This window comes from Littorina saxatilis, linkage group LG9 (genome assembly GCF_037325665.1).
Source record: "Littorina saxatilis isolate snail1 linkage group LG9, US_GU_Lsax_2.0, whole genome shotgun sequence".
NCBI classification, from domain to species: Eukaryota; Metazoa; Mollusca; class Gastropoda; order Littorinimorpha; family Littorinidae; genus Littorina; species Littorina saxatilis.
This window is the reverse complement of record NC_090253.1, coordinates 27499136-27571224: the sequence shown is the minus strand read 5'-3', so window position 1 is coordinate 27571224 and position 72089 is coordinate 27499136. Positions and strand designations below refer to the sequence as shown.

General features: G+C 41.1%; 2 protein-coding genes and 2 long non-coding RNA genes across 6 annotated transcripts in view; 2 read left to right on the top strand and 2 right to left on the bottom strand.

Moving 5' to 3' along the window:
- The window catches only part of LOC138975759 (uncharacterized), a 17722-nt gene extending 7531 nt beyond the window's left edge, over positions 1–10191 (top strand). The window contains exons 5-7 of the mRNA XM_070348504.1: positions 1179–1428; positions 4941–5149; positions 5583–10191. Coding sequence (XP_070204605.1) covers positions 1179–1428; positions 4941–5149; positions 5583–6845 — 1722 coding nt within the window. The 3' untranslated portion in view covers positions 6846–10191. The remainder of the gene's footprint in view (positions 1–1178; positions 1429–4940; positions 5150–5582) is intronic.
- Positions 10192–31781: 21590 nt separating this feature from the next.
- Positions 31782–69035, bottom strand: LOC138975754 (carbonic anhydrase 7-like). Its single transcript, XM_070348501.1, has 8 exons — positions 68841–69035; positions 53213–53245; positions 50554–50727; positions 39451–39599; positions 36804–36893; positions 36307–36373; positions 33727–33884; positions 31782–32188 (listed from the first exon to the last, which is right to left on the bottom strand). Exons 1-8 carry the CDS (start codon positions 68911–68913, stop codon positions 31862–31864), a joined length of 1071 nt encoding a protein of 356 aa, XP_070204602.1. The 5' UTR covers positions 68914–69035; the 3' UTR covers positions 31782–31861.
- On the top strand, positions 41509–46489 carry LOC138975757 (uncharacterized). Of its 3 annotated transcripts, XR_011458739.1 has the most exons (4): positions 41509–41917; positions 42260–42402; positions 43324–43426; positions 43939–46489. It is a non-coding gene; the product is annotated as an uncharacterized lncRNA (long non-coding RNA). The 3 variants fall into 3 exon arrangements; XR_011458738.1 differs by having other exon boundaries at positions 41509–42402; XR_011458737.1 differs by lacking the exons at positions 41509–41917; positions 42260–42402 and having other exon boundaries at positions 42409–43426.
- LOC138975758 (uncharacterized) lies at positions 46584–50385 on the bottom strand. Its single transcript, XR_011458740.1, has 3 exons — positions 49825–50385; positions 49291–49443; positions 46584–48176 (listed from the first exon to the last, which is right to left on the bottom strand). It is a non-coding gene; the product is annotated as an uncharacterized lncRNA (long non-coding RNA).
- Positions 69036–72089: the final 3054 nt, after the last annotated feature.

The following is a 72089-nucleotide window of genomic DNA, read 5'->3' as shown; positions in this document are numbered from 1 at the left end:
ACTGTTTAAAAGCATTGTGGCTATTGATGAGTACAGTGTAACTCCCCTTTTAAGACTCGTCTATATTGATGGGCGGTTCTGGTGAGGTTATGCCCCCTCATTCTTTCGTCTGGTAACTGGTGCCACCTCGTGGCAAGATCACAGGAGTTGTCTCGCGTTATCACACCAGAAGCGCTCATTAAAGACCTTCCCACTTTCAAGACCTTATTTTTCACGATTTTCTGTTCATAATGCTACCGGCACGGTTGGCCTAGTGGTAAAGCGTCCGCCCCGTGATCGGGAGGTCGTGGGTTCGAACCCCGGCCGGGTCATACCTAAGACTTTAAAATTGGCAATCTAGTGGCTGCTCCACCTGGCGTCTGGCATTATGGGGTTAGTGCTAGGACTGGTTGGTCCGGTGTCAGAATAATGTAACTGGGTGAGACATGAAGCCTGTGCTGCGACTTCTGTCTTGTGTGTGGCGCACGTTAAATGTCAAAGCAGCACCGCCCTGATATGGCCCTTCGTGGTCGGCTGGGCGTTAAGCAAAAAAATAAGAAAATAAATAAGTTCATAATGCTTGTAAATTTATTTCCATTTTAATAGCCTCCCTCCCTTTTACACCTGCTTTTCTCAGATTTTTGAAGGTCTTAAAAGGGGGGGTTCTACAGTACCAGTTTGCATAACACCTAGCATAACCACTGTAATAAATGTTCCATCTGGTGTACGCAGTACAAAGCGGTGAAGGAAGAAGACAAGCCGTCACGCTAAAATGAGCAGGCATGGGAATTGTCCGCCGAAAGGCAAATTTCCGCCGAATTATTTTTTTGTTCCGCCGAAAAAGCAAAAGTGTCCACCGAAAAATTAAGTGGGGGAGGCAAAAATGGTTCTAAAAACTGAATTTAATGGCAAACTTGGAGCTCAGATGACACCAAATTGCACCATTCTTTGTTGAGAAAAAAATTCCGGACCCCCCTAGTAAGGCTAGGCGCTTCGCGCCTTCGACATTGCCATTACTTAAATATTTTCAGCCTTTTTGACTTTTTTCAATTCCCATGCCTGATGAGATAGATTGTTCAGAAACCAAAGAAGTTTTGTGCGATTTTCTCAAAACTCTATAAAAAAAAAAAGGACATGGGCAATTATTTTATGAGCGTGACGATAAGCTCTGTAATGTTTTTTCTGTCTGGTGCACGCAGAACAAAGCTGTAAAGGAAGAAGACAAGCCGTCCAGCTCGGTGGGAGCCAATAGTCTCAGCACCACCACCACCTTCCTGTCCTCACTCGCCAACCTCAGCAGTCAAGGTCAACTGTCCGACCCCGTGGTGGCCTTCCAGTCGTTGCTGTCCATGTATCGCCGTGACGACAACACCACCCGACGCAAGGGCTCCTCCAAGCGAATCATTCCCACCAACTACAATCCGACGCCCTGCGACACCAAACCTGAGGGTATATACTTTTATACTGCATACCCTTCGCATAGGGCTGTGCATAGTGAAGTGTAGATATTTGTAATTATGAGTTATTTCAAAAATGCTGACTGTTAGCAAATGATAGAAGACATGTCAAAAAAATGGATATCAGCATGAGCCTCCAGGTGATTTGAAAAATGAACTCATTTTTGAGTCACTTGAGAAAAAGTGACTCTATGTAATCGGTCAGTGTTAGTCTGTCCGGCCGGCCGTCCGTAGACACCACCTTAACGTTGGACTTTTCTCGGAAACTATCAAAGCGATCGGGCTCATATTTTGTTTAGTCGTGACCTCCAATGACCTCTACACTTTAACGATGGTTTCGTTGACCTTTGACCTTTTTCAAGGTCACAGGTCAGCGTCAAAGGAAAAATTAGACATTTTATATCTTTTCTCGGAAACTATCAAAGCGATCGGGCTCATATTTTGTTTAGTCGTGACCTCCAATGACCTCTACACTTTAACGATGGTTTCGTTGACCTTTGACCTTTTTCAAGGTCACAGGTCAGCGTCAAAGGAAAAATTAGACATTTTATATCTTTGACAAAGTTCATCGGATGTGATTGAAACTTTGTAGGATTATTCTTTACATCAAAGTATTTACATCTGTAGCCTTTTACGAACGTTATCAGAAAAACAAGGGAGATAACTAGCCTTTTCTGTTCGGCAACACACAACTTAACGTTGGGCTTTTCTCGGAAACTATAAAAGTGACCGGGCTCAAATTTTATGTGAACGTGACTCATTGTGTTGTGAATAGCAATTTCTTCCTGTCCATCTGATGCCTCATATAATATTCAGAACTGCGAAAGTGACTCGATCGAGCGTTTGCTCTTCTTGTTGAAAATATGTCTTACTGAGTTTAAAAAAATGTCATCGCGATTATTTGAAGTAAAACTGCTTTGACTGTTAATAATCATTTTCTTTTTCTTGTCGTTGGTCTGAGCTTCAATATCTTCTACTAGATGAATACCCGCTTCGCCGGGAAGAAGTCGAGCCGAATACCCGGCTGCGCCGGGGACCCGGCTTTAAGCCGGCGCACCGCACGAAGGAAGGGAGATAAACGCGCAAAACATTGGAGAAGAGTAAAAATAGTATAACCGGAATATGGATTGAGCGTTGTCGACAGTGACCTTCTAAAAATAGAAACGGGAATATGGATTGACGCCACACGAAGGAAAGGAGATAAACGCTGAAAACACTGGAGAAGATAAGGAAGAGTTACTGGGAATGGATCCAGAGAAAAACCAAAATCGGTTTAGCGCTGCGCGCTGAGAGCACGTGTTGAAATATCTCATCGAGCAGGTTGTGTCCGGGGTCTACCTGAATATGCCCACCAAATTTGAAACAGATCCATCGAGAACCTTGGGCGTGCATCGCGGACACACACACACACACACACACACACACACAGACACAAGTTGTATATATATATATAGATATATATATACGACTTGTGTCTGTCTGTGTGTGTGTGTGCTTCCCAGATCCATTCCCAGTAACTCTTCCTTATCTTCTCCAGTGTTTTGCGTTTTTCTCCCTTCCTTCGTGTGGCGTCAATCCATATTCCCGTTACTACGTTACTATTTTTAGAATGTCACTGCACTGTCCAGAACGCTTTCCTTGCACCCGTAAGTTGTCCTCACTGTAAAAGTGCAAAAGTCGAATCAATTTATAGCCACGCGAAAAATACACTGTCATCTATGTCTATATATTTATAGATATAGATATACATATATATATACGGCTTCTGTGTGTGTGTGTGTGTGTGTGTGTGTGTGTGTGTGTGTGTGTGTGTGTGTGTGGGCAACACCTGTGGATTGTAGAGTTCTGTTTGTGATGTGGTCTGGCGGCTTTGGTGTGTACGTGTCTGTATGTTCGGGCCTTCCTTTGAGAAGCCATAACAGTTATTATAGGGCTTAGAAATATGCTCTAAAATTCTCAATCTTGTTGAGTGGACTTCGCCTTCAAAGGTGATTGTGGTGTTTCGGCACTCGGTTACATTTGGCATCGTCGACAGGGATGGGACTTGACATGAAATGTTCAGGCCACTGAATCATTTTCATGCTGTTCCCATTCCACCAACCTGGGAGGGACCTAAGCTTGGCGTGTCCATGGTTCGGAACTTTGGGGACAAAGTTCATTCAAAGGGGGTCGAGTGTGACAGGGAGACTACCGTCGCCCTTCACAGCAGACTCTGCAGAGTTGTCCGCCTTAGAAGTTGTGGGCTTTCCTTGCATGTACCCGTAAGTTGTCCTCACTGTAAAAGTGCAAAGGTCGAATCTATTTATCGAAAAATCCACTGTCATCTATCTCTATACAGTCGAACCCACCTAAAACGAACACGCTAGTTACGAATTTTGACTTATAACGTATTAGTTTTAAGTTCCCAACTGAATACCTCTTTCTTCATGCTTAAAAAAAATGCTTGAAACGAATTCTTTGTAACGAATTTATGCTTATAACGAGCACTTTTTGGATTCCCAAGTATGCATAATGTCTGTAATTTACTCACGCTTATGACGAAATCTTTAAACTCGTCCCGAGATCGACATATCATATCATTTGCATAACGAACCCCTCTTTTAACAAACACGTTTTCATCGCCCCAGAGCCGCTTTGTCTCTAAAAGTCACAAGGCTACAAGGATCTGCGTGTGAGGCGAGATCAAAGGCAGGTCCATTGTGATGGCTGGGTGGCCTTCTTTATAGACACTGACCTTCTTCCCAGGGGTCATTGACCCAGTTTTAGCTATGAGAGGTGTTTCCCCTTTCATATGAGAGAGGAAACACTTCCTGCAACCGGGTCAGTGACCGAGTTTAACCTATGGGGAGTTTAACCTATGGGGCGGTCTCTTTCATGTCTTGAGAGGAAACTTGGCCAGGGTAGTACATGCACCAGAACTGGTGGACACCATGAAATCGGAGATTGATCAGAATGTACATGCTTTTACACGACTTTTTAAATTTTACTTCTAAAATTGTGACAGTAAAAAAATCAATCAATTCTCTTAATGCGAATTTCGGTTAAGACGAACTTATTTCCCGATCCCCAGTGATTCGTCTTAAGCGAGTTTGACTGTATATTTATATATATATACGGCTTCTGTGTGTGTGTGTGTGTGTGTGTGTGTGGAGGCAACATCTGTGGATTGTAGAGTTCTGTTTGTGATGGGGTCTGGCGGCTTTTGTCTGTCTGTATGTTCTGGCCTTTGAGAAGCCATAACAGTTAATATAGAGCTTAGACATAAGCTCTAAAATTCTCAATCCCGTTTGAGAGGACTTCGCCTTCAAAGGTGATTGTGGTGAACCGCCACGCTGTCTGTCTCTGTCTCGCGATTCCTCTAGTCACCATTAAACGCAAATTGCAGTGTGTAGCAGATGAAAGCATACAAGTGCTGACTCATTGTTGTTTTTCAAAAGTGTTTTTTTTAGAATTGCTGCTGAAAATTTGAGTGTGGAATGATCTTGCAACTTTATTTTCTTTCAGATGTACTGAAGAGAGTGATGTGCTCGCTGTGTCAAGCAACGTTTGATCGTTTCACCGATCTGCTGGCCCATCACAAGAACACACACAACTCTGATCTCACTCACCCCTTGCGATGTCGTGCCTGTGGTCGCACTCAGACGTCAGAGGCCGGTCTTGTACATCATCAAATTTACGTCTGCAAGATGGTCGAACGGCCCTTCACATGTGAAGTAAGAAAAGTTTTAAACAGCTTGCTTCCCTTTATATAATAAACCGACCATAGAGCATCATTATCCCCTACTAAATCTTCGAAATCTCCTAAACCGTTTGGAAATTGGGGTAGGGAAATCCTTTCATGCAATGACGTCAGCGCCGTTCGGCGATTGGTCAATACATTTCGGAACCGGACTACAACATAATGTCAGTCACACTTGAAATTAATGCTGTCCAAACTGATATGACATTACGAACAGAAAATGTGAAGAAAAAGAAGTATAAAGGGGGGCTGTGGGTTAAAGGGGGAGAGGGGGGTCCACTGTACTGGTGTGTTTACAGTTATACTTTCTTCAACTTGATTTTGTGAAAATGGCTGCTCAGCCTTGAGATGATGTTATGCTGCATTTGGGGAACCAGTTTTTCAATACTTGATGTGTTTGCTTGCAGGTGTGCACTCTCAAATTCCAAACGGAGGAAATGGTGTGGGTTCACAAATGCAGCGGGGACACCAGAAAGCGCTTTGCCTGCGAGTTCTGCGACCACTACAAGACAGAATCAGCGTCAGACTTGGAGAAACACATGCGCATCCACACCGGTGACAAGTGCTTCCACTGTGAAAGCTGCGGCTTCCAGACGGCCTGGAAGAAGAATCTGAAAGAGCACATGCTGAAACATTCAGGTCTCAAGCCCTACATATGTGACTACTGCGGCTACAGCACGGCGGATAAACACAATCTTCGCGCTCACAGACTGAAGCACGGGAAAGAGGAAGGGTTCGACTGTTCGGTGTGCGGTCTGAGCTTCAGCTGCTACCGGTCGCTACGAGTGCACAAGGAAACGCACAACAACACGGACAAGCCGTTTAAATGCTCTATGTGCGACTACCGTGCCAAGTACAAGTCAGTGTTACATCTGCACGAGGTGCGACACAACCACCTGAAAAAGTCTGCGTGCGATGTGTGCGGTCAGATGTTCACCTATCACAAGGAGATGCTTGACCACAAGGCCACGTTGCACCCCGAGGCGGTGAGCAGCCACAAGACCACCGCTGACGCCAGTGTGGGGGTGGGGGAGGAGCAGAAGACGCTGACCACGCTGACGGTGCTCAACCAACCCCCTCCCCCCACTGCCACCCCCATCTCCACCCAGACTGTTGCCGGAACGCAGACCAACACACTCTCCATGCCCCCCTCCACCCCCACCCCTCTCCAACAACAGCAACAACAACAACAACAGCAACAGGTGACGTTACAGCCACATACTTCCCATCAGCACCAGGCACCCCAACTTCAAGACGCCAGTTTGCTTCCGCAACAAACCCTCCCCCCTCAACAACTACAACAACAGCAGTCGTGGAAGGGACCCATGCTGACCCGTGTGGACTCCCTGACCCAGACGTGTGGGGGTCAAGGTCTCATGGTGCCGTCGTCTCTGAGCGGCTTTCAGGTCCAGCAACCCCAGAACGTCTCCATGCAGTCGTTTGGTGCTGGGGTTCTCTCCCCTTGGCCGGGAAGCATGGGGTCAAACGTGCACGATTTTTTCGGGGCGCGCATGGCTCTGGGTCAGAACCCCAACGAGACACTGCTCAGACAGACGGCCTTGGGCCAGACCGCCGCACCCACTCTGCCCCACCCTTCTTCTTTTGTCGCCTGCCCCCTCCCCGTCTTCCCTGGCCTCGGTGAGCAGTTACCGGGGGGAGGGGCGCGGTGAGTTGTACGGGAAACAGTGAGAGGAAGCTTCTTATGGGAGACTTCCATATTGTGATTGCCGAGCTGTTGGATTCTGTAAGTTGCGATCGTGTGAGATTTATTGTGGAATTTTTTTTTCCCTGTTCTTTTTTTGTGTGAATGCTGGAGGAAGGGGTATTGTGAGTCGTAGAGAAACAATGAGAGGAAGCTTCTTCTAGGAGAGGACAACGTTGTGATTGACAAGCTAATGGATTCTATTATGTGAGATTTATTGTAGATCTTTATTCCTTCCCGTTCTTTTTTTGTGAATGGCAGGGGCTGAGTGCGTTGTATGGGAAATCAGGGCTGAGTGCGTTGTATGGGAAATCAGGGCTGAGTGCGTTGTATGGGAAATCAGGGCTGAGTGCGTTGTATGGGAAATCAGGGCTGAGTGCGTTGTATGGGAAATCAGGGCTGGGTGCCTGTCACTGAAGTCACTTCTTTTTCTGCGACATGGCAGGCCAACTTCTTGACAGTGTAGTTCATGGCAAACTGTGAAAGCAAGTTCTTGTACAAACCTTCCTTCTAAAAACATCTTATCAACTAGCATGTCGGACATTATTCTCTCCACAAAGAATTTTGATGCTCATCCCTGTGGGAATGGCCGTTAGTGAAATGAACTGCTGGAGGAATGCAGCTATGTCATTTACAAGCTGTTGCCGTCTGTCTGTGGCAGTCGTAAGGGAAACAGTTGCTTGTGAGAGGAAACTTCTTGTGGGAGAATGCAGCTATGTCACGGGGGAAACTGAATAGCATGTTTTTGGTGATTGTGGGAGAATGCAGCTATGTGACGGGGGAAACTGAATAGCATGTTTTTGGTGATTGTGGGAGAATGCAGCTATGTGACGGGCAAAACCTGATCAGCATGTTTCTGGTGATTGTGAGAGATTCAATGTGGAATTTTTCTTCTTTCCTTTGTTTTTTGTTTCTGAAGGAGTTGCACATGATGTCAGAAAGTAGGTTTTTGAGATTTGAGAAACGATGGAAGCTAGAACGGCAGTGTTGCATGTCAGGCATTCCGGCAGGTTTCATGGTGGTGATGATGAAAGTTATAATCCACATCCTTAGTAGTAGCATTTGAGAACAATTAGGAGCATGTGATGAGAGACCGCAGTAAGTTTTCCTGGTTGCCACTGTGACTGTCAGTAGTAAAATGCAAGGAACTGAATCACTGACCAGTGCTGGATGGTACACGCAAGTTTGAATCGGTTGTACAGTGCTGTTGTTGACTTGTGACACACTACTTCACAACCTGTTGTGACATTAGATGGGTTGTGAAAATTGCTTTACTTCTCTGGACAATGTCTCTTTGCAGTGACAGCTTGTATAAGAATAAGAATAAGAATAAGAATACTTTATTATCTCATAGAGAAATTCAGGGGTGGTACATAACAATAATACAAACAAGACATTGATTTTACATAAAACATATAGTATAAAGTGTGCGAAGGAGTTACCTGCAGGGTAGTTGAGCTTGTCTTGAAAAACATTACATTTTTGGATTTTATTCTCCGAATGTCAGTAACATTGATTCTGCAATGCAGAAACGAAGAATCTCCTGTGAATTACAGTATTTGTTACGTACCGGTACATGTGTATGTGGTGTTATTGAAGCCAGTAACATCAGTAGTGAAACAATCTGACAAACTTGAAATAAGAAGGAACTTTTTCTTGATTTATTTCAGACTGACAGTGATTGCTAATCTTACTTCTGCATGAAGATCTGACACTGTTCAACATGACAGTGAAATTTCCGGCAGTATTATCCATTTGCTGAAAATGTTGACTGGCTTTTCAAAATTAGATTTTGTTTTTTCTTACATCTGTTAAATATGAAATTGTCGGATCATGTTTTCATGTATGTATCAGGTTTGCAGGGTCCAGAGATCTGTACATCTTGTGAATATGTTGGGGAAAAGTTTTTCTTAATATGTGTGTGTGTTATTGTTTAAGTCATAAATGGTGATATATTTTGCATACAAGTGCATTTGGGTCTTCCTAGGGTAAAAATGACACAAAACTGGAGATCACAAGACTTATTTCAATTTTTCACAAACCATGTGATATGTTACTTATTTTAGAGCTCAAAAGATATATTTGATCTTGGTTTGAATTCCTTCAAAAAGATCCATGTTTTCTCCTTTAAACTGACACTCTAATCCGGTTTATATTTTATTTCTATAGAGCCAATGTTGTTACGTCAGATTGACGTATGGATGATGACTGTAACCAGCACAAAAAGAATTCTGAATCTCCTTTGTTTGTAAGGTATATATATATCATGAATACATAATATTATTGTCTTACTACAGATTTCTTTTTTTGAATTTCTTAAGAACAGTATGGTGCTCCTTTTTAGATTTAGTCAAGTTTTGACTAAATGTTTTGACATAGACTGGGAATTGAGACGAAGGTCCTGGTGTATGTATATACTAGAGGAATACCCGGCTTCGCCGGGTGAATCGCAAGACAGAGACAGACAGCGTGGCGGTTCACCACATTCACCTTTGAAGGCGAAGTCCTGTCAAACGGGATTGAGAATTTTAGAGCTTATTTCTTAGCCCTATATTATCTGTTGTGGCTTCTCAAATGCCAGAACATACAGACAGACAAAAGCCGCTAGACCCCATCACAAACAGAACTCTAAAATCCACAGGTGTTGCCCACACACACACACACACAGAGAAGCCGTATATGTATATCTATATCTATAAATATATAGAGATAGGTGACAGTGTATTTTTCACGTGGCTGTAAATTGATTCGACCTTTTCACTTTGACAGTAAGAACAACTTACGGGTGCAAGGGAAGCGTTCTGGACAGCGCAGTGACATTCTAAAAATAGTAACGTAGAAACGGGAATATGGATTGAAGCCACACGAAGGAAGGGAGATAAACGCAAAACACTGGAGAAGATAAGGAAGAGTTACTGGGAATGGTGAAATGAACAGAAAAACCAAAATCGGTTCAGCGCTGCGCGCTGAGAGCACGTGTTGAAATATCTCATCGATGATATTGTGTCCGGGGTATAGCTGAATACGGTGTCCAAATTTGAAAAAGATCCACCGAGAACTTTGGCGTTGTGATGTGGTTTAGCGGCTTTGGTGTGTAGGTATGGGGGCCCGGGTAGCTCAGGTGGAACCAAAATCGGTTCAGCGCTGCGCACTGAGAGCACGTGTTGAAATATCTCATCGATGAGGTTGTGTCCGGGGTGTAGCTGAATACGGTGTCCAAATTTGAAAAAGATCCACCGAGAACTTTGGCCGTGCATCGCGAACAGACAGACAGACAGACAGACAGACAGACAGACAGACAGACAGACACTAGTCGTATATATATATACAGGGATCGCGTTTACGCACGATTTTTGCGTATTTGACGCATTTTAAAAGTCGCTGACGCGTTTTTTTCGCCGCGCCGCGTAAGCCATACGCAAAAATATTGTAACTTTTTCTTGTCTTCACGAAGCGCTTTTGCTCTGACTTAATAATCACCCGATCCTGAAACTGACTATAGGGCTCGAGAAGTGACGACACACATGAAATCTGCGCGTCAAAACTAAAGTCCGTTTCTTTTTGCATCGAAGTATCGCAAACGAACGTAATGAGGGTATTACCAGATAATAGGGAGATTGACGTTTCGTTTTGAAGTTGTGGTAAACGTCATCATTTCGGGGGTCTCTCGCTGGAAAGGTGAAGGTCAACTGAAACGGAACGTGGAACGTCAAAACGCAGTCACGTTTTCCACCCCCAAAAAACGAACAATATTTCGTCAACTTTTGTGAGTATTTTTGCACACTAACAGTTTTATTTGTTGGCCATGATATGCATTGCTAGATTCATCAACCCTTTCACAGTCTTTCAGCGCTGAGAATGTGTTCATTGAAGGGTGCTGATCCTGGTACATTTATCCAACTTCATGGTGAAGAAAGCAAATGGCGAAGCAGAAGTAGGTCATCGCATCGAATTTTTATTCTGGCTTCGTATGTGATTTTGTATAAACAAAGTCTGTGTGATTTATTTGGACTGAAAATAATCAAAGTATGCCCGATTCTGGACCACCTCCTAGGGTTTTTTTTTCCATTCTGATCGAGGACAGACGTGATAATTTCACTTGAAGATTTATCGCCCTTCCTTCATTCCGAAACGAAACGTGAATACATCTAAATCTTGTCTGCGGCCTATGCCGTCTCGTTTCACGTTCCGTTTCGCGGGGTGACTCATTCACCAAACGAAACGAGCTGCAAAACGAAACGTGCTGTCCTTTGAATCTCCCTAGTGTCTTGTCGGATAATGAAACAGACATTAGCTGCTCTCCCATCTCGCGCTTCCAAAAGGCGGAAAGTGTGTTTAGTCGTATTAGAGCGGGAAACAAACTCGCAAGGCCCGAAGGTTGGAGACAGCAGGGGTGTTATTAAGTTAAGTTAATTAAAACTAGTATGTGTGCCGGTGAACATATGCACTGATTTCTGTGATGAATATTTTTTTTTATATTCTTTGATGTGCACCCTTATGCTGAGTGTGATAACCCTCGAATGACTAGTCCTGTGATAAATATTGTTCAATGACATATCTAGTCCTGTGATAATGATAGTTTTTAGCGGTAAACTTTTAGCTAAAGCTGACGGCAATTTACCTATTTGGAATCATGTTACTATTCCTGTTAGTGTACATATGCGTGCGCGAGTGTAGTATGCTTCGTATGGTATTTTTATCTGTTGTCTTATTATTTGTTTTGTCTTTTAATGTGCACCACACTGAAATTTCTCTGTATGAGATAATAAAGTATTCGTATTCGTATTCGTACAGCAGGGGTGTTATTCGACAGGCGTGCGCGGAGTTCGACAGGAAAACTCGCCGTATTTAGGTAAGGAGTGTCTTTAAGTCTTTCGTGCGTGTTTTATTTGTGTCTGTACGTGTTTTCGTAGTACGCAAAAATATTGGTCCGTGACGCGTTTTTTTCGTTTCGTTGCGTATGACTTACGCGTTTTTTAAAAAGCTAGCGCGATCCCTGTATATATATATATATAGATAGATATATGAGTGTGTGTCTGTGTCTGTGTCTGTGTCTGTGCGGAGATAACGATTCCGAGGAAACTACTGGGCCGATCTTCATGAAACTTTACATGCAATTTCTTCCAGATGATGTCTCGAGATCAATTCTTCCTTTCTTTGATAAATGACTTTGATGACGTCATATCCAGCTTTTAGTGAAAGTTGAGGCGGCACTATCACGCCCTCATTTATTTTTATCAAATTGATTGAAATTTGTTGGTCAAGCAATCTTCGACGAAGCCCGGACTATGGAATTGATTTTTAGCTTGGGAGTTTAAAAATTAATAAATGATTTTAGTCATTAAAGATCAGAAAAATTTAATTAAAATTAGGATTTTAGCAATCAATCCAAAAAGGATTTAAGTTTCTAAAAGCCCTTTTCAATTCCTGATTCCAAAAACATATATAGATATGTTATATTAGGAGTTTGGTCATTAAACAACTCAAAATTTTAATAAAATTAAAATGTTAGCAATTGATCCAAAAAGGATTTTATCTTTTTCGTTATCATTTCTTGATTAAAAAACCAGATAGATATGCTATGTTTGAATTAAAAACAAGCTCAGAAAGTTAACAAGTCGCGCGAAATAACAACATTTAGTCAAGCTGTCGAACTCACAGAATGAAACCGAACGCACTGCTTTTTTCACCAAGACCACATACTCGTAGTTTCGTCAGTCCAGCGCTCCTGGCAAAGGCAGAGAAATCGACAAGCCATGCAGAATTGTGCGGTAGTGGTCGCGCTGAGCAGGATAACACGTTTTTCTGTATGTCTATTCTTTTTGGCTTACTGAGTTTGTTTTTAATCGAAACATATCATATCTATATGTTTTTGGAATCAGGGACCTACAAGGAATAAGATAAAATTATCGATTTTGAAAAAATAATTTTAATCATAATTTTCATATTTTTAATTTTCAGAGCTTGTTTGTAATCCAAATATAACATATGATATGTTTTTGGAATAAAAAAAATCACGAAGAATAAGATGAAAATATTTTTGGATCGTTTAATAAAATTTTTTTTTTAATTACAAGTTTCCGATTTTTAATGACCAAACTCATTCATTAGTTTTTAAGCCACCAAGCTGAAATGCAATACCAAAGTCTGGCCTTCGTCGAAGATTGCTTTTCCAAAATTTCAATCAATTTGATATAAAAATGAGGGTGTGACAGGGCCGCCTCAACTTTTACAAAAAGCCGGATATGACATCATAAAGGTATTTATCGAAAAAATGAAAAAAAACGTCCGGGGATATCATTCCCAGGAACTCTCATGTAAAATTTCATAAAGATCGGTCCAGTAGTTTAGTCTGTATCGCTCTACACACACACACGCACACACACACACACACACACACACACATACACCACGACCCTCGTCTCGATTCCCCCTCTATGTTAAAACATTTAGTGAAAACTTGACTAAATGTAAAAAGAATAGAGAAAAGTGCACTTTCCTGTGAAGCACTTTACGCTTCTGTGCTATATTGGCTTGTCACTTCAAGCGATCAACGAGCCGTGGGTAATCGGCTAATGCCGCAGCGCTCAGTTTAATTCTATGAGTTTGACAGATTGACTGAATGTATTAATTTTGCTTCACGCGACTTGTTCTTCATTATTTTCATCAGCAGCAAAAAACTATTTTGATCTCACTTATCTCAGCACAATTTTGTTTACCAATCTTTCTTAACACTTTCTACCCCACCTATGTTGACCAAGTTCTTTTTTTAGCCGAGACCAGCTGTGCTGCAGCAGGTCACTCAGAATTGTAGTAACTGTGTATCAACATGCTGGAATGCAGGCGTTAGATGGACGTTACAGGAAGCGACTGAAGCTAACAGTCAGAGCATATATATCCGTACCTGGTCAGATAGAGCCATTATGAGTAACTGGGAGACAATGAGTCACAGTTAATGAACTAAAACCATTATTTTTGATGGTGACATAACTTCACAACCTTGCTCCGCAGTTTTATGAATTAGTGATGCACTAGTCGAGACCAAATCTGAATTGCTTGAAATGTGACATTTCCAAAAAGAGAAGTTAACATTTAGTACTTGAGCAAAGGGTGCCGAACAACATGCAAAAAACAGCGTTAGGCAGATTAATTCTCTCCTGTGTCGTTTAAAAATTTTGAGCTTCTAAATGCCAAGGCGTTTAGCACCCAGGGGTTTGTAGTAATTAAGCTCTCAAAAAGTACAGAGATCAGGCGCACACACACAACAGTTTGTTTTATATAACAAGGCCAAAAAAATGGATAGATAAGTCGTTGACATTATTTAATCTTTGCTTTTTTATTTTTAGATTAAAGTCTTTTTCTTTTGTACTGAGGTGCATGTGGCTTTTTATAGAATGGAACTTGTGGGATATGTGTCCCATGGATGTCAGAGAAGAGCACTTTTTATTGTAATTTTTGCAAAACTAAGATTTATCATTTCTTAAATTTTTCTGACGTTTTGTTTGAAGGGTTTCATTTTTCTAAAAAAACCGTTTGTTTTACAACAGTTAGAGGGGCAAGAAAGAAGACAGGACAGAAAAAATACAAATGACAAAAGAAACCAAGCAGAGACACCAAGTTTTTGTTAATTTTGACTCAGACATGAGACATTGTCAAGTTATAGAATAGTTTACCATGTATAAATAACTTACAGGTGTGATATTCAGGTTGATTTTGTTGTTGTTTATGACTGGCAAAAACAGCAACCAAGCCCAGTGTGCTACTATTTTATTGTAAAGCACTGCTATTCATAAATGATCATTTAAAAAAAAAAGATATATACCAAATAAATAACTGAAGTACGGTACATGTATCAACATCAACAAACACTTTTCTACTTTTGGAAATGCATGTTCTTTTTTACATTTAGTCAAGTTTTGACTAAATGTTTTAACATAGATGGGGGAATCGAGACGAGGGTCGTGGTGTATGTGTGTGTTTGTGTGTGTTTGTGTGTGTGTGTGTGTGTGTGTGTAGAGCGATTCAGAGTAAACTACTGGACCGATCTTTATGACATTTTTCATGAGAGTTCCTGGGTATGATATCCCCGGACGGTTTTTTTCATTTTTTCGATAAATGTCTTTGATGACGTCATATCCGGCATTTTGTAAAAGTTGAGGCGGCACTGTCACACCCTTATTTTGTAATCAAATTGATTGAAATTTTGGCCAAGCAATCTTCGACGAAGGCCAGATTTTGGTATTGCATTTCAGCTTGGAGGCTTAAAAATTAATTAATGACTTTGGTTATTGAAAATCTGAAAATTGTAATTAAAAGTAATTTTTTTATAAAACGATTCAAAATTACGTTTATCGTATTCTTCATCATTTTCTGATTCAAAAAACATATAAATATGTTATATTCGGATTAAAAACAAGCTCTGAAAATTAAAAATATAAACATTATGATTTAAATTAAATTTCGGAAATCGATTTAAAAACAATTTCATCTTATTCCTTGTCCGTTCCTGATTCCCAAAACATATAGATATGATATGTTTGGATTAAAAACACGTTCAGAGAGTTAAAAAGAATAGAGATATAGAAAAGCGTGCTATCCTCAGCGCAACCGCTACCGCGCTTTTCTGGATTGTTGATTTTACTGCCTTTGCCACGAGCGGTGGACAGACGATGCTACAAGTGTACGGTCTTGCGGAAAAAATGCAATGCGTTCAGTTTCATTCTGTGAGTTCGACCGAGCTTGACTAAATGTTGTATTTTCGCCTTACACGACTTGTTTTTCTCTCTCCTTTTCTTAAGTCCGGGAGCAAAAAGATCTCAGAACAACATAGGGAAAATGTCTCCCTGTTGCTTTATGAATAAATGTCTTTGAGAAAGTTTTTTTTATCTGTTGTGAATTTGTTTTACACATTTAATGATTTATAAGATCCCCCCGTTCCCGCAGTGGGGCACTGCGGTTATGAAATTAAAGGCCCCTCCTGTTTTTGGAACCGCAGGAGCTTTCTAGTTTGCTGTTAGGTAGATTTTTGGTTCCTCTTTCCTGTTATGCTCTCTTTTTCTTCATGAATTCTTTTCTTTTTTCTGCTTTCTTGCTCATTCACCTGTATTTTTTCCAAAAATCTCTTCTCTTGCCGCTTGTCTCGCGATTCATGTATAGTTTAATCTGTTAGTGTTACTGGTAATCTTCCAGTAGGTATTAATTTAGTTTTACTAAAGCCTGCTGGGACACAAGTAATGTCCCGCAGTGGGGCACTGCGGTTATGAAATTAAAGGCCCCTCCTGTTTTTGGAACCGCAGGAGCTTTCTAGTTTGCTGTTAGGTAGATTTTTGGTTCCTCTTTCCTGTCATGCTCTCTTTTTCTTCATGAATTCTTTTCTTTTTTCTGCCTTCTTGCTCATTCACCTGTATTTTTTCCAAAAATCTCTTCTCTTGCCGCTTGTCTCGCGATTCATGTATAGTTTAATCTGTTAGTGTTCTGATGTAAGTCCAGCAGTAGATAGGTTAAGCCTATTTTAACATACTGGAAACTGGTAATCTTCCAGTAGGTATTAATTTAGTTTTACTAAAGCCTGCTGGGACACAAGTAATGGGTTAGTGCATTTGTAAACAGGAATCGCTTGACAAGTGGCCCCCTTCATCCCCCCCTTCCTCGTCCTGATATGGCTCTGCGTAGTCGGCTGGACGTTAAGCAACAAATAAACAAACAAACAAACACAAGTAATGGGTTAGTGCATTTGTAAACAGGAATCGCTTGACAAGTGGCCCCCTTCATCCCCCCCTTCCTCGTCCTGATATGGCTCTGCGTGGTCGGCTGGACGTTAAGCAACAAATAAACAAACAAACAAGATCCCCCCGTGGGTTAGGGGGGAGAATTTACCCGATGCTCCCCAGCATGTCGTAAGAGGCGACTAACAGATTCTGTTTCTCCTTTTACCCTTGTTAAGTGTTTCTTGTATAGAATATAGTCAATGTTTGTAAAGATTTTAGTCAAGCAGTATGTAAGAAATGTTAAGTCCTTTGTACTGGAAACTTGCATTCTCCCAGTAAGGTCATATATTGTACTACGTTGCAAGCCCCTGGAGCAATTTTTTGATTAGTGCTTTTGTGAACAAGAAACAATTAACAAGTGGCTCTATCCCATCTCCCCCCTTTCCCCGTCGCGATATAACCTTGAACGGTTGAAAACGACGTTAAACACCAAATAAAGAAAGAAAGAAAGAAAGATTTATAAGGATTTTTTTGTATGCATTTATGCTTTTTGATATTTCTGTTGTGAATTTTACAAGAACTAAGAAGCTATTAGTTTGGCATCACAATGAAGATTAAGATTTTTGTGTTCAAAAGGAAAGTGCTACATTTTTTGTGGTGGAGGAAGTATGTTTTCATAAAAACACACCAGCGTACATAATGTCATGTGATGTACAGTTGAACCTGTTTATAACGACCAGCGAAGAGCTAGTATTTTTCAAACCGGTATGCACACTTTTATGATGCAAACAGTGCAGAAAAAAACGGTAAGCTGGTCATTGGAACCAGTAAGAGTCCAACTCAGAGTACTGGATTTGTTGTATTACCATAAAAAAAAAACCGTTTTAAAAATCAACCGGTAGGTCATACCGGCAGCCAATTTTGTTCCGGTATTTTCTCATTTCAACCGGTAAAATACTGGTAATTACCGGTTAACGCCAGGACTGCAAGGGACTGACCAAAAGTGATTGTTAAAGATAGGTGGTCACTATGGGTGAAGTATATACAAGAAAACGCACAATAGGATCCTTTGAGGTACCCCCCGCGGGTTAGGGGGAAGAATTTACCCGATGCTCCCCAGCATGTCGTAAGAGGCGACTAACGGATTCTGTTTCTCCATTTACCCTTGTTAAGTGTTTCTTGTATAGAATATAGTCAATTTTTGTAAAGATTTTAGTCAAGCAGTATGTAAGAAATGTTAAGTCCTTTGTACTGGAAACTTGCATTCTCCCAGTAAGGTCATATATTGTACTACGTTGCAAGCCCCTGGAGCAATTTTTTGATTAGTGCTTTTGTGAACAAGAAACAATTGACAAGTGGCTCTATCCCATCTCCCCCCCTTTCCCCGTCACGATATAACCTTCGTGGTTGAAAACGACGTTAAACACCAAATAAAGAAAGAAAGAATCATTTGAGGTGGTCAAAATGGGCAGGGCGTCTGTGTTTGTTGTTGATACAAAGAAAGTCCAGATGTACGACTTAAAAAACAAAACCATGCAAGTTTAAATTACACGTACTGTATTTTCGGGACTATAAGGCGCTTTGTTATATAGGGCGCAACCCCCACTTTTGAGATAAAATTGAGAATAAACATCACATTAGGTGCTTCCGGTCTATAAGCCACACATCAAAAGAAGAATACAGAGTGGAATTTTTGTTTATGCACAAGCATGGGCTTATTTGCTACACACACACACAAACGCATGTTCACCAGTGAAAGTGTCTGAACATACAGATGTACTTTCACTCTCTTTGATTGTCTGATACATATATATATATGTATAAATTGCATTTTATAGGATCATTATTCTGTCCATGATATTGCAGTGATTGAAATTTCTTCTTTTTTTTTTTTTTTACAAATATATTTCATTAGAGCCATTCATACAAAAATTTACGAAACAGGAAATCTACATTGTGAACATTATTTTTGCCCCAAAAGTCCTGAGTTTCCAGAGTTGAGTATGTGTGTGTATTTCTTCTGCTATTTTTTGTTATACCTAGATTTCTTCGGTCATTTCAGTAGCAAAAATATACTAGCAATATGGTTCAGTTTACATGCACATGTAAAAATTGTGCTACAGTACTTTGAGAACTCAAGTTGAGATTATAAATGCCCACAGGTACATGTACCTGCAACTAGGAATGCATTTGAAAAACTTAGTTGCATGTGTTTTTCTTGGGATTTTGTCAAATATAAGTGAAATCTTGCAGGTGAATAGAGAATTGTAGAACACAGCATCACATTTTGTCATATGACTCTCCAGGTACTCATACACATGCATATAAATGAGTATGCATATACAGTACATGTACATGTATATGAAATCAAAAGGAAGAGACCAAAATCTTGCAGAGTCGTCAGTGAAATAATGTTTTATATGAGACTATGTTCATTGCTTATTTTATGTTGGGCATTTTCCTTCAATTTTATAAAATGTCTAAAGCGAACCAGTCTTTTTGCAATATTGAAGTTTATACAAGGGGCCAGTGTCTTTTTCTATTTTTCTTCAAGGTTATATCTAAATGGTTTTATGTTTATAAATATGAGAAGGTGTAAAACAGTGTTTGAAGGTATGGCATGTTGCTGATTCTGTAAGGATCCATGCCAGATGCATACAGTGGAACCCCCCTTAAAGCTTCCAAAACTCTGAGAAAAACAGGTCTTAAAAAGGAGGGAGTCTTCTTCTTCTTCGTTCATGGGCTGAAACTCACACGTTCACTCATATTTTTGCACGAGTGGATTTTTACGTGCATGACCACGCCATTCAGGCTGCCATACACCGCTTTCGGGGGAACCATGAAGGGTATTTTTGTGTTTCAATGACTACTGTAGGTCTTAAATTTGGGGTGTGGGGGGGGGGTGGGGGGGGGGGGGGTGTGGTCTTAAAAGGGGGGGTTTCACTGTACATGAATTGTTTATGTACATAAGTGTGTTTACAGAGCTGCTGATGAACATGTTACGATATTTGTTCCTTCATAAGAAGTTTTTTTCATGTTTCTTGTTCTACACTTTATGTTTGAACATTTACTGCTTTGAATTCTGGTGGTGCTTTGATTTGCATACATTATATATTTTAGTACCTTTGAAAGCATTAGCTGTGCATGCATACCCCTAGACTGTGATCTTTAAAAAATCCCTTACCCCCTCTCACACACACGTACACACCCCTCTCCAACTAACCCTATCCCAAACCCCCTCCCACACACCCCCTCACCCCCCCTCCTCCACCCCTATTCCATACCCGTCACACACACAACGCTCTCTCCCCCCCCCCCCTCCACCTCTATCCCATACCCGTCACACACACACCCCTCTCACCCCCCCTCCACCCCTATCCCATACCCGTCACACACACACCCCTCTCACCCCGTCACACACACACACCCCTCTCACCAACCCCCCCTCCACCCCTATCCCATACCCGTCACACACACACCCCTCTCACCCCCCCTCCACCCCTATCTCATACCCGTCACACACACACCCCTCTTACCAACCCCCCCTCTACCCCTATCCCATACCCGTCACACACACCCCTCTCACCCCCCCCCCCCTCCACCCCTATCCCATACCCGTCACACACACACCCCTCTCACCCACCCCCCTCCACCCCTATCCCATACCCGTCACACACACACCCCTCTCCACCCCTATCCCATACCCGTCACACACACACCCCTCTCACCCCCCCTCCACCCCTATCCCATACCTGTCACACACACGCCTCTCACCCACCTCCACTCCCACCCCTATCCCATACCCGTCACACACACACACCCCTCTCCCCCCCCCCCTCCACCCCTATCCCATACCCGTCACACACACACGCCTCTCACCCACCTCCACTCCCACCCCTATCCCATACCCGTCACACACACACCCCTCTCACCCCCCCCCTCCACCCTTATCCCATACCCGTCACACACACACCCCTCTCACCCACCCACCCTCCACCCCTATCCCATACCCGTCACACACACACGCCTCTCACCCACCTCCACTCCCACCCCGCAGACTTCTTGTGTATGTTCCTTTTGTTATTCACCTCTTTCTCATTCATATAGTGGAATCCCCAATTTAAGACCCCCTCCCTGATTTTTTCTCAGATTTGTATCCCATCCCCTCTTGATATACACACCCCTGCCCTTACCAAAATTAGCCTGGAAAGGGGGGTAAAGTTGTTAAACTTTTTTTAAACAGCCAAGGGAAATCATAATATTTCTCAAAGAACATTGTAGAACAAATAAAACTGGTGAAAGCCTAGGTAAATCCAGGTACAGATGCTGGCTGTGCTTTTTTTGCTCACGTAAGTGTAGCCTATGCGATGCTAACTTTTGTCTGTCTGTGCGTGCGTGCATGCGTATGTATGTAAGTATGTATGTATGTACTAGAGGAATACTCGGCTTCGCCGGGGTGAATCGCGAGACAGAGAGCGTGGCGGTTCACCACATTCACCTTTGAAGGCGAAGTCCTGTCAAACGGGATTGAGAATTTTAGAGCTTATATCTTAGCCCTATATTATCTGTTGTGGCTTCTCAAATGCCAGAACATACAGACAGACAAAAGCCGCTAGACCCCATCACAAACAGAACTCTATAATCGACAGGTGTTGCTTACACACACACACACAGAGAAGCCGTATATATATATATATGTATATCTATATCTATAAATATATAGAGATAGATGACAGTGTATTTTTCGCGTGAATATATATTGATTCGACCTTTTCACTTTGACAGTAAGAACAACTTACGGGTGCAAGGGAAGCGTTCTGGACAGCGCAGTGACATTCTAAAAATAGTAACATAGAAACGGGGATATGGATTGAAGCCACACGAAGGAAGGGAGATAAACGCAAAACACTGGAGAAGATAAGGAAGAGTTACTGGGAATGGTGAAATGAACAGAAAAACCAAAATCGGTTCAGCGCTGCGCGCTGAGAGCACGTGTTGAAATATCTCATCGATGATATTGTGTCCGGGGTGTAGCTGAATACGGTGTCCAAATTTGAAAAAGATCCACCGAGAACTTTGGCGTTGTGATGTGGTCTAGCGGCTTTGGTGTGTCGGTATGGGGGCCCGGGTAGCTGAGGTGGAACCAAAATCGGTTCAGCGCTGCGCGCTGAGAGCACGTGTTGAAATATCGACCAGGTTGTGTCCTGTCCCGGGTGTACCTGAATATGCCCACCAAATTTGAAGCAGATACATCGAGAACTTTGGCCGTGCATCGTGCACACACACACACACACACACAGACAGACAGACAGACAGACAGACAGACAGACACTAGTCGTATATATATATATAGATAGATAGATAGATGTCTGTGGTAGAAACTTTAACATTTGACTGAACACCGAAATACTAATTTTACCTTGTTATTATTCAAGCAACAACTTCAAAGTATTGAAGCAATGATCAACATTTCGTCGGCACATATGTAGTTAAAGTGTGTATCCAAAGAAAACGGGTGGGGGGTGGGGGGGGGGGGGGGGGGGTGGTAAAAACAGGTGACTGGTTTGTGTCGTGTGTGGTATGTAGACCAGGTCAGGGATCAAGGTTAGGTCAGATCGCGTGAAGGATTGTGCCTTTGTGGTATAGATACAGTTATCACCGAGCTGCAGTTCGCCGATTCGGAGAAGACGATTTCACATTGTTCGGTTTTGTAGCTCCAGAAAAATAGATAAGGAAGATACCAAAGGAGATTTCCTACAGGTTAACTTCTGCGCAGCGTGTTTCCAGTGTCTGCGCGAGGAAGCGCTGTCGAAAGCGCAGCGTCGATCTGTCCATCTGGCAGTCGTGTCCCCGTAAGTAGGCTACAGACAGACAGATCTAGTGTCTCGCACTCTTGCACCGTGTCACCTACGCTTACTGTGTATGTGTGACGGAGTGATTGAGTTTGTGTTACTGTTTGTCGATTTCTTACGTGAGCCTTGAAGGCTTCGCCTCTTGTATATATATATTTTTGTTATGTCTTGGTTTTTTTTTTTTTTTGGGGGGGGGGGGTGGCTTTCTTTATAACACTTCACTCCACACACACACATGATGCACGGATGCAAACACACATCCACACACATCCTAACCCACATCCACACACACACACACACATCCATCCATCCATACACACACATTTCATTATCATTTTGAATCGGTTTTGGACAGCATTTTGTTGTGTGTATGTCCATGTGTGTACACATCAGTGAATGGCAGCTGCTTCTCATTTATTTTTTTAGAAGTGAACAAAAAACGGTTATGTGTTGGTTACTTTTTTTGTTTTTGTTTTTTGTCTGGCTATAAGTAAAGAGATTTTGTTCATACAAAGTCTGAGTGGCTGATTCTTCTTCTTTTTTTATGTGTTTTTGTTGTTGGTTGGTTCAATGGACAAAGACAAGTGATTCTGCTTTGTCAGTATATTACTTGTAGTTGTATGTAGTATATACATGTACTTCATTATCACCTGTGTATTCATATTTCATTATCACCTGTGTATTCATATAGACATGTGCAGGTGCGCACACCACAGAGATCACACACACATAATTATTCCATCACACACACACCATCACAATGACACACACACACACACACACACACACACACACATTCACACACACACACACACACACAACGCATCCCACACACACATAATTCAACAACAAAATTCCACTGAACACAGAAAGTAGAAATGCCATTGAATTTGTCAACGTGTTCAGTTTGAAGGATGGCATGAGCCTACTTTAAAGCATGGGCAGATTTTAATGGTAGTCATTATGGTTTATACAGGAAAGAATGTATCTTTTTCTTTTGATACAGATGCAAATGACTGGGAATAGTTTTCTGGCCTCTGTGGTAGAGTTAATCGATTGTTTTGTGCAGAATCGTAAATCTAAGTAAATGTGGGTTGTTGGTTGTTGTTTTTTTCAAAGTGTATGTTTCCATGCAAATATTGTTGTAAGCTACAATGCAACATAAAACTTTAGGAAAAAAATGTAACCAGGCTTGCTGAGGCATACATGATACTTTTTTTCTGTATTAGCGATAGTGACGTCAAACGTGAAGACAAAAATGTGCACCCAGGTATGCACAGACATACACCACGTGAACATTTATACAATACATCAAAAGAAAGTCAAATGAACAGTTTTTATATTTTTTAAATGTCTTGCTTACTGGAAGGTTCAGAACACAAACAGACACAGAACAGAGGCATTTTTATTTTTATAAAGCTACCAGGGCTACATGAACAGCAGGAAAGATTATCACTAATACTACATGAAATAACAAATATGAAATGTAAGATTATCACTTACGCTACATTAATAACAAATATGATAGTTAAGAATATCACAACTTGAAGGAATCCAATGTGTAACAAGAGTAACAAACAAAACCACATTAGCAAAAAATCTTCGCCTACATTTAACCAAACATATTTCTTATAATAACAACAAAACTGAGGTTACACATACTCATTGATCAAACAATATCACTGGATTTCAAAGAGTAGTTCATACTAGGATTTCAGGAGATAACTGTACCTGGTTAAAATGCCCATATAGACATGTAATCTTGTGAACTGAATTAACATGTATACAGTGAACCCCCCCCCCCCCCCCCCCCCTAATTTAAGGCTCCCCCTTTTTCAAATTTTGTTGTTCAAAACTTCTGTAAATTTACCCCCATTTTAAGACTCCCACCTTTTTACATTTAGTCAAGTTTTGACTAAATGTTTTAACGTAGAGGGGGGAATCGAGACGAGGGTCATGGTGTATGTGCGTGTGTGTGTGTGTCTGTGTGTGTGTGTGTAGAGCGATTCAGACTAAACTACTGGATCGATCGTTATGAAATTTGACATAAGAGTTCCTGGGTACGATATCCCCGGACGGATTTTTTCATTTTTTCGATAAATGTCTTTGATGACGACATATCCGGCTTTTCGTGAAAGTTGAGGCGGCACTGTCACGCTCTCATTTTTCAACCAAATTGGTTGAAATTTTGGTCAAGTAATCTTCGACGAAGCCCGGACTTCGGTATTGCATTTCAGCTTGGTGGCTTAAAAATTAATTGATGACTTTGGTCATTAAAAATCTGAAAATTGTAAAAAAAAAAATGTTTTTATAAAACGATCCAAATTTATGTTTATCTTATTCTCCATCATTTTCTGATTCCAAAAACATATAAATATGTTATATTTAGATTAAAAACAAGCTCTGAAAATTAAAAATATAAAAATTATTATCAAAATTAAATTTTCGAAATCAATTTAAAAACACTTTCATCTTATTTCTTGTCGGTTCCTGATTCCAAAAACATATAGATGATATGTTTGGATTAAAAACACGCTCAGAAAGTTAAAACGAAGAGAGGTACAGAAAAGCGTGCTATCCTTCTCAGCGCAACTACTAAACCGCTCTTCTTGTGAATTTCACTGCCTTTGCCATGAGCATGAGCGGTGGACTGACGATGCTACGAGTATACGGTCTTGCTGAAAAATGGCATTGCGTTCAGTTTCATTCTGTGAGTTCGACAGCTACTTGACTAAATGTTGTATTTTCGCCTTACGCGATTTGTTAAACCTTGCTTTTCACAGATTTTTGGAGGTCTTTAAAGGGGGGTTCCACTGTATGTCCCATGTTAAAGGAACCTTATTCCTCCCCATGTACATCATGTACTTATCTACAATAGAACCGTAAAGGACGTAAAGGGATGGGAGCATCCTCTCACTTGAGCACACACAATTTTCAGCCTGACTGCTTTTCATGTGAAATGAATTTTTTTGTTTTTGTTTTACAGAATTAGATATTTTATAAAACTTAAAAAATACAACCATGTATAAAGAGGTCTTTTTTTTAATGTCGATATGCTCACCATTCGTCACACATAAAAGAAATCGACTCCTATGATGTATACCCCAACATCCAGTGGGTATCCAGATCCACATCTAGACAGAATTAATTTCGTGACTGACACCAGTACCCCCTGCGGGTTAGGGGGAGTCCCATATTGGTTGGGACGAGAAAGAATTTACCCGATGCTCCCCAGCATGTCGTAAGAGGCGACTAACGGATTCTGTTTCTCCTTTTACCCTTGTTAAGTGTTTCTTGTATAGAATATAGTCAATGTTTGTAAAGATTTTAGTCAAGCAGTATGTAAGAAATGTTAAGTCCTTTGTACTGGAAACTTGCATTCTCCCAGTAAGGTAATACATTGTACTACGTTGCAAGCCCCTGGAGCAAATTTTTGATTAGTGCTTTTGTGAACAAGAAACAATTGACAAGTGGCTCTATCCCATCACCCCCCTTCCCTCCGTCGCGATATAACCTCGAAAGGTTGAAAACGACGTTAAACACCAAATAAATAAAGAAAGACTGACACCAGTGTCTATCAGCAAAATTAATTAAAAATTAAAAAAATCCAGCTGTGCAAGGGAAGCAGCCAGGCTGTTGTTTGGTGTTTGGTGTCGAAATGTAAAGGTGTTCTTATTGTATGTGTGACAGCACTTTTATTTTTAGTCACATTTAAAGCCATATGTACTCGATGACTATACACGCTAATTGCTTTACCAACAGCTGGAGACAGACTAAATTAAGTTCCCTGCAAAATATTGTGGTCTAGGACCCCTTAAATGTTGAGATATTTGAATTTTCATTTTGATCTGGATCGTCCTATTTATAGATTTGGCAACACATGTAACGTTGATGCAAGGGAGAGAACACCGCGGCTTTGTTGACATCCTCACTTTTTCAGAGGCTAGAACAAGCTGTAATGCATGTATTATGGTCCGCGCATGGTGACGTATCGTCATTATATGGTCTTATGGTGCGTTTGACATCGATTGTGGGCAAACTACACTTTGTAAACACGGGAGTGCGTTAGTATGCCTTTAAAAGCCTGGACATATCAGTAATGGCTCACATGGTTGTTTGCATGTGATGTGAGGTATGTTTAAACTCTGGAAGGGGAATGATTGTTTCTTTTTCAAACTCAAGGCTGGGAAATGTCAGCCAACCAGTCACGCAAACAAATACACCCATCCCCTTAGCAAAGGAACGAGACTTAAAACAATTGGATTTCTGGGAGAAGATGCTTTTGTAAATCATTGTCTACACACACACACAAATTATTATAAATATTTACAACTCCAGCAAAACCAAGAAAGAAGATTTCTTGGAATAAATGCGTTGGTAAAACACATTTTTTAAAAGACTCAGTCTGGCAATTGCAGCAAAAACAAATCACACAAAAACATATGCCTATGTCTTTAGATAACAAATTTGCTGCAAACAATTGAAGACATTCCCCCGCAAATAACAGCCTACAGAACAGCTGTTGTAACAAACCTGCAATGTGAAGCACGCCGCCCGCCCCCCCCCCCCCCCCCCATCCCCCACCCCAATGAGAGTACCCCGTCCAATTGAGGACACCCCCTGATTTCCCTTTGTCTATTTCTGGATCAAAATATACCATAACGACAGGTCAGTTGCAATTTCGGGAAAATTTTGGTTGGTACCAAGGGGGTGTCGTTTCATCGCAGAGCATATTGTGATAGCTTTTCCCCTGCTACTTCTATTTCGAGCACCTGCTAATCTCTCTCACCTCCCTCCTTGTTTATGCGCAGCAGATTACAGGCACACGCCTTCCCGTGTGAACAAATCAGATCACCGTCTCGGATCTGGCCAGGATTGTACATGGGATAAAGCTATCTCTCCACTTGGTCACATACCAAAAATGAACAACTATGTTGCTATCTTTGCACAGTGGATTTTTTATTTTTGAATAAATTTATTTCGTGTACACTATTTAAGAAATTAATTCATACAAAAATGTCCACTTACCACTGCAAGCAGTCAGGGTATTGATTTTTGGAATCTGTCTCAGTGGAAGGATGGTAGTATCTGGCCTGATCTGACATGCTGAGCCAAACTGTTTTCACGAGAAGGATCGTGCTTTTAGAAGCATTATCAAACACAAGGTACGTATGGTGTAAACGAGACTTTGTCCAGCTTTGGAAATAATTAAAACAAAACACAAAAACACCAGCATAAAGAGAAAAAAATCTAAAGACACGTACAACATAAAGGCATTCAAAAACCATACACAGGCTGGATTACGTTTAGGACACTGAGCATGTTCAATAATAAAACAATAATGTAGTTCCTAACTCCGAGAGAAATATTGTGACCGTCTTGAGTATAATGAAGTATAATACATGGTTAGCCACACGTTACACAACTAATGAAGTAAAAAAGGAGCCCAGACAAAAGTCTGCTCCATACATTAAAAGAAAAGGACAAAAAGAGGAAACAACAAAGAAACACCAAAGCCAATCAAAACTTTTTTTCTTTTTTTTCCACATTGAAAACTGAAGAGGACTAAAATTAATAACGTTTTGATTGACTTTCCTTGTTTCATGAATAAAGAATAGGTACTAACCGGCAAAGGCATAGATTTAAACGACAGTTAGCCCCCCCCCCCCCCCAAAAAAAAAAAACCAAGAAGGGCAAAGCCCATACGACTCACATGCTTGACCTTTACATGACCTTGACCTTCAGCTAAACCTAGCAAGAACTGCTTTACACATTTTTCCTACCAAAATACATGTGACCTTGACCCAAGGTCAAGCAACACAAAGCTGTTAATTCAAGACATAGGAAGTACATTGGTGCTTATTGGCTCTTTCTGCCATGAGATATGGTCACTTTTAGTGGTTCACTACCTTATTTTGGTCACATTTCATAAGGGTCAAAGTGACCTTGACCTTGATCATATGTGACCAAATGTGTCTCATGATGAAAGCATAACATGTGCCCCACATATTTTTTTAAGTTTGAAACAGTTATCTTCCATAGTTCAGGGTCAAGGTCACTTCAAAATATGTATACAATCCAACTTTGAAGAGCTCCTGTGACCTTGACCTTGAAGCAAGGTAAACCAAACTGGTATCAAAAGATGGGGCTTACTTTGCCCTATATATCATATATAGGTGAGGTATTGAATCTCAAAAACTTCAGAGAAAATGGGAAAAATGTGAAAAATAGCTGTTTTTTAGACAACATTTATGGCCCCTGCGACCTTGACCTTGAAGCAAGGTCAAGATGCTATGTATGTTTTTTGGGGCCTTGTCATCATACACCATCTTGCCAAATTTGGTACTGATAGACTGAATAGTGTCCAAGAAATATCCAACGTTAAAGTTTTCCGGACGGCCGGACGGACGGACGGACGGACGACTCGGGTGAGTACATAGACTCACTTTTGCTTCGCATGTGAGTCAAAAAACCACCCACAAAAATAACAACAACAAAAACATGGTTTCTTTACACACATAAAAAAAAAACAACAGAAGTCAAGAACAAGAAAGAAGCAACAAGTCGCGTAAGGCGAAATTACTACATTTAGTCAAGCTGTCGAACTCACGGGATGAAACTGAACGCACTGTATTTTTTCACCAAGACAGTACAACTTCGTCAATCCCCGCGTGAAGGAAATCGCTCACCTCCCATGTGCAAAACGTAGTGATATTGACACGCCAGATTAGCGCGGTAGCGTATTGTGCTAAGCGGGAAAGCGCGCTTTTCTGTATTCTTTTTAACTTTCTGAGCTTGTTTTGAATACAACCTATCATATCTATATGTTTTTGGAATCAGGAAATGATAAAGAATAAGATGAAATCATTTTTGGATCGATTTCTTACATTTTGATCGTAAGATTAATTCATCTATTTTCGTTAATTGTGATCACATTTTAAGAGTAAACATGACATATGTATATATTTTTAGATTTAGAATGTGATAAAGAATACGATGCAATCAATTTTAAATCTGTTTGCGAAAAATCGACTTTAATGACAACTTTAATGAGCAAACTCATTAATTAATTTTTAAGCCTCCAAGCTGAAATGCAATACCAAAGTCCGGGCTTCGTCGAAGATTACTTGACCAAAATTCCAACCAATTAGGTTGAAAAATGAGAGCGTGACAGTGCCGCCTCAACTTTCACGAAAAGCCGGATATGACGTCATCAAAGACATTTATAAAAAAAATGAAAAAAAATTCTGGAGATACTATACTCAGGATCTCTCATGTCAAGTTTCATGAAGATCGGTCCAGTAGTTTTCTCTGAATCGCTCTACACACACACACACACACACATACACCACACCCTCGTCTCGATTCCCCCCTCTACGTTAAAACATTTAGTCAAAACCTGACTAAATGTAACAAGTCGCGTAAGGCGAAAATACAACATTTAGTCAAGTAGCTGTCGAACTCACAGAATGAAACTGAACGCAATGCCATTTTTCAGCAAGACCGTATACTCGTAGCATCGTCAGTCCACCGCTCATGGCAAAGGCAGTCAAATTGACAAGAAGAGCGGGGTAGTAGTTGTGCGAAGAAGGATAGCACGCTTTTCTGTACCTCTCTTTGTTTTGACTTTCTGAGCGTGTTTTTAATCCAAACATATCATATCTATATGTTTTTCGAATCAGGAACCGACAAGGAATAAGATGAAAGTGATTTTAAATTGATTTCGACAATTTAATTTTGATAATAATTTTTATATATTTAATTTTCAGAGCTTGTTTTTAATCCAAATATAACATATTTATATGTTTTTGGAATCAGAAAATGATGGAAAATAAGATGAACGTAAATTTGGATCGTTTTATACATTTTTATTTTTTTTTAACAATTTTCAGATTTTTAATGACCAAAGTCATTAATTAATTTTTAAGCCACCAAGCTGAAATGCAATACCGAAGTCCGGGCTTTGTCGGAGATTACTTGACCAAAATTTGAACCAATTTGGTTGAAAAATGAGGGCGTGACAGTGCCGCCTCAACTTTCACGAAAAGCCGGATATGACGTCATCAAAGACATTTATCAAAAAAATGAAAAAAACGTTCGGGGATTTCATACCCAGGAACTCTCATGTCAAATTTCATAAAGATCGGTCCAGCAGTTTAGTCTGAATCGCTCTACACACACACACAGACACACACACGCACATACACCACGACCCTCGTCTCGATTCCCCCCTCTACGTTAAAATATTTAGTCAAAACTTGACTAAATATAAAAAACGTGTAGAGTACAGGAGGAAAACCTCAAAAATACATTTAACTCCAAAGAGAGAACTCTTTCGTAGATCAATCAAAACACAAACAACGAGTCCAGTACGCAAAATTCATTCAGATTTATGAATGCAAGCCAAGAGATTTGTAGAGGGAGTACATCTTTTTGTAAATCCAGAAAAGCCAAGCTTTGCTATCCTTGGCGCAAATGGTAAAAAATAAGGCCTTAAATGAATAAGGAAATAAGGGCTTATTTTCAAGAAATAAGGCCTTATTTCTAAAATAAGGACTTATTTTTTTATGGGCTTTTTTTTAATAGGCTTTATTTTTTAAGGCCTTATTTTTTTTAAGGCCTTATTTTAGAATAAGGCCTTATCAGAAATAAGGCCTTATTTTTCTAAGGTCATATTGGAAATAAGGCCTTAAAAAAAATAAGGACTTAAAAAAAAAAGGCCTTACAAAAATATCATTTGTATGCTGGTACACAGAGAGAGCGGCGTTAGAGAGAGAGAGAGGAGAGACAGACAAACAGACGGACTGATAGACAGAAGGACTGACGAACGAACTGACGGACGGACTGACAGACAGAGAGAGAAAGATAGAAAGAGGGAGAGAGTGTGTGTGTGTGTGTGTGTGTGTGCGTGTGCGCGCGCGCGTGCGTGTGTTGTAATGTCTTTACGTATCTGTGTGTCTATGTGTCTACGTTTGTGTGAGTGAGTGCGTGTGCGTGTGTGTGTGTGTTTGCAAATGTTAGGGTAGGCACAGGTGTACAGGAGAGTCCAGGTACGACAACCGATTTCAACCAGTGTCATAATGTTTATCGTTTGGAAATGTTTTCTCTTGTTCCATTTATTATCTCTTTTTTCGCGCTCACACGCATATGTGCGTTCGTGAGTGTGCGCGTGCGTATGAGTGTATGTGTGTGTGTGTTGTCGTCTATATGTGTCATTAAGTTATTGTGTGTTGCCAATAGGGTGAGCAGTAGTGATGCGCAGAAAAATAAGGCCTTATTTTTGTAAGGCCTTATTTTTTTAAGGGCTTATTTTTCTTAAGGCCTTATTTTTCTATTTTTCACAAACAAAAAACGCGCATTTCAAAATCATGTTTAAAGAAAACCACCAAGAAGTTCGTCACAACGACAACCTCCCGACCTACCTGCTACACCCTCCCCACCGCCTTCCACCCAAGCAGCAGCCCCAAAGCCACCAGTGACGTCAGACAGCGGATGATGACGCAGGAGGTGGATGCCGGAGGGGCGGGTGCAGCATTACTCTTACTAGGATTAATATTGCCGCAACCCTGCTGGAGCTTTTTGATGTCCTCGCGAATCTCCTTGGCCAGCATATGTACCACGCTTTGGAGCGCGTTGCGATCGTTGGAGATGACGTTGCGCTCGTGAAGCTCCTGCAGTGGCCTGAAGTCGTTGGTGATGCTGACCTCTGCCCCACCAACTGCCACCGTCTTCAGCGTGCGGAACACACCCAGCTAGAACGAGTTGCACCAGGGTGCGGTTAGGTGGAAACGACAAAGGGGAGATTGTGTGTGGGAGTCTGTGTGTGTGTGTGTGTGGGTGTGTGAGTAAGTGTGTGTGTGTGTCAGTGTGTGTGTGTCAGTGTGTGTGTCGTGTGAGTCAGTGTGTATGTGTGTGTGTGAGTCAGTGTGTATGTGTGTGTGAGTCAGTGTGTATGTGTGTGTGTGTGCATCAGTGTGGGTGTGAGTAAGTGTGTGTGTGTGTGTGTGTGTGAGTCAGTGTGTGTGTGTGTGAGTCAGTGTGTGTGTGTGTCAGTGTGTGAGTCAGTGTGTGTGTGTGTGTGTCAGTATGTGTGGGAGTCAGTGTGTGTGTGTATGTGTGTGTGTGTCAGTGTGTGTGTCAGTGTGTGTGTGAGTCAGTGTGTGTCAGTGTGTGTGTGTGTCAGTGTGTGTGTGAGTCAGTGTGTGTCAGTGTGTATGTGTGTGAGTCAGTGTGTGTGTGAGTCAGTGTGTGTGTGAGTCAGTGTGTGGGTGTGTGTGAGTCAGTGTGTGTGTGTCAGTCTATGTGTGTCAGTGTGTGTGTGTGTGAGTCAGTGTGTGTTTGTGTGTGTGTGTGTGTGTGTGTCAGTGTGTGTGTGTGTCAGTGTGTATGTGTCAGTGTGTGTGTGTGAGTCAGTGTGTATGTGTGTGTGTGAGTCAGTGTGTGTGTGTGAGACAGTGTGTGTGTGTGTGTCAGTGTGTGTGTGTGTGTCAGTGTGTGTGTCAGTATGTGTGTGTGTCAGTGTGTATGTGTGACAGTGTGTATGTGTGTGTGAGTCAGTGTGTGTGTGTGTTGGTTGGTTTTTGGGGTTTAATGTCTCTTCAGCAGATGCTAGCTGCTATTCGAGACCGGTGTGTGTGTGTCAGTGTGTATGTGTGTGTGTGTGAGTCAGTGTGTGTGTGTGTGTGTGAGTCAGTGTGTATGTGTGTGTGTGTCTGTGAGTCAGTGTGTATGTGTGTGTGTGTGAGTCAGTGTGTATGTGTGTGTGTGAGTCAGTGTGTATGTGTATGTGTGTGAGTCAGTGTATGTGTGTCAGTGTGTATGCGTGTGTGTGTGTGTGTGTGTATGTGTGAGTCCGAGTGTGTGTGTGTGTGTGAGTCAGTGTGTGTATGTGTGTGTGTGTGTTGGCCAAAACTCAAACCATAATAAAGCCAGTATGACAGATTCGTTATCGTGGAACTCCTACTCAGGAAACCTTGATTTAAGACTGGCTTTCTCAGTCCCACCCCCTCCCCCCTTACAAGACTGCTGTGCGTGCGTGTGTGCATGTGCTTGTGTGTTTGTGTGTGCGTGTGTGTGTGTACGTGCGCGTGATAGCGTGTGTGTGTGTGTGCCTCTGTGTCTATGTACATGTGTGTGTGTGTTTCATTTGTGAGCGTGTTTTTTTTTTTTTTTTTTTTTGGTGGGGGGGGGGGGGGGGGGTTGTAAGGGGGGTCGTGCTCTAAAAAAAGAAGAATACATTAGAAAAATGGAGGGAGCAGGGTGGGGGTGAGAGGGGGGGGGGGGGACTAACCTGTGACTCGTCGATCTTAATTTTGTTGGTGAAGAGGGTCCAGATGACGGTCTCGTAGCAGGGGGGCGTGGTGAGACTGCCGAAGTAACGGTAGTAAGTCTTGGCATCCTCCGGTATCAAGTCCAGCAAGGCAAACGGCTCGATCTCTGTCTTGTTGCCTGTGTTCCCATCATAGATAGACAGTTGTAGGGGAAGGGCTCCTAATATGGACCACTTTTTGTTTCATGCTGATAACTAGCTTGTTTTCTTGCGAAAAAGTTTCATTTTGTGTTTGGTAGTCCTTCTCTCTTAGGTTAACCGTCAGGCCTAATTAGAGTGACATAGCTTTGATAGACATTCAGCAAAAATTAAATACAGAAAAAAATCACAAATGGTCCATATTAGGAGCCTGGGCGCCTAATATGGACCAGTGAAGTGGCCTTCACGAATCACTGTAAAAAGCCCCCTATATTTCAAAATAACATGATACAATTCAGTGTACAAGTCAGACTAATTAAAATATGCTCTAGATCATGTTTATCTTTTTCGGGTTGATGAGAGCATTATTTGAAGCACACCAGGAAACTGAAGAAGCTTATCAAAAACAGAGTGAAAATAAGTGAAATTATCAACTTCCACGAAAAGAAGACTTTTTTGTTACCTTTTTTTTAAATCTCGAGGGCTAGTTATAGGTTATTTCCAGCAAGCTTCTTAATGAATTAATGAAAATAGCCTTTAGCTTTTATTTTCTTCGATTTGTTGAAGGTGGTCCATATTAGGGGACTCGCACATACTTTGACAGTTTGCTATTATTTTTTGTTTGCAGTAGAAACTCGGGGTCAACACTGCTAAAATGTAACAAATACGGTCTTAGCTGTCATATAAAGCAATTTTTGTGTGATAAAAGCTTTGGCTGTGGACAGAAACGAGTCCGTTTTAGGCAGCAAATTTAGTGTGAACGCTGCCAAAAGTGAAAAAAAGAGAAAAAGCCTAACGGTTTTGAGATTTCGGTTTCTGCAACTGTTTTGACATGTGCAAGTTATCCAGAGAGGGTGAATACAGCGAATAAAACTTTTTTGAGCGCTCTAGCGCCGTTAGTTTGTCAGAACAGGAGGTGGTCCATATTAGGAGCCGGTCCATATTAGGAGCCTTTCCCCTACATAGAGCGAGTGAGGGGGGATGGGGGTGAGGGAGAGCAAGGCAAACGGCTCGATCTCTGCCTTGTTGCCTGTGTTCCCATCACAGATAGACAGTTGTACATAGAGCGGGTGGGGTGGGATGGGGGTGAGGGAGAGCAAGGCAAACGGCTCGATCTCTGCCTTGTTGCCTGTGTTCCCATCACAGATAGACAGTTGTACATAGAGCGAGTGAGGGGGGATGGGGGTGAGGGAGAGCAAGGCAAACGGCTCGATCTCTGCCTTGTTGCCTGTGTTCCCATCACAGATAGACAGTTGTACATAGAGCGATTGAGGGGGGAGGGGGGTGGGGGTGAGGGAGAGCTGGGACCACACGTGCCAATGTAGGTGGCTTTTTTGCATCAGCGAACCTGTCAATACAAGAATATACAACTGAGATAGCCATGAAAAAGAACCTGTTCCGAATAGATAACTTAAGGGTCTTTCTTCCCGAATGTAAAGGTTGAATGAATTTTGCCAATTCTAATTTTTATTTATCTAGAAACTTATGTTTTTGTCAGGTCGGCGACTTTGGGGGGGGGGGGGGGGGGGGTTACCCACATTTGAGCGGCTGTCACGTGATCCCTGTAAAAGAGACCATCAATCCTAAAAATGTACCAGAAAACCAACTTGAGCCATATACCCTGTAGAGCATAGAAATGAACCCCCTAGACCCGCGAAGCTAGAGCTAGTGTTCGCTTTGTCGCCGAAAGATCTCGTAATGACTTCACTCGTGACGCTTCATAATACCCCAGTCACACAGAGACGCCGCTTCTACGGAAAATTGTCGGAGAGCGTGGCCAATCGTGGGCCAAACGTGGGAGGATCTCCATGAGCGTGGTTTGGTTGGGGTGGGATCTGCTTGGCCGCGAAGCTGCACGCTCTCCCTACGCTTATTTTGAACTGCACAAAACAAGCGTAGCCGGGTCTGGGTGCAGTACAGTCGTGATGTAGTTCTTTTTTTTTATGGCCCCCGTTTACGTTCTACGTTTTTACGACGACCATGCCGATCACTCCGATCTGAAAAAGTTATCAAGTCGGGGCTCGCCGTAAAAATTCAGCACATGGCGAATACAAAAACCTACATCACGACTGTACACGAATACGCTTGTTTTGTGCAGGTCAACATAAGCGCGGGGAGAGCGTGCAAGCTTCCCGACCTAGCAGATCCCACCCCGACCAAACCACTCTCATGGAGATCCTGCCACGTCAGTTTGGCCCACGATTGGCCACGCTCTCGGACACTTTTCCGTCGTAGCAGAAGCGGCGTCTATATTATGTGACTAGGGTTTTAGTGCCATGTGCTAGATTTTGACGGCGATATGCCCCGATTTGATAACTTTTTTCAGATCGGCGTGATCGACATGGTCGTGGTAAGGACGCAGCGTTGTGTGACCGGGACCTAAGCGTACTGAACCACACTTACCTTTGTGGCTGATTTTCTCGAAATGCTTCAGAAGCACGTCGAACTTGTCGTTGTGTTCAGGAACAATCTAGAAACAAAGGACGGGAACTTTCAACGAACAGCTTTATAACGCACTCGTATGCACTGTACACATAGCTGATTCTGCAAAGAGAGAGAGACAGACAGAGAGAGGGAGAGAAGGAGGGATGGATGAATGGTTTATTGAACCAATCATTGAATTATTTTTACAATTTTTAGTGAGTGAGAAAGAGAGAGAGAGAGAGAGAGAGAGAGAGAGAGAGAGAGAGAGAGAGAGAGAGAGAGAGAGAGAGAGAGAGAGAGAGAGAGAGAGAGAGAGAGAGAGAGAGAGAGAGAGAGAGAGAGAGAGAGAGAGAGAGAGAGAGTCTTTCAAGGAACCCGGCAAGTCGTAATGCGTTACACACACACACACACACACACACACACACACACACACACACACACACACACACACACACACACACACACAAACAGGTTACCTCAAAAAAGAAGCCCAGAACAGCAAGACCATAAGGGTGTGTCGCGCTTTCCTTTGCAGCGAAATGCTTCATGTGGTGAACGATGTGCATCTGAATGTCAAAGCATTCATCATCATCATCATCATCATCATCATCATCATCATCATCATCATCATCATCATCATCATCATCATCATCATCATCATCATCATCATCATCATCATCATCATCATCATCATCGTCGTCGTCGTCGTCGTCATCACTATCATCATCATCATCATCATCATCGTCATCATCATCATCATCATCGTCATCACCATCACTACCATCGTCATCACCATCATCATCATCGAATTGGAAAAGTAACTCCCTGCCGAAAAAAAATGAAATGTTTATCCGATTTTAACCACTCCTCCAATCAAGAAGAGACAAGAGGCGAAGCCTTCAAGGCTCACGTAAGAAATCGACAAACAGTAACACAAACTCAATCACTCCGTCACACATACACACACACTTTAAGCATAGGTGACACGGTGCAAGAGTGCGAGACACTAGATCTAGATCTGTCTGTCTGTAGCCTACTTAATACGGGGACACGACTGCCAGATGGCCAGATCGACACTGCGCTTTCGACAGCGCTTCCTCGCGCAGACACTGGAAACACGCTGTGCAGATTAACCTGTAGGAAATCTCCTTTGGTATCTTTTTGTCTATTTTTCTGGAGCTACGAAACCGAACAATGTGAAATCGTCTTCTCCGAATCGGCGAACTGCAGCTCGGTGATAACTGTATCTATACCACAATCCTTCACGCGATCTGACCTAACCTTGACCCCTGACCTGGTCTACATACCACACACGACACAAACCAGTCAGCTGTTTTTACCCCCCCCCAAAAAAAACCCACCACCCGTTTTCTTTGGATACACACTTTAACTACATACGTGCCGACGAAATGTTGATCATTGCTTCAATACTTTGAAGCTGTTGCTTGAATGATAACCAGGTAAAATTAGTATTTCGATGTTCAGTCAAATGTTAAAGCTTCTACCACAGACATACATACATACGCACGCACGCACGCACGCACGCACGCACAGACAGACAAAAGTTAGCATCGCATAGGCTACACTTACGTGAGCCAAAAATGCTCGCACGACTCATTTTTGGCATACATAATATGAACCAAAAGAAACAACTGCTGCTGTATAGCTCCAATAATGATGAAGAAAATGATAATATTCTACGTTTCCACCCCATGATGACCTTGAAATTGGTGAGGATCGGTCATGCTTGGGTCATGTCTAAGGTCAAACCCCGTGAGCGTGTGAAATTCAAAAGCTTTAGCTCCAGAAAATAAATTAGTTTTTATTTTGGGACCAAAACTTAACCCCACTGCGACCTTGACAAGGGTCAACCATACCTAGATCATATCTGAAGTTGTCAATCCATGGAAGCTTGTAAAGTTTCAAAGCTCTAGCTTCAAAAGTGTAAGAGAAAATTGTAATTTCTCCAGGTTCTGTTTTACCAAAGCGTGACCCTGCTGTGACCTTGAAATTCTACCACGGTCTACCTAGCTTGCCGTATGTCTGGAATACATTAAAACCATGGATACGTGTGGAGTTTCATACCTTTATTTTCAAAACTGTAAAAAAGAAAGATATAGCCTGTTTTATTTACTCAGCACAACCTTGATATTTGGCGATAGTAAACCACATTTGGAGCATGTCTGAAGGTTACCCAACCATAGGAGTGTGTAAAGTTTGAAAACTCTGATTTCAATATCAAAAAACAAGAAAGGTAGGAGGTTGTTAGAACGTTTGTTATTGACAAAACAATACATTCACAGATATTTCGACCCAACGGTCTTTTAAGTGAACAGACAAAACACAAAACTTATCTTGATAGTTCTATCAGTTTGCGTCCACTCGTCTGGAAGCCGAGTGAATGAGTTATTTAGGTGCATTCGCTCGGCTTCCAGACGAGTGGACGCAAACTGATAGAACTATCAAGATAAGTTTTTTGTTTTGTCTTTTCACTTAAAAAGACCGTTGGGTCGATATATCTGTAAATGTATTGTTTTGTCAATAACAAACGTTCCAACAACCTACCTTTCTTGTTTTTTGATTCTGAATTTTGGAACGTTGGCAGTCTCTTTGTTTTTGGATCTGATTTCAATAGCAACTGAGAAAAAGATAGAACTCGATCCTGCTTTAACCTAACGAAGGTCAGCAAGATTTGGGGCATGTCTGGAGGTTTCCAACCCCTAGAAGTATGCAAAGCTTCAAAGCTCCAGCTTCAATAATTTTGAAGAAAACCTCAACTTTTGAAAACATTTCGTCCATGCAATCCTAATAACTAAGACTCTACTGATTCTACCAAAAAGAGAACCCAACAGTAACCAGGTTTGGTACAATCTTAATCCACTGATTCCTCAGATTAGCCAAAATACCATTTCGAGAGCAGGTAGGGTCTCAGACCTCTGAAGTCATACCCCAATATTGCTCAATACAAAATAGCCAATTTTTGAGAAGAAAAAGAACCCACACTTGTTTCTGACCGAAACACTGCCGTTTTAATACTTTAGCTATTCGCCTGCAAATGTGTAAAAAAAAAAAATCATTGACTTTGTTTTAGTCAAAGAACTTCAAGTAAGCAACCCAACCAACCTCCAAAGGCGCGGATTTCATGTCGATTTTGTGTTCTGATCCTAACGAGACGTTTTCACCCCAGTGAAAGTGAAACTGATCCAGAACATACTCGTCAGGGAGACTGCCACCCTTGATGGTGATTGGCTGGCCATGAAAAACTACCTCCGCTGCAACGAATAACATAATCAAAGTTACACATTTGACACAGCTTTTGTGTTCAGTGGTACTCTGCATTTCACAAGCAATGGACAACTGGCATTTGGGCTTGCTTTCAAACTTCTTCTTCTTCTCCTTCGTTAATGGGCTTAAACTCCCACGTTTACTCATGTTTTTAGCACGAGTGGATTTGTACGTGTATGACCGTTTTTACCCCGCTATTCGGGCATCATACGCCGATTTCGGGGAAGGCATGCTGGGCATTTTTGTGATTCTATAACCCACCGAACTCTGACATAGATTACAGGATCTTTTCCGTGCGCACTTGGTCTTGTGCTTACGTGTACACACAAAGGGGGTAAAGCCACTAGCAAGTCTGAACATTAATTGACATGGGAGATCGGAAAAAACTACTAACGTACGTCTTGTTCTGACCGTGAGATGAGAAGTCCGCGAAGAAGAGGAATACTAAATGTCTTTGGAAATGGAATCATTGTGCAATACTAGTTGTAGCTTAAACCTTATCTGGTTTGAAAATGGGATTATCCGTCACTTCCTGAACATTCATACAGAATCCTCCATAACGCTTACGTCATGGTATGTCATAAAATCAGTCAATGAGATCCAATCGGGTTTTATCAAACCGGAAAATGATATGTGTCCAGGTAAGAAAGAACAAGTCGCGTAAGGCGAAAATACAACATTTAGTCAAGTAGCTGTCGAACTCACAGAATGAAACTGAACGCAATGCAACGCAGCAAGACCGTATACTCGTAGTCCACCGCTCACGGCATAGGCAGTGAAATTGACAAGAAGAGCGGGGTAGTAGTTGCGCTGGGAAGGATAGCACGCTTTTCTGTACCTCTCTTCGTTTTAACTTTCTGAGCGTGTTTTTAATCCAAACATATCATATCTATATGTTTTTGGAATCAGGAACCTACAAGGAATAAGATGAAAGTGTTTTTAAATTGATTTGGAAAATTTAATTTTGATAATAATTTTTATATATTTAATTTTCAGAGCTTGTTTTTAATCCGAATATAACATATTTATATGTTTTTGGAATCAGAAAATGATGGAGAATAAGATGAACGTAAATTTGGATCGTTTTATAAATTTTTATTTTTTTTTACAATTTTCAGATTTTTAATGACCAAAGTCATTAATTAATTTTTAAGCCACCACGCTGAAATGCAATACCGAAGTCCGGGCTTCGTCGAACATTACCCGACCAAAATTTCAACCAGTTTGATTGAAAAATGAGGGCGTGACAGTGCCGCCTCAACTTTCACGAAAAGCCGGATATGACGTCATCAAAGACATTTATCAAAAAAATGAAGAAAACGTTCGGGGATTTCACACCCAGGAACTCTCATGTCAAATTTCATAAAGATCGGTCCAGTAGTTTAGTCTGAATCGCTCTACACACACACACAGACACACACACACACACACACGCACATACACCACGACCCTCGTCTCGATTCCCCCTCTACGTTAAAACATTTAGTCAAAACTTGACTAAATGTAAAAACACACAGATAATATATCAGTCACACAGCGAGGCTGTTTGAACATTAAATGCTCTAACAGTGTCATAATTGTAAATTTTGTTATCTTGTAAATCCCCAAAAGCCTGTTCGCAGTTGAAGACACGCACTACGCGGGTCAACTGGGAAGTTCGGGGCACACACACACACACACACACACACATAGCGAGAGAGACAGAGAGAGACAGAGAGAGACAGACAGACAGACACAGAGGTAGAGAGAGAGAGAGAGAGAGAGAGAGAGAGAAAGAGCGGACAGAGACAGAGAGAGACAGAGATAGAGAGACAGACAGAGAGAGACAGACAGAGAGAGACAGACAGACAGACAGACAGGCACAGAGGTAGAGAGAGAGAGAGAGAGAAAGAGTATCCTTGGCATTCGATGTCAGTAATCCCACACGTTTTGGGCTTATTTTTGTGGGCCACAAACGCGAAATGTGCCTCACAAATTTTTGGGCTTATTTTTGTGGGGCACATTTTGGTTTTGTGGGCCACAAACTGTATTTGTGGAGCATAAAATAAGGGGCACAAATTAAGCTTCATAAAAAATAAGGACAAATATTTGTGGGGCTTAAACAGTGTTTTTGGCCAAAAAAATGTTTTGGGCTCTTTTTTTTCCTCCTTATTTTGGACGTTGAGCGTGGTTTTCAGACCTACTGCGTTTCGGTTTTTAGTTAATGGCGGTCGAAGGCGATCTGTTTGGACAGAATCTCCAATGGCAATGGTGTTTGCTAATGCGAGAGAATTGGGACGGGCGAACCTTTGCATATTAACCAGAGGTAAGTTTCCATGTTTCGTTTCATAACTGAGAGTGGGTTTATGGTAGTATGTGTTGCAACAGGTGTCATTTCGACTCACTCGAGTCACTGTCAGTGTCACTGTGACTGTCAGTCCACAGGCGCAAGGTATCGTTCACTGAACCAACACGTAGTTGCCCTGTACAGGGATTTTCTCATTAATTTGAAGAAGAAGATTACCACTACCACGTTTTTGCAACCTCTTTTCAAGGTGCATGATCATAATATTTTATAAATTCTTTTTGTTTTTAAAGATTGAGTCTAACTTGAAATACTCAAATAGGTAACCTTCTGATCGGCCGTTCCCAATTATTTTACTTGCAGGTTGGCATCAATCAGAAGAGAGCTAGAGCTAGTATGTTCAACTTCAAGGTCTCCTCTCAGCTGAAAAAGCCAACCGATTGCTGCATGATCTTGAGGCTGTCACTGACAGAAGTAAAATATTTGATGCCACTGCGGCAAATCAGGTAAGAGTAAGGCGAAGAGGTTTTATTATGTACAACTGTCAGTGTTATGATGTACAGTGTGTTTTTTCCTTCCCCTCCCTTACATTCTCAAGTTCTGGTCAGAATAACTCATATGGAGGTGTGTGTGTGACTGTGAGCAAGACTGGAAGAGTGTTTTCATTTTATTTTTATAATTCATGTTCAGGGATAATAATAAAATAATGAACACCTAAGAGTCCAAACCACAGAACTGCTCGAACCTCTTAGCTTTATTTCACCAGTAAGATGATCATGCAGTTCCTCCAGTATTAGAATCATTTTTAATACTAGAAGCGCATGACTTTCAGTGTGTACCTTTAAGTTTAATAAAGTACAATGTATTGTTGTAAACAGTCACTCACTCACTCACTGTCAGGATATATCTCATTCTCAGTGAAACTGTGTGTCAAGTTCTATTACTTTTTTCCTTTGTGCTCTACACACATGCATACATGTTATACATACATATATATATATACATGTTATGTAATATGCATGTATATATATATATATGCACACATCAACTTGTCTACATTGTATGTCTGTCACTCTATCAGTCTATGTGAACAGATTCAGTTCACTGATTCAGTCAAAACTTCACTAAATGTAAAAGGACTTATAACATTTTATATTCTAGAAAGATATCAATGCCACTGTCCACAGTATCATAAGAACCAAGCGTTAATGTTGGTTTGGTCGTCTGTTGTCGTTTTTTGTTGTTGTTTTATGGGGGAGGGTGCAGTGTGTAAATTCATCTGGTTCTGTGGACAGTGTGTTTGTTGTTCCTCCACATAGCTAAATATCATACTGCATGTAGCTCCTAGTACTACTTGTCCTGTCAACTAACTGTTTTAAATTTGTTGCTCAGAGGAATGTTACTTCAGCCAATATTATATATTACAGGTTGGCATCGATCCGGCACAGTGGAAGAAGCAGATTGATTCCTTCATGATCGGGAGGCTGTCAAGACTCAAATGGGAAATATTTCATGCTAATGGCAATTCAGGTAAGAGTTCTGCTACATGATCATATTGTGTTTTATCCTCCCTCTCAGTCTCAAGTTCTGGTTACATTCTGACTGTTGGTGTGTGTTTGTGTGTGAGAACCGAAGTGTGTTTGTGTGTGTGTGTGTGTGTGTGTGTGTGTGTGTGTGTGTGTGTGTGTGTGTGTTTGATTTTCCCTGGCCAGTCAGGAGAGCTGCCAGACATTAATAGTAATAATACCTGCAGATTTTTCTAGCCCTGCAGATTGATGTTACAGACCTTTGCTTTGCTTTTTGAATTTGATAGCAAGCGCTGACAGGGAATGTGTCTTCTATATTTCATATTAAAAAGTAGGCATTGGAACTTGTCTATCAGGGAATTAGAATGTTTACGCTCTTGGCATTTATGTGGGTTTAGTGTGTGTGTGTGTGTGTGTGTCAGTTACAAACACAATTTACTCCTTACTCATACTTAAAACTTGTTCTTGTCATTGTGTTTGAATTTAAGATCAGTTCCTTTGTCATTCATTTGTCAGTAGGGACAGAAGATGACGAAGACCTGGCCAGTGAATGTGGATGAAAAGCAGTGCTATCCAGGTCCAGCTGTGATCGATGGGGAAACTACAGCAACAGCGGCAGTAAATGTCCACTCAGTATTGGTTGTACTGAGCTTTACAACTTGTTGCTATTGTAAATTTGTGTCAATGTTTTAAAGGCCCACTACGCCTCATTTAAAAAGTTGTCCTCACCTTTAACATGGGATAAGACCATCCCTCCACTTGGTCACAGACCAAAAATCAACACTTTGACTGCTTTCTGTAGTGAGGTAGATGTTTTGGTGGTTGCGGTGAATTTATTTTTTCTTTCGAAGAAGCTGTACCTGAATGTATTCTTTAAAAAGATACCACTCTGCATAGAGAGCCTTGAGGCAGTTCATTTTTGGTATGCAACTATTAGTGCCCGTATGGTCTTATTTCATTTAAAAGCCTCGGGGATGTCGTCAGGCGTCCGACATAGACGGATTGAAAGGCTCAGATGTCTGATTCACATAGCCGCATGGCGGTCAGATGTGATCATGTCCTATCGTTTTGAACTGAGCGCTGTCATTGTCCTATAAGAACTCTATTCCTTCGGACAGCGCACTATTCTATATTTTTCTCTCAAGATACACATTTTCAAAAAGCGACCGAGCACTCTCGCGTATTTGTGCACTGAAGTTGTGCAGTGCGGATCTTGTGTTTTCGGGAATTCCAAACCGTTTGTGATATGGGCTGTTTGGGCACACCTGTCTGCAGCACATTAAAGTTAGGAGTACGGGAGACAACTCCAACTGACCATAAGTCTTGCATCTGCTTTTGGTTTCAGTTCAAGACATTTTGACGAAGCACATTGAATTATGCCACCGAAATAAAACTAAGGCCTGTCCACTTACAAAAATTGCTCGGTCAAAGTACAGTAAATCTTACAATTTGTTAAGGAAATGTGCGGCAGTAAAATTGAATTTGGAGAATACATGGAATAACCTGGTTTTCTGGGAAGTGACATAAAAATAAATAGAACAATTGTGAATACTTCTTCTTCTTCTTCTGTGTTTGTGGGCTGAAACTCTCACGTACACTCATGTTTTTGTACGAGTGGATTTTTACCTGTATGACCGTTTTTACCCCGCCATTTAGGCAGCCATACGCCGCTTTCGGAGGATTGTGAATACTGATCGACATAGAGTGCCGTTGCTATGGAAACAGTCGTTACATTGGATTTCTAGGAAACAGTTTAACAGCGACATAATACATCAGAAATTCCTAATATTTGGCACAAAGATGCACATGTATCATATCAACAATCATATAGAACGATTTTTTTACAACAGACTACAGTTGAATTTTAATATCTTTTGTCATAAGAATGAACGAATTTCTCACTGCATATTCATTACAATACCCCCCGCGGGTTAGGGGGAGTCCCATATTGGTTGGGACGAGAAAGAATTTACCTGATGCTACCCAGCATGTCGTAAGAGGCGACTAACGGTTCTGTTTCTCCTTTTACCCTTGTTAAGTGTTTCTTGTATAGAATATAGTCAATGTTTGTAAAGATTTTAGTCAAGCAGTATGTAAGAAATGTTAAGTCCTTTGTACTGGAAACTTGCATTCTCCCAGTAAGGTCATATATTGTACTACGTTGCAAGCCCCTGGAGCAATTTATTGATTGCTTTTGTGAACAAGAAACAATTAACAAGTGGCTCTATCCCATCTCCCCCCTTTCCCCTATCCCATCTCCCCCCTTTCCCCGTCGCGATATAACCTTGAATGGTTGAAAACGACGTTAAACACCAAATAAAGAAAGAAAGATTCATTAAAATAATTAATTTAAATTCAACTGTAGTTGTTTAAAAAAACAAACACGTTCTATATGATTGTAGATATAATACATGTGTATCCTTGTGCCAAATATTATGAATTTCTGATGTATGATGTTGCTGTAAAGCCGTTTTCTAGAAATCCCATTTGACGCTGTAAATGCCAGTTTTCATCGCAACAGCCGTCAATATCCATCCACAATGTTTTCATTCATTTTAATAAGTCACTTCAATAACTACCCAGAAAACTAAGTTATTCCTTGACTGTATTCTTCAAGTTTAAGTTTGGTAATTTTACTGCCGCACATTGCCTTAAATCATAAATAAAGGGTTCCAGTAACATACCTTTCTTCTTTATTGATTATGAACTTTGGAAGATTAGATGTTGGATCTGTTTTTAAAAAATATTTCCTTGATGTGTTGTACTAAGATCAACCGTCTGCTTGGACATATACTAAAGATCCACTACCTGGCTGCTGTCTGCGGAAAATCGATTAATTCATAGAAAAATATGCCTTTCAGGGAAGCAGCTAGCCGGTTGACTGTACATGTGTTTGTGTAGAGGTGTTCTTATTGCATGTTCAAGCCAGGACAGATGGTGACCTGAAACATTTACACATTACATATGTATGCAGGACTGCTACTTTTAAGCTTAGGTGCAAGTGACGAAGTGTGATGATATATTTGTTTGACTGATTATGGGCATTAAAATAAAACTGCAAAAAGAATACTTACACTTGAGATCTGATTTTGTGTGTGTGTGTGTGCGCATGAGGGTGTGTGTGGGCAATTTGACATACTTGCAGAAGAAACAAACAGAGGTAACTGATAAACTGCATTTATTAACACAAAGATGTAAACAAAGTGAGTTCACACATTTCACAAAAGTAAAACAAGGCAGTCTCACATGCATTCACAATATTTAGTACTCGACTCGCATGAATGGCCAAAGATTATAGGCTGAGAATGCAAGTTCTAATTTGGCACATTTGTACATGTAGCTGCATCCGCTAGACATATATATATATATCCATCTTACAATAAAAAAAACTACCGTAGTGGTTAGGACATCTGCCTGAAAATCTAGGTCCTAGGTTCGAATCTCTACAGAGGCATTTAATTTTTCCCCTTGGTTGAAATAAAAAATGCTCAATCCAGAGAGAGCAACCGTAAAGTTACCAGGGTAAAAGTAAAGCGTTGAATGCAGCTATGAAGGTCATGCCAGCAGTGTGGGTCAAGATTCAGGACGCCTTCTATGCACAGAATTCGGTGTAGGATTCTCAGCTCTATCTTTTCAAACACATAATCCCCAATAGTCATACAGTGGAACCCCCATTTTAAGACCTTGTTTTCTCAGACTTTCTGTTCATAACCTGTAAATTTTAAATTTTACCTCCATTTTAAGACCCCCTCCTTTTTAAGACCTGATTTTCTCAGATTTTTGGAGGTCTTAAAAGGGGGGTTCCACTGTAGCTGTAAGACATAATTTTGTTTAAAACTCTTATACCTTTTGGGGGAAATAAATTAATAAGAAAAGACATCACCACACTAAGAAGTCAGGGTGCTGACTTTAGCTATGTGACCAAGTGGAAGGATTTTCTTATCCCATGCAAAAAGCCTGATGAAGGTCTGACACAGTGAGGTGAAGTGTTTTAATGAGGCAGAGCAGGCCTTTAAAAAATAAGTTCACCACATCCAAGTGAAAGACACAATCTTGGCAAACTGTATTACAAAAGCAACATTTCAGCACAACATAAGAATGAATTGAACCATCCAGGATGCACCAGAACGACCCAAAAACAGAATCAATGAAAATCTTAAACAAGATAAAGTACTGACTAGGATTCAAAGGAAGAAAAATTCATGGGTTAACACATTTCATGTGCATAATGCAGTTAAAAGATCTAAATTCTAATATTGCAAACAAAGTCTATACATGAACACGCATTGACTGAAACATACACACACATCTCCCAAAGCTAAGCCTGTGTGTAAAATACTGCCTGTGAACAACTTAACTTAAAGCACTCAAACAACATAAAAGTCTAAGATAATATCACTTTATGTAGTAAAAACAAACAAACCGCTGTTTGCTGTAAGAAAATATCTGCATACCAAACACTACCTGTATTTAGTTGAATTGACAACTTACATTTATAAGTCAAAATGTACCCTTTGATCCACATCGCACCACACATTATTTGTGTAGAATGTTTTTGTTAATGTGTTACATGTTCATTTCACCACAAAGGCAACAGAAAACCTCTGTACGTGTCAGCATATTCAGATGGACTATATTAAAGCAGTTCTGGTAGCTCCGTCAGCACAGAATGGACTGAATCTGATCATCATCCTCAGCAAAGCCAGGCACTACTCTGCAAGCTGCCTGCACATCATATCTCGGCACCTCACTTCCTGGAAAATACAGAAAATGTATTACTGAGCACATCCAGACTTTGCTGTGCACTGATGGGGATATGTTTTGGGTATCGAGAAGAGGGTGTGGGGTGCGGGAAGGTAGGTAGGAGGTAATACTTGTTCTTCACAAGATCAGTGGGATGGAGAATGGTGGGGGTGATACTGACAGTGACAACTATGAACTAAACTGTAAACCTTATTCTGTAATATTACAGGTGCCATCATTTCTTCCTGTGAAAACCATTTATTTCATGGATATAATAGATATATACTTTCATCATTAAAATTAAAAAGATAATCTTTCATCTTAAAATTAAAAAGACTTCCTCACAAGAACCTTTCTAACGACATGATATCTTGTTATGCTGCTGATGTGAGCGGCTTTTCTGGAATGTGATGGAAAGTTACTATTTTTTTAAATTCAGCATGAGCCTTCATCCCACACACATTCCCTATTTAGCGTTGACACCTTACAGTTTTGTTGAGAAATGTGATGTGAATTCATTCAGAAAATTCTAACTCTGCGCAGGGGCAGTCAGGGTGTTGGATGTAGAAGTAGGTATCCAAGTACACAGGCGGTATTACAATTTACATTGTAACTCTTATTCCATGTAAAAAAAAAAAGCTATAAAAAAACAACTTGCCAGATCTGTGATTGTGAACCAAGGAAAGGACTGACTGTATTTAAAATAATTCCAGTAATGAGTAAATCTTTCATTCTAGCTATTTCATGTTTTACTTTCTTGCATCACAATAGTTCAATGTTCATACAAACAGTATAATGCACTTTATGAGTATAGGGTTGCAACAAACTTTAAGATGGGAAGGAGAGAGAAAATAAAGATATTTGTACCATTATGTATATAAAGTACATCATACCAATTACCATGCACAGTATTACTATGCATCTTCAAATACATACATGTATGAATAATTTCATCTACAAAGTACTTGTTATTCAATTTACAAAGAACAAAAGACTGCTGAATGATCTACATCAGTACATGTTTATAGCTTCAGACTACCATCACCAATACCCAATGTTACATATATTTTACCATACAGATTTGACAAGCAAAAGCTGTAAGTGGTAAAGAAATGTGTAACTTACTCTTCAGGAGTAGTCTGTAATGTAAAGCACCACGCCAAGTCATCCTGATATCTCTCCAGTACATGTATGCATCCATGTTTAAAGGTAAACTGTTGGAACTGGAAGACAGGAGCTGTATGAATGATGCACATCATCTCTGGTTTCTCGGGAGGCCTGGAAACAACCAGGCATAACAATATTATCATAACTATTAACATGTCTTGAAAATGAAATAAGTACTATTTCAACTTCACTATCAGACGATTCAGAGCAAAATCACTCACTAATTCAGTAATTGTTTTGTTTATTCTTTTACAACCATAGTTCATACACTGATACAGCAGCATTTGATTATGTGCATACAGATTAAAGATCAAGCATTTTCTAAACTTGAGTAAAAAAAAGAACAGAACAAGCACACACTCTGTGACTCACACTCACAGTCACATCCAGTTACTCATTAACACACACATACACAACAGATGAATCTTGTTCAGTTCTACAAAGGCCACGTTTGCTATGGTCATGTCTTGGATTTTAAAAACAATAACTTACCTGCTTGTTGATCTAAACCGATGATTGAAAATCAGTGAGAGTAGTGTAGAACAGTGCGATTCATCGCCAACCTCCCCATTCAAGGCAGACCGTGTCCAAAATCAGCTGTATCATTCACATCCCGATTGAATTCTTTCAGAAGGGCAGTCGGTGTTTCAACTTCTTTGTCGGTATATTTCTCTGGTGGACGTGTTGAACTGCCAAATATTAGATTGTTTTCAATAATATCAGTCACGACGGCCGCCATGTTTTTTGTCATCAATACTATTCATGTACTCCACTAAGGAAGAGCGTTTTATTGTGTCTTAAAACCGACTTCTCGGGAAAGTGATCAATCGAATTTTATGGTCCACAAAAACTTGCTTCATATTTTATTTAAGGGCTACTTTTATTTGCCTTTATTTTTATGGCGCACATTTTGTGCCCCACAGTTTGTTTTGGCCTTCATTTTGTGGTCCACAAACTGGAAATGTGTCCCACAAATTTGTGGGCTTATTTTTGTGGTCCACAAACTGGAAATGTGCCCCACAAATTTGTGGGCTTATTTGTTGGATTAATGACATCGAATGCCAAGGATAAAAGAGAGAGAGAGAGAGAGAGAGAGAGAGAGAGATAGACAGACAGACAGAGAGAGACAGACAGAGAGACAGAGAGAGACAGACAGACAGACAGACAGACAGACAGACAGACAGACGGATACAGAGAGGCAGGCCCTAGACTAACAATTACCCGTGTGTCCAGCGACATTTTCCAGCTCCATTGTACAGTTGTTGCACTGTTTGTACTGCTTAAAGTCGAAGTGCTGTAGGTCGGGATCGTACAAGACTTTGGCAGTGTCTATGTTGATGGGGGACTGCATTCTCCCCGCGCAGTCCGGGTATTCCGTGTGCCATAGGTCCGGCCCTGTAACACGTCACAACGGCATCCCTAATGACGTCACTATTTACAGTATTTTAAAACATGTTGCAACGTGCTTCATCGTGGTTATTAGCTACGGATAACGCCTTTACTTGCTTATAGGAATAGTTTCTAGCTTTCCTTGTGACAGGTATTCTTGGCTGTTAATCGTGTCGCTGGAAACATCATTACTTAATGACCTCGTTGTTTTCACTGTCAGGGATGGTTTCCTTGGTAATACGACTGTTACTTACGTAAGTCTATTAATGGCATCACTGATGACGTCATAACGTACTAACGTCAGTATTTTAAAACAAGGGGAATGTTTGTTTGGGTAAATAGGGGAAGGGCTCCTAATATGGACCGGCTCCTAATATGGACCACCTTCTGTTCTGACAAACTAACGGCGCTAGAGCGCTCAAAAAAGTTTTATTCGCTGTATTCACCCTCTCTGGATAACTTGCACATGTCAAAACAGTTGCAGAAACACAAATCTCAAAACCGTTAGGCTTTTTCTCTTTTTATATTTAGTCAAGTTTTGACTAAATATTTTAACATCGAGGGGGAATCGAAACGAGGGTCGTGGTGTATGTGCGTGCGTGTGTGTGTGTGTGCGTGTGTGTGTCTGTGTGTGTGTGTAGAGCGATTCAGACTAAACTACTGGACCGATCTTTATGAAATTTGACATGAGAGTTCCTGGGTATGAAATGCCCATACGTTTTTTTCATTTTTTTGATAAATGTCTTTGATGACGTCATATCCGGCTTTTCGTGAAAGTTGAGGCGGCACTGTCACGCCCTCATTTTTCAACCAAATTGGTTGACATTTTGGTCAAGTAATCTTCGACGAAGCCCGGGGTTTGGTATTGCATTTCAGCTTGGTGGCTTAAAAATTAATTATTGACTTTGGTCATTAAAAATCGGAAAATTGTAAAAAAAAAATAAAAATTTATAAAACGATTCAAATTTACGTTTATCTTATTCTCCATCATTTGCTGATTCCAAAAACATATAAATATGTTATATTCGGATTAAAAACAAGCTCTGAAAATTAAATATATAAAAATTATTATCAAAATTAAATTGTCCAAATCAATTTAAAAACACTTTCATCTTATTCCTTGTCGGTTCCTGATTCCAAATACATATAGATATGATATGTTTGGATTAAAAACACGCTCAGAAAGTTAAAACAAACAGAGGTACAGAAAAGCGTGCTATCCTTCTTAGCGCAACTTCTTCCCCGCTCTTCTTGTCAATTTCACTGCCTTTGCCATGAGCGGTGGACTGACGATGCTACGAGTATACGGTCTTGCTGAAAAATGGCATTGCGTTCAGTTTCATTCTGTGAGTTCGACAGCTACTTGACTAAATATTGTATTTTCGCCTTACGCGACTTGTTTTCACTTTTGGCAGCGTTCACTCTAAATTTGCCGCCTAAAACGGACTCGTTTCTGTCCACAGCCAAAGCTTTTATCACACAAAAATTGCTATATATGACAGCTAAAACTGTATTTCTTACATTTTAGCAGTGTTGACCCCGAATTTCTACTGCAAACAAAATATAATAGCAAAATCTCAAAGTATCTGCGAGTCCCCTAATATGGACCACCTTCAACAAATCGAAGAAAATAAAAGCTAAAGGCTATTTTCATTAATTCATTAAGAAGCTTGCTGGAAATAACCTATAACTAGCCCTCGAGATTTAAAAAAAATGCATCAAAAAGTCTTCTTTTCGTGGAAGTTGATAATTTCACTTATTTTCACTCTGTTTTTCATAAGCTTCTTTAGTTTCTCGGTGTGCTTCAAATAATGCTCTCATCAACCTGAAAGAGATAAATCTAGAGCATATTTTAATCAGGCTGACTTGTACACTAAGTTGTATCATGTTATTTTGAAATATAGGGGGCTTTTTACAGTGATTCGTGAAGGCCGCTTCACTGGTCCATATTAGGCGCCCAGGCTCCTAATATGGACCCTTTGTGATTTTTTCTGTATTTAATTTTTGCTGAATGTCTATCAAAGCTATTTCACTCTAATTAGGCCTAACGGTTAACCTAAGAGAGAAGGACTACCAAACACAAAATGAAACTTCTTCGCAAGAAAACAAGCTAGTTATCAGCATGAAACAAAAAGTGGTCTATATTAGGAGCCCTTCCCCTATGGCTGTAACACGTCATCGTGGCTCACACTGACTCTAACTGACGACAGCCAATAATGGAGCCATTACATACAACATTCTTTCACAGACACAGACAATTTATCGCACGGAAGAACATGATCATTATTATTAGATCAGTGTCTCTCAAATATATCAATAACTAAATTATATTGGCAACAGTGAGTTGCCCCGAGTCATAAGTTCCATTTCCTCCTCAAAACACCGTCGTTGTCGACGCTTTCATTATAATCATGTCAACACGAACTCACAAAAACACACACACACACACACACACACACACACACACACACACACACACAGTGTAACTCACCCAAAGGACCTTTATACTCCCACCCAGCACCGGCTGCAGATGACAAAAGAAGTAAACAGGCTTGAATGTTATTCGGATATATCACAACCAATGAACAACAACAAGAACAACAAAAGTTCCATAACAACAACCACCACCACTAACAACAACAACAACAACAACAACAACAACAACAACAACAACAACAACAATAAAAACAACAATAAAAACAACAATAAAAACAGGAATTGTACAAGAATAGTACATGTCATCCTTCAAAATGTCACTGGTAAAACTACTGCATTTCAGAAATCAAACAAAAATTAGATTCGTCATATGTCTAATTAAAGCTATGAAAACTACTGAAATAATTACTATTTTATACCTGTATTGGTCGAAAAGAGATCCAATGGAACAAGCTCAAAGGCACAGTCGTTCCGTAGAAATGACTCGGGCTCACCATCTCATATCTGGCCAGGACTTGACATCTGAGATGGTAAGCCCGAATCGTTTTCACGGGAAGGAGTGTGCCTTTAAGCTTGGGAAATCATGACAGCTAGAAAACCACCCAGAAAAGGTGTACATATGTGACAGGGAGACTACCGTCGCCCTTCACAGCAGACTCTGCAGACTTGTTCGCCTTAGAAGTTGCGAGTTATTTATAGCTCGCAAGGCAACACCTGTGGATTGTAGAGTTCTGTTTGTGATGGGGTCTGGCGGCTTTTGTCTGTCTGTATGTTCATGGATTCCTTTGCGAATGCAAAACAGTTTATAAAGGGCTTAGAAATAAGCTCTAAATTTCTCAATCCTGTTTGATTGGACTTCGCCTCCAAAGGTGATTGTGGTGTTTCGGCACTCGGTTACACATAGTTAGAAAAATCTCACACAGCCGAGAATGGTCGGCTCAAAACAACTCAAACGTGATATGGTTTGCGGTGATAATATATAGGCATTGTTACGCACTGTCATTGTATTTGTGTGTGTTAGAAATGAATAAACACACAAAGCCTTCTCCAACATGTGTGATGTACTTTGTATTTGTCGTTTTGATATTCTGCATTTTTTTCTTTTGATTTTAGTGTGTGTTTAAAATTCTTATATAAATGTGTTCAAAATGTGTTCACTTCTGTTTAGACTGAAGAATCCTGATATGAGCGCATCTCCATCCCCTTCCCCCCCCCCCCCCCCCCCCCATCTAAATTCCTCCGATTGATCGACATCTATATCGAAAAAAGTTCCAACTTCCAGTGCAATGCATTTAATAGTGCATTTCTTAATTTGATGTATCTGGCATTTGCGACATTTGCTTGTTGGGATCACCAGGATAGAATCTGGCGAGAAATATGTGCTTCAATCCACCTGTCATGCGTCATCCTATACAAATACTATAATGCAAACATCCAATCAGTCAAACAAACAAGCAAGCAAACACCATGGCGAGAAAATGCTCCATCGACTCCACTTCGCAGAGGCAGTCTGCAGCACACGTGTAATCTTGACAGACGATAGAGGTCAATCACACCTCTACTTCACGTGAGGGTCACGAGACGCTATAAACAAACCAAATGTCTAACATCAAGCATGAATAAGAAATCAAAAACATTTCTAAAGCTAAATTCGATACGGGTGTGACCTTGACGTTGAACATTGATCAACTAGGTTTTCGTCGTGTTTGAATGTCATTAACCCGTGTGCGCGAGTGACATTTCATAACTCTAGCTTGAAACAAGAATTCAAGAACAATGATAGTTGTCTTATTTTTGAACCTGACCCTTGACCTCGCCGAGACCTTTAAATGTGAGAAGGGGCAGCCATACTTTCACTGTCTGGAGGTCATCAAACCCCTGACAATGGGTATGGTTTTGAAGCTATAGCTATAGCTTCAAACACGTTTTGTAAAAAATGTTACCCTCATTTCTACCCACAATCGACCACGCTTTGACCTTGAAATTTGAGAAGGGCCAACCAGACTTTTATCGTGCTGGAGGTCTGGAGGTCATGAAACACTGAACAAGTGTTAAGTTTAACAACTCTAGGACTAAAAACACTCCAGAAAACATTCAGTTATTCTTTTATTATATTATTTGTATTTCTTTTTCGACGGCTGTCCGACTGGAACGCCTATTTTACACGGCTGAATCCTATGGCTGTCCTGATAGTTCAGGTAAGTCAAAAATCACTACAATACCATCTCAAAAGCGTCTAACCAACTAGCGCTATGGACATTCATGCAAATCGCTTGCATTGTGCGAATCATGCTTTGTGAAAACTGAACAGGACTGCATGGTGATCACATTTACAGGATCCGTGAAGCCATTGCCAAGCTGGCTTTTAGTTTCATAGTCAAAATTATGAATAATTTTATCCGTCGTTGTATTTAGTGGTTGTAACGTCTTGGGAATTTACAAGATATACAAACTAAATGCTTATTGCCATAGTGAACCTGCAGTATTGCGTTTCAGCATGCGTAAAGGCTTGGTATCGTCGGGGAAAATACACGTTACGATTTCACGTAATTGTAAATTATAACACTGTTTCAGTTACATGAAACATGTTCGTTTTACATGTATACAATATAAGACACAGGGTATGTATAAAATACACGCAGTAAGTTAGGTTAAATTCACAAGATCTTGCCAAAATTTGTGATATGTATTCTGGCGGGTACTTTTTTCAAAATCTTAGTGAAAGCTGTTAAACAAATTATGTTACTTTAGAAATCTTGGCGAAAGCTATCAAATAAATGATGGTACGTTTGCAAATTTAGTGAAAGCTGTAAAACAAATGGTGTTACTTTTGAAATCTTGGTGAAGCTGTGAAAAGGTTACTCTTTAACGTAACGTTGAAGTGAGGCCGATTCTGCCTCGCAGACATTCATGCAGACACATACATGTACAGCGCTGTAAAAAGTCCATTCCTTCTTGTGCACAAAACTGTTGTTCAGCATCACAGATATCGTCAGGCTTTTACATGCGGGATAAGAACATCTGTCCAACTTCAACACACGTCAAAAACAAAACCGCCTGGTTACTTCCTGCGCAGAGTGGGACTTTCTGGTTGAATCCATTTTGTACCAGACACATGATTGAATCTGCGAAATGAATTCAGCAGAAAATGCCCGCTCTGCACAGCATGCAGTTACGATATTGATTGTTGGTGTGTGTCCAAACGGAACCTTGTAAAAACCAGGACAGATTTGTGTGTGGTGAACATGGTCGTTTTCACGAGAAGGAATGTTCCTTTAAAAGAAGAGAACGTCACGACATCAGTCACAGGCGCAGGCAAATCTCAGCAGGCAAATAAACAGGTAATCGCGGGGTTTGTGCGCAACCCGCATGTTTAAAAATATGTTTATTACCTGCAGCGTCCACTGGAAGAAAGCACAAGGGAATAAAATCAGTTTTTCTTGATTACAATGTGCACAGGAATGTTTACACAGTACATTGCTCTTTATCCGAAGACAAAAGAAATCCGAACCAGACTGACTGCCAATATTTCAAAATCAAAAGTGGCGAGAGAAAAAAACAAGAAAAACAAGAAGGGCAAAGCCCATACGACTCACATGCTTTACACATTTTTCCTACCAAAATACATGTGACCTTGACCCAAGGTCAAGGTCATCCAAGGTCATGCAACACAAAGCTGTTAATTCAAGACATAGGAAGTACAATGGTGCTTATTGGCTCTTTCTACCATGAGATATGGTCACTTTTAGTGGTTCACTACCTTATTTTGGTCACATTTCATAAGGGTCAAAGTGACCTTGACCTTGATCATATGTGACCAAATGTGTCTCATGATGAAAGCATAACATGTGCCCCACATAATTTTTAAGTTTGAAACAGTTATCTTCCATAGTTCAGGGTCAAGGTCACTTCAAAATATGTATACAATCCAACTTTGAAGAGCTCCTGTGACCTTGACCTTGAAGCAAGGTAAACCAAACTGGTATCAAAAGATGGGGCTTACTTTGCCCTATATATCATATATAGGTGAGGTATTGAATCTCAAAAACTTCAGAGAAAATGTTTTTTAGGCAACATTTATGGCCCCTGCGACCTTGACCTTGAAGCAAGGTCAAGATGCTATGTATGTTTTTTAGGGCCTTGTCATCATACACCATCTTGCCAAATTTGGTACTGATAGACTGAATAGTGTCCAAGAAATATCCAACGTTAAAGTTTTCCGGACGGACGTCCGGACGGACGGACGGACGGACGGACGACTCGGGTGAGTACATAGACTCACTTTTGCTTCGCATGTGAGTCAAAAAATCACACACAACATGGGTTGAATTCATGAAACATTTAAATCTTTATTCGCTGCTGCCATGTTTTGAGATCAAGCCAAGTAACCCTTTGCTCATCATTATGTCTCTGTTCGTTCACTTTGAAAGACGAACAGGTCGAAGTTCTAATACATGTGTTGTATTGTTATTTGATAAATGTTCCATAAATAAACCCAACTTGCTTTCTGATTCAAGACAGAAGAGAAATACATTGGACTTGTGGTGAAAAAGAGACAAGGACCGGGGGGGGGGGGGGGGGGGGGTAGGGTCCCCATAAGGACGCAGAACAGAAGCATGAACGGAATTGGAAAGTTGCTTTCACAGTAGCGGCCCTGGAAGAAAACCTTGAAGATTGCAAGTCAGTCGCCTGTCTTCTCCATGCAGGCATCTGGTGCTTCCTGTCTATGAAAATCAATTCTAACAGTCAAATCAGTTTGTTTGTTCGTTCATGGGCTGAAACTCCCACGGCTTTTACGTGTATGACCGTTTTTACCCCGCCATTTAGGCAGCCATACGCCGCTTTCGGAGGAAGCATGCTGGGTATTTTCGTGTTTCTATAACCCACCGAACTCTGACATGGATTACAGGATCTGTTTCGTGCGCACTTGGTCTTGTGCTTGCGTGTACACACGGGGGTGTTCGGACACCGAGGAGAGTCTGCACACAAAGTTGACTCTGAGAAATAAATCTCTCGCGCCCTTTCAATTATCTCTGTGTCATTTACCTCCATGTGTGTAATTCGTGCATCATCAGCAGGTCCAGACAAAAATTAATGTCTCGTGTCGGGGAAATGATTTGAGACATCATACATGTAGGCCTAATGTGTGTCCGTCGATCCGTGATTCACTGCATCAGCTCTCGTCACCGTTTCAAAGGCAGCAACGTTTGTTGCAGTAACAGCATTCAACTGTCGGTCTGGGCGGGTAATTCGTTTATCCCAACCGCAAAAACAAGCTGGGCAAAACGAAACTGAAACAACTTTTGTTATTTCGTTTTTTACATTAATTTTAGTCAAGTTTTGACTAAATGTTTTAACATAGAGGGGGAATCGAGACGAGGGTCGTGGTGTGTGTGTGTGTGTGTGTGTGTGTGTGTGTGTGTGTGTGTGTGTGTGTGTGTGTGTGTGTGTGTGTCTGTCTGTCTGTGCGTGTGTGTGTAGAGCGATTCAGACCAAACTACTGGACCGATCTTTATGAAATTTGACATGAGAGTTCCTGGGAATGATATCCCCGGAAGTTTTTTTTCATTTTTTTGATAAATACTTTTGATGACGTCATATCCGGCTTTTTGTAAAAGTTGAGGCGGCTGCCTGAACCTTTTTTCTATACTTCATAGCTATCAGCAGCCGTGCGCATTCCTTCGGCGTGTTGTTGATGCTCGATGTAGGCAAACGCCCACTTGAGCGTAAGCTGTAACTTTCGGTTTCCGGACACTAGATGACGTCACAGCCGGTTCTCGTCTACTGGCGGCCATTTCGAAGTCTCGTGTAGCAGACGAATTTGGCGGAGAAAACGTTTTTAATTAAATCACAATGATAAAGCTACGAATCGGTGAATTTCTTTACATTTTTGGCATCTTCAGGTGCATTTCTCTAACCTTCGGTCATCGGTAAGTGGTTCTAATAACCTTTAAAACAGCATGGTCTGGTCCTTTAAGCTTTACACACCACATTTGCTAAATGTGACAATGAGGACTGTATTTGTGTTAAGCTGTGTTGGCCCCGTCTTTCTAGAGCAAACAAAAAAGTAATAGCGAAATCTCAAAGTATGTGTGTGTTCCTAAACCAGTGCTGGCCGCTCCACTATTTTATGATCACAATAGCCACCGGCCCCTGGGTAGCCTAACTGTTACCCAAGAGGGGAGGCAAGTGAGCTAACCGACCTTCTGTGCCTTTGACCATAGATATATATATAGACTATTATATCATCTATGCTTTGACCTTGGTGACGTCCCCGTTCGCCCCCGCCTAACTCGCCCCTTTCAAACTCGCCCCTTCCTAACTCGCCCCCTCCCATCTCGCCCCCAATCAGTATTATCTTGGGTTTTGCTAGAAAGGCGATTCGCCCCCGCTCGTAAAAATCCGTCGCTGTTCAGTTTTCACACACACACGCACGCACACAATGAAAGATACTTGTACACATCCAGTTTCTGTGTATTGCGAACTTACAACTTTTTGTTGGTCAAGTTGTCACACACATTACCATCTTGTAGTTGCTTAAAAGGTAAGACAGGTGACGTTAATTAACAAGAAGAGCAAACGATCGATCGAGTCACTTTCGCAGTTCTGAATATTATATGAGGCATCAGATGGACAGGAAGAAATTGCTATTCACAACACAATGAGTCACGTTCACATAAAATTTGAGCCCGGTCACTTTTATAGTTTCCGAGAAAAGCCCAACGTTAAGTTGTGTGTTGCCGAACAGAAAAGGCTAGATATCTCCCTTGTTTTTCTGATAACGTTCGTAAAAGGCTACAGATGTAAATACTTTGATGTAAAGAATAATCCTACAAAGTTTCAATCACATCTGATGAACTTTGTCAAAGATATAAAATGTCTAATTTTTCCTTTGACGCTGACCTGTGACCTTGAAAAAGGTCAAAGGTCAACGAAACCATCGTTAAAGTGTAGAGGTCATTGGAGGTCACGACTAAACAAAATATGAGCCCGATCGCTTTGATAGTTTCCGAGAAAAGTCCAACGTTAAGGTGGTGTCTACGGACGGCCGGCCGGACGGCCGGCCGGACGGCCGGCCTGCCGGACGGCCGGCCGGACAGACTAACACTGACCGATTACATAGAGTCACTTTTTCTCAAGTGACTCAAAAATGCGAATGTCCATTTTCAGTTCCGTGGCAGGTGACATTATATCATTTTTGCCACGTACACACACACAGACATATTACTGTGTAGTTGCTTAAAAGGTAATACAAATGCGAATGTCCAAAACAAACAAACACACACACACACACACACACACACACACACACACACACACACACACACACACACACACACACAACCACACACACACACACACACACCTACCTCTGCTTAAAAGTCACTGTTGATATCAGATATTATATACACAGACATGTGATCACAGTGATTTGAGCTTCACAGATGTACCACACGGGTAAACTAAGGTAAAACTCGTAAATTAAAAGGGGCTTATTGTCCGTCAGGTCTTAATTGCCTATATTGGACATGAATTGGTTTATACGATTCGAGGTTTTACGCCCTCACGGCTTTTGATGTATGCGTGTTTAGGTGGTATCAGTCATCTGCACTTATGGTAGAATGACCAAGATCTTTAACGTGCCATTGTGGTGACACGGGGGTGGGAGATGGATACCGTCTCTGGGTCTGCACATAAAGTTGACCCGTGTCCGACCCGGCCCGGATTCGAACCAGCGACCTTTCGATCACAAGTCCAGTGCTCTACCACCTGAGCTACCCGGGCCCCCAGGTAAAACTCGGGTAAACGTGTCTGTTTTATATCACTTGTTGTGCACGAGAAATGTCAAAAGTCAACTTCATCGCATGGAATACACGGGGGCGAGTTGGCACTGCTTGCGGGAGCGAGTTGACACCTTGGACAAATTAAAAGCAAGTCGGCTACTACAAAGCGGGGGCGAGATAGGAGGGGGCGAATCGGCACCTCGCCTTGACCTTTATTTTATCCAAGCGGAGCGCGGGCGGAGCCCGCGCGTAGCGAAGTAGTTTTTTTTTTCATCTCCCAGCACTGAAATTTTTTTTGCCAAGTGGTGTCTGTCTGTGAACATTGTTCTAGAATTCATCTTTTAGCACAATATTAGCGACACTGTTTGGACAATTCTATTAAAATTAGGCGTACAAACTGATTTTGTTTCGGGGAATCCTCTCAGAGGATCAGAATTTTCATATAATATCATCGGAAGCTGTTACAACGGGAAAATGTGAAACTTTTGTCACTTTTTAACATGGAATTTCATCTTTGAGCGTTTCAAGCGGACTTTAATAAAATAGTTATTTGCGAATTAAGCAGCGGAAGACATTCACCGGTTCAACATGTGTATGGTCATTAAACCTCAAAACATTTCAGTAAGTGGTTTAGACAAACACCTCGGAAATGTGAGGGTGACTGGTTTGTAGCTGAAGAGTTTTTTTCTAAAGTGTGTTCTAAATACAAATGACGTACTGGTAATGATGTAATGAGTTGTTCTAATCTTGTTCTTGGAACTCTTGCTGTTCCAAGCTTGTTCTTAGCAAGTCTTGGTGACGAGAACAAAGACTATCAATGAAATCTTTAGAAATAACCTCTGACAACGACGACGATGACGACGACGACGACGATAACAACAACAACAACAAATGACATCGACGACGACGACGACAACAACAACAACAACAACAACAACAACAACAACAACAACAACAACAACAAAAACAACAACACGAGAACAACAACAATCACGACAACGAACATGACAACAACAACACCAACAACTACGACGACAACTACAACGACTGGGTTATGATGACATCACCAATGATTTATCAAATGTTCAGTGTCAAGGCTGTTAAAAAATCGTTAAATCCTATTTCTTCACTGATTCTTATGAAATTTTAAAGGTAGGTTTGTTGTCCCCAACTTATTTTCACTCCATACTTTTCCAGAAGAAAAACATAATTTTGGCAGTTAAAAACCGTTAAATTTCAATTCTTCACCGATATTTATGAAATTTTGTGGGTAGGTTCGTTGTCCCCAACTGATTTTCACTCTATACTTTTCCAGAAGAAAGACATAATTTTGGCAGTTAAAAAACGTTAAATTTCAATTCTTCACCTATCTTTATGAAATTTAGTGGGTGGGTCCGTTGTCCCAAACTGAATTTTAAGACATACTTTTCCAGACAAAAAACCTTATTTTTGGCAGTTAAAAACCGTTAAATCTCAATTCTTCATCGATATTTATGAAATTTTGTGGGTAGGTTCGTTGTCCCCAACTGATTTTCACTCCATACTTTTCCAGAAGAAAAACATAATTTTGGCAGTTAAAAACCGTTACATTTAAATTTTCACCTATCTTTATGAAATTTAGTGGGTGGGTCCGTTGTCCCAAACTGAATTTCAAGACAAACTATTCCAGTCAAAAAAACTTATTTTTGGCAGTTAAAAACCGTTTAGTCTCAATTCTACACCGATATTTATGACATTTTGTGGGTAGGTTTGTTGTCAGATTTGACATGATGGCAGAATTGAAAGTGTGAGATATCCTGATGTTTCACAATTTATGCTGCATAATTCAGCCCCATAGGCGCTTGAATTTTAGGTGGAGTTGGGTTTTTTTTCAGCCCAAACCAGTAACCCCCACATGGTTTTCATGTCCCTTTCTGAGAGACTTCAAGAAGTTTCAATTTGACGTCATGATTAGCCTGCCGCATTAGCAAGTATGAAAACACGTCATCGATGACACATTTTAAGACAGAGAGAGAGAGAGAGAGAGAGAGAGAGAGAGAGAGAGAGAGAGAGAGAGAGAGAGAGAGAGAGAGAGAGAGAGAGAGAGAGAGAGAGAGAATCATGTACACACAGATGGACGACTTCGCTTGGGGTATGTACTGCCCGGCAGTACACATCTACTTTATTGTTAGCCTAGAAATACTTGGGATATTTATTTCCAGCTCGAATTTTACCTAGACAGATTTGACTCAAAGTTCTGACTGATAGCGATGATGATAAATGAACTGTCTCATTTCGCCATAAAGCGAAAACAGCCATTGATATTTGTCCTAGTGCAGATAACATGATAACTGATACGTACATTTAGCGGAAAATGTGTTCTCAGCAGCTGTATCCTGGGTGTATCAGTGTCCTCTGACAAGAACTTGAAGAAGAACAAGGATACATTTCGCCATATAGCATAACAGCGATTGGGTTTTGTTCGCCACATAGGATAACAGCCATTTGATTTTGTCCTGATAGCTAAAGACGTTCGAAATAAGTAACGTAAATAGCAGTTAAAATTGGAATTTAGAGCGCATTATAGCTATCACGGTGATAGCCGCCAACATCAACTTGAATGTCACACTCAACTTGTGAATAGGACTCCAGGTGGGGATAACATGCATACACCAATACACTCCTTGCAAATACGATACATTAAAATTATTTTTTAAAAACTCGATCGCATCCTTCATTGGCTGACATATCTTCCGCCATCTTAAAAGCGCTCGCACAAAAGAACATCGTTTCCAAAGCATATTAACACTTTGTGACGCTTTTGGTCAGTCTACAGACCACGAGATGGAACAGCTGATGTAGTCTCGACAAATTCGTCTCGTGGAGGACCGAGACTACTACCCGCATCACCGGAACTTAAAGTATTACGTCACTACAGAAGACGTCATCCTTTTCGCTGTTTTTACACATTCGACCGCCTTGTTACAAATATTATAATGAATGTAATAACGCAAGGGAAAAGCAAGTGTGTATGTCAAACCGAAACAAGAAACGATTGTTGTGAGTTTGTGGAAATAAAAAAAGATAGTAATATGTACTGTGTTTGTTTTGTTTGATTATTGTGAGGAACTATATTAGTGTATCTTCACAAGACAGTGCTCGGCCAAGGAAAAGAATAGTTAAAACTGCCTTTTAGAACGGGAAAGGAAAGGGGCGAGAGCTCTGTCTTGTGGGGAGCGAAATTCTCACGAATCTGTTTGAGGTTCTATCCGGATTCTATCCGGATTCTATCCGAATTCTATTCCGTCTTCGAATCGCTCCAGCTCCGTCTGGATCGCTTCAGTCACCAAACCCTTCGGAGTTCCTCCCGGATCCATCCAGTCATCCCCAGACCCTCCCTTTATCCATCCCTTTTCATCTCACCTTCCTTCTGCGCCGGATATCCAGACAGTCACAGTGGAGAACTCAGATTAGTTGTTCATTAACAGGATGTAAAGAAGAGTAACTTCACCATTGAGAAACCATCGAGGACCATGAACAACTAGATAACGTATCCACGTGTCTGGCGAACTACAACTTTGTGTGATAACTAAGGATAACCTTTTATAATACCTGTGGACGACGCCTCTCGAACGTAGATCGATAACGAACAAGTGGAGCTGACGCTGAATGTTTGGTGAACGTCATCTTCGAACGTGGGAACTGTTCATGCTGCGTGTGAACGCTGACGGAGCTGACGCTGAACGTTTGGTGAATGTCATCTTCGAACGTGGGAACTGTTCATGCTATACGTGAACGCTGACGTGTATATATATTACCAGGATCAGCTAGACGTGAGGATTGGGATGTTAGCACCTTTATAAACTGGACAACTGGCCATCAGTACCCGAGAATGCAATACAGAAGTTAAGTCCAATTATCTACTAACGTAATCACTCACTGTCTTTGGTCATCATTAAATTGATACATTGAAATTCATCGGTCTCGTTATTCACGCCTCATACAATTCCATTCTATTATCATTCTCACTTTCCTTTACAACGTACACTTACATACACATACAAGTTTAACCCGGCTCATAATAGATAAAGTAGAACCTAAAATTTGGCGTTCACATTGCCAGTAGTATAAACCCCTAGACTGTACTACAGTGATAGCCAAGGTTCGTCACACACTTCATGTCTCAACTAGTCTCTTGTACGGGGGACAGAAATAGTAAATTAGCAAGCAAAGAAAGCGTCCAGCAAGGGCGCTCGCGCAAAGAAACGTAGGGCAGGAGGCCACACTTACTGACGTTACGCCTTATGGATCTCTTATGCAACGCCTTATTACACCCCCGGTATAGGGGTGTGTATAGGTTTCGGTCGATGTGTTTGTTTGTTTGTTTGTTTGTTTGTTTGTTTGTGTGTTTGTGTGTTTGTTTGTGTTCGCAAGTAGATCTCAAGAATGAACGGACCGATCGTCACCAAACTTGGTGAACAGGTTCTATACATTCCTGAGACGGTCCTTACAAAAATTGGGACCAGTCAAACACACGGTTAGGGAGTTATTGGTAGATTTTGGTTTTTTGGGGGGATCAACTACGGCATAACTCTTCCTTATCTTCTCCATGTTTTCAGCGTTTACCTCCCTTCCTTCGTATGGTGCACTATAGTATGAGGGGGCATCTTCGGATATTCCCGGCGTTCTGTTATTATTTTTAGAAGGTCACCGCAGTGTCCACAACGTAAATTGGACCCGTAAATTATCCTCACTGTAAAAGTGCAAAGGTCGAATCAATTTATAGCCACGCGAAAAATACACTCTCATCTATCTCTATATATTTATACAATAGATATAGATATATATATATACGGCTTCTCTGTGTGTGTGTGTGTGTTTGAGTGTGTCTGTAGAAAACACCTGTGTATTGCACAGTTCTGTTTGTGATGTGGTACCTAGGGCGTCGTCGACAAGTATGGGACTCGACATGATATGATCAGGAATGGCATTATGGCCCCTGAATCATGTTCGTGCTAAGGACGGGGGTGTTTTTCCTACCTCGGAGGAATTTCTTGTTACGTGTGGGCTTACGATAACATCGGAAGGATACCGCGTGTTGTGTTCACTGAATTTTGACTGACTGACTGACTATTTGGGTGTTACGTCCTCTGAGGTTGCTAGGACCTATTTGGGACATGAGTTGTTCATGCGCTGTTACACTGAATTCTATACACGTACAGCTATGAGGGCCCCAAAGGGGGGGTATCATCACGATCACGGGAAGGGAAATTTTAGCTTTCACGATCACAGTTACCTTGATTTTTGTTTTCACGATCACGAACACCTTGACGAATAGAGGATCATAGAGTGATACAGCTGTGAAAAATGTACGTTGAAAATAAAATGCTTTGCAATAATGCCCATCACGATCACGAAAACAAATGACGATCACGATCACGAGACTTGATTTTTTTGTCATCACGGATCACGGGCAAAGTCCCATCACGATCACAGAAATGGAAATTTCGGCAATCACGGTCACAGAAAGGTCAAAAAACGCCAATCACGATCACGATTTTAAACCCTTTGGGGCCCTCAGCTATATATAACTCAGTGTTTCTGGTTTCCCTTGTAACCCCGGCCGAGTTGACCAATCAGAAGAGGCGAGGCGGTGACGACCTCTGCTAAGGGCATCACGCAAATTCGCTAACTTATGTAGAAGTCATGAAGCTTGACCACATGATTTGAGTGGTGTTTTTTTTTGGAATACGTACACAAATACGATATAATGGCTGTTTATTCTAAGAAATTGTGTACAGAGTGCGGAGCCAATTTGAACCGCTTTATGAAAAGAAAATTAAGCGTGTGATCACTTGTCAAAATAACGCGCAATGAAAAATGTCATAAGGTTATGTATAAGCCGTTTAAACGTGGCCATACCTTTATTGACATATTATGTAGAAGTCACGAAGCACTCTGGACCCCATCATTTGAGTGTTTCTACAAGACTAAGGACGCGAACACCGTATATTGTAGTTGATAACGATCGATTTATTTTTATGTGCATTGTGCACGTGATTCGAATCCCGGCCGCGCCTGGTGGGTTATGGTGGAGATTGTTCCGATCTCCCAGGTCAACTTATGTGCAGACCGGCGTGTGCCTTATCCCCCTCCCTACGTGTGTACAGGCAAGCACAAGACCAAGTGCGCACGAACTGAAGATCCTGTAATCCATGTCAGAGTTTGGTGGGTTATAAAAACACGAAAATGCCCAACATGCTCTTTCCTAAAGCGGCGTATGGCTGCCTAAATTGCGAGGTTAAAACGTTTATACACGTAAAAATCCATTCGTGCAAAAACACGAGAGTACGTGGGAATTTCAGCCCACGAACGCAGAAGAAGAAGAATCGAATTTTATAAGTTCAGAATTATCGCTTTTCGCCAAGAAACAGACATGATCCATCAACAAATAACCCCACAATATCAGATCAGACCACCGCCGTGAAAATCATTGGGAAAAACTGATATTCCTACCTGCAAGCTTCTTCCCCCGATATGCACACGACTCATTATTCGTTACATATCTGTCAGAACTCTGATGAACACCCCATGCGAAAACAGACATGATTCAACAACAGATAACCCCACGTTACCAGATCAGACCATGAATATAAATACCAACGCCGTAAAAATCATTGGGAAACCTGATAATCCTACCCACGCCTCTTGCCACAATATGCACATGACTCATTATTTGTTATGCAATGCAAGTAGGGGGGTCCGGGGGCATGTCCCCCCGGATTTTTTTTCTCAAAAAACGGTTAAAATCTGGTGCATTCTGGGCATAATTTTCAGGGCTGTAATAGTGTTGTGATCTTGTTAAAAATCCCATTTTAGCCTCCCCCCACAACCATTCAACACACCTCCAAACTGGTGAAAACAACACTAGTGTAGACTAGTATGTATTCACCAGTGCGCTGTACATACTACAGTAGTGGTGTTTTCCCCAGTTTGGAGGTACACATGAAAAGGGTTTACAAGTCACAAAACCGTTGAAAAAGGTTACTGCAAAAAAACAAATGCAAGGAAGAGTAGTCACTCACAAGTCAAGTCAAAGAAGGCACAGTTCTTTTTGCCGCTTTTGCCGGATTCGTTCTTCTTCGTGTCAGCCTTTTTTTTTCCGGCGGGAAGGTGATTTCAAGCCAAGCCCAACTCCATTTGTTCTTCACGCCGGAATCAAATGGTCCCGGCGAATTTCTCTGTACAATATCTGGGCGAAACATTTCGCCAAAAACGACGGCCTACATCCGCAGAACTAGATTGCCATTGGAAACGTTCTAGATTCAGAACGGCAAGATCAATGACGGGCAACGCGCGTGCGCTGGCTTCATCGAGACCGGCGCCCGGTTGCGTTGCGCGATATTCACACGGATCGTTTTTGCGGAAATTTTTCAACTTCACCGGAATAAATTTGACTTTCCCGGATTTTGAAAACGGCTTTACCGGATTTCCGGCAATTACCGGAAAAGTAGCATGCCTGCTATTACCTGGAATGGTGCAATGCAATTACAAAACCCAAAAGCGGTTAGGCAATTAACGAAATATAAAGAAGAAAGAAAGAAGGAAAAGGAAATCTGGACAAGAAAGACTAAATAAAAATTAGATAAAAAAGCCTCAGTCAATTCGTAAAAACAAGAAAGATCAGTGAATGCAAAAACACGGAAACAAACCAATACAAATTACAATGAACACAATCCAGATCTGCACAACAAAAGTTATTTGCTGTACTCCAGCAGAGCAAACAATGTCCTTTGGACCTCCTGTGAGAAGAAATACAATAACAATTTGTTATGATTACATTTTCTTCGACTTCAGTACAAGGAGACACATTTAAATCTAAAACACTGTTAGAACGAAGAAAAAAAGATCGTAACATACCGCGGGATGTTGGAACAAGCACCAAGAGAACACTTGCAGTCAGAAATATCATCATGGCTGAAAATCGGGACATTTCCTGGTCGCGTATGACTGTCCTGGCTTTATTCCTTCGTGTGCGAGTACTGTGGTTGGCCACAAGTTAATTGTTTTGGAAGAAAAACAAACAACAGGGTGACGACGGCTTCTTTCGGACATCTGTCAACATGAAGAACGTCTAGGCGTTTTTGTCGTCTGCGACTCTCAGGCTGGCGCATGCGCAGAGTGTGACTTTTGTCGCGGCGAGTTGCATTCCGGTCAGTGCGCGTGGCCGGACTGACTAGTTTCAGAGCGGCAGATGATACGTGAGTTTGCCACATGGCTTTCGGCAAACTAAGAAAAAGGTCACTTGAGATTCAGATTGTAACAGGTTAGTGCAAGGCTTTTCGTGCGTTATTTCATTTAGCGAAAGTGAAGAGAAAAAAAGAAGAACTTTTTTTCCTTTTTTTTTATTTTTTTTTTTAAGATAACACTGTCCATGTGTGTAGGGTGTGGGAGATGTGTGGGAGGGGTGGAAATAGGGGGTGGGGAGGGGGGGTGTCTATGAGAGCCGCCAGCCACTGCCAAGTAAAGCCAGACTTGAATGAAAGATATCGATGAAACTGAATCAGTTGAAAAAGACACGCACGCGACAGCAAGGCACGGCATAGCCAATGGGGCAGGGGGGGGGGGGGGGGGGGCGGGGTGGGTGGGGTGTGTGTTGCGGAGACTCAGTGAAACAAACTGAGAAGTAAAATAAGAACAAGGAACTTAGTCGATAAATATCGACAGGGGGCCGACTAATGGTTTAAATGTGAAATGTGTGTATAATAATAATGGGTGTGGGTCTGAAATGAAGTATAGGTAGTAGTTAACATTTGTTTTGAATAATTATTGGTATTTTGACAATGTGGGTAGCATGGAAATGTAAGCATTTGAATGTAAGTCTGAGGTACCATTGTACCCAGGAAGAGAGACCAGAGATAGGAGTAGGTTGCAATAGCTTGTGTGGTCTTTGAGTTTTGTTTTTGGAAAGATATTGTTAAAGAAAAAGAAGACAATTACAGTAATGCAATATTTATTGTGAAAACCAACGATTGTACAAAGAACATGTGAAGCAACATTATGTCTATGATGGTGTGAAGAAAATTAGTTATGATTTATACTATTATTATTTAGACTTGAGACTGACAGTGTTGTGACGAGCGTTGGCTAATGGTAACGAGTACATATAGTGGGGCTCGTATGTTGCAGACGCACTCATAAATCATTCACATCTTGCAACAAACACCATACTTTGTGATATTGTTCCTTATAATTATTTAAGGGATTTCAGATACAGAGCCACTTCAGAAATCGTTTTTTTGTGTCTTTGATAGGGAATAAAAGGCTGCATTTACAGCAGACGAAATTCGTACCAAAAGCGCTCAGCAGTAAATATTCCCAACTCAGCAAATGTAAAATTCAATGGTTTACCATGCACCAGAAGTTGTCTGCTGATAACACATGCATGACATAAATACTCTTATGGGTATTTTTGTGTTCTGGTATTTAATTTGATCGTTTTTAGAATTTTATTTATCCGCAGCATGAAAATTCAAGATGGCGGCCTCCGCAACATTGCGTGTTTTGATTTGAACGAAAACAACGTTTCTGAAGGTAAGTTTTCAAGAATACGCATCCATTCACCAATGTCACATCATTTTACTGTTTAATTCTCCCCTGGGGTCTGTTATTCATCGGGTGAAGCGCTGAAATGCAGAGACTTTGTTTAATCTTGCAATAGCTCATCAGCTGGATTGTGATGCTGATAGATCTAGATCTATCTGTTGATTACAAGTAAGGAAATCATGATCGCCACGCTGGTGATTTTAAACAGATTAAACGAACTTTGAATAAAAGGCGAGGAGAAAGAGATTGTTCATGGTATGATAAATGATTAGTCCTGCCTACGTTAAGGACTTCCATAAGGTGGGGAGGGGTAGAGTCAAAAACTGAGTGAGGGTAGGCCAGATAGTAGGATGACCAGCTGGAGATAAAAACACTCCACTCCCCATGTCTTTACAGTGTTGTGATCAAACTTTCAAAGACGGTAGGTAACAGACAAAAGCATACAGTGTATGCTAATCAAATGAGATAAGTGGTTTTGAAAAATGAAGAGGTACCGCTCTTTGAGTTTTACAATTTTGGTTTGTTGCTTGTTTCTCATCCTTTTGCTTATTTGAAGTTGACCGTGCATTGGTGTGAATTTTATTTTTACAGGATATATACAAGAGTTACACCACATGCCGGTTCCTGGGAACAAGCGTTCTGCATTTATTCCGGTGCCACAGAAGGGAGCCGATTTCACTAGTAGTAGTTCTACTGTATCAAGGTTTGTTACCTAATACATCTTAACAGTAAGATATTTTTATTTGTATTAATTGGAACATGTTTGCACATCATTTGTAAGCGACCTCTGTGAATTTGATGGGTTTAACGTACGAACCCTCACTATGGTCAACATTCTGTTAGCGACTGTTTGAAGCGAATAAATGTAGCGGTCAGAAAGATTCCAGAATCAGTTGGGTCACTGGAAACTGTGTTTGTTTGTTTTTTAACCTGAAACAGTAAGAATTATACGAATTCATGAAATACAATTTTCTTTCATTTTGGTCTGTTGTGTGAAGACTTGCTAACCCGGCTTTGACCGACTCTCTGAGATAGTAAACATTATTCAAATACATTCAAATAAAAATGTCACTTTTCATCTTTTGTGTGAAGGGTACCCCAGGCTGATTTCCTGCACCATGGATGTAGAGGAGGCCAGACAGTCTGCTTCTCATTCCAGCTGTGTTGCGGTTTTTTCTGCTCGTGAAGTGTATCGCCACATTGCCAAAGCCATTGGCCAAGAGAAGTCACCCTGTCTGCCCATTTTGCATAGCCTTACAGGCTGTGACACTATGTCGTTCTTCAATGGTATTGGGGAATCAGAAGGCTTGGGAAGTATGGCAAGCATTTGAAGACGTCACTCAAACTTTCTTCAGGTTGTCTGCTCCTCTTTGTAAGCTGAGTACCACTGACAGGGCAGCACAAGAGCTTTTTGGTGTACATTTGTAGGACAAAACCAGCAACGTACTGGGTGTAAACAGTGCTAGACGGTACCTCTTCAGTAAAAAGAGCTGCCAAATTGACCATAATCCCCTTACAAGTGAGGTGCTGCTGCAGGACATGAGATTGAGAAGAGCCATCTAC

Bases quoted from the DNA above. Each gene is read 5' to 3' on its own strand.
- LOC138975754 (XM_070348501.1), bottom strand. From the start codon at position 68,913: ATGTCCCGATTTTCAGCCATGATGATATTTCTGACTGCAAGTGTTCTC. The intron at 53,246-68,840 runs GTATGTTACGAT...TGTCATCTGCAG, and splicing joins GCTTGTTCCAACATCCCGCG to CCGGTGCTGGGTGGGAGTAT. The intron at 39,600-50,553 runs GTAATTGTTAGT...TATTCGTTGCAG, and splicing joins AAATGTCGCTGGACACACGG to CGGAGGTAGTTTTTCATGGC.